Genomic DNA, 70,528 nt, shown 5'->3' on the forward strand with positions numbered 1-70,528 from the left:
ATAGAACAAAGAGATATCTCCATTAGCATACAGAATGGACACCAGCTTTTCCAAAGCAGGAACCGCACTGAACTATGGGATACCAAAAGCAGAAAAGCACTGCCTGACAGGAAATCTCTGCTCCAGATGCTAATGAACCCAGGCCTGCTCACACCCAAATTATCAGACCAATTCTAATAATGGATCTTATTAATATCCAAAATGCTGAAACTGCCTAGTTGCACTGTGAGCTCTTTCAAGGAACATCACCCATAGCCAGATGTGATCAGTCGCTATTGTCTCACCTTTGTTTACCCATAAACAAATCCAGTGTTTTCCTTGAACCATTGTCCTGTCCCTACAAAAACACCTCCCCTTGCTCAAGAAAAACTGTCCTGATGCCTGGATGCATCAGTTTCATCGAGACTTCATCATTTCCTACCTGATCATGCTGAGGGCTCTGCTCTGCTTGTCTCCTGCCCTCCGGACCCCTGGCTCCCATCACCATCTGGGAACCCTGATCAGTACAAGGTCCACAGGGTGGTGAGACCTCTCCCCTCCACATACACCTCTCTCTAGGCATAGCCTCTTAACCCTGCCTTATGTAGTCAGTTATAAGGTTCGCTAGCACTGACATTTGTAATCAGTTTCAATTTAGATTTAATATTGTAACTTTTTTGTGTTTGGCTCCATATATGTATTCACTACCTAGAAATGAATAACTTTCAATGTTAAGCTGGATGCTCCTCTTTTTCTTTCTCTCTCCCTCAGTCTTCCTCAGGGGTGTTGCTTTGGCTTCCCCATTCACTCTGCAACAACACTTCTTGCAGTGCCCAAAAATCCTGTGGGGTCTGCTCATCACGTGGTTTACCAGAAGAATGATTGTGGTGTGAGAGTGGGGTAGGGTGCAGAGACAGACCGAGCCATTCCGGCACCCTGGGCAGACTGTTTAATTGGGCGTGTGAGGGAGAGCACGCAGAGCTGGCGGTGGCAGGAGGCATGTGCCCAGCCCGGCCTGGCCTGGCTATCGCTGCTGGCATGCAACCCAGGGCCGAGCAGGGCCCAGCGGCCGCAGGGGGAAGGGCACTGCTGGCCAGCGCTGTGGGGGTTAATGCGGCCCCCGCCCTGGGTGGCCACTGGGAGCTGCTGCAGCCCGCGATCCGGGAGCCAGGCACACAGTGCTTGATGGCAGCTATTGGGGCTCTGTGCACCCCTTACAGCTGCCATCAGGCGCCCCCCATAGATTGGTGCCATGGACACCTGCCCGGCTAGCCCATGCCTTAATCTGGCCCTGGTAGGGAGGTGCTGAACCTGGGGGCATATGAGGATGGCAACTTAAAATGCTGTTAAATCCAGCCCACTGAGTCCAAAGGCACATGAGGGTGAAGCATAGTATTGCTGTTAAACCCAGCCTGCTGAGTCCAGGGACATATAAGGGGTCAGCTTGTGAGTGCTGATTAACCAGTCCTCTCAGACGTGCTGTATTAGTGGGTGTGAAGGTCCATGTGTTTCTAAGGTGGAAAGAACTCAGGAGAGCTCCACTGGGAGGTGGAATTGGCAGCAGGGAGTATTCAGCTCCATATGGGAGCACAAGTAGCACACTGATAGAATTATTAACCTTCCCCCAACCCCATAAGAGTAACCCTAAGGGTATGTCTACACTACAAAGTTAATTCGAACTAACAGACGTTAGTTCGAATTAACTTTGATAGGCGCTACACACATGAACCGCTAGTTTGAACTTAAATCGAACTAGCGGAGCGCTTAATTCGAACTAGGTAAACCTCATTCTACGAGGACTAACGCCTAGTTCGAATTAAGTAGTTCAAATTAAGGGCTGTGTAGCCACTTAATTCAAACTAGTGGGAGGCTAGCCCTCCCCAGCTTTCCCTGGTGGCCACTCTGGGCACCACCAGGGAAACTCTTCTGCCCCCCTCCCAGCCCCAGAGCCCCTAAAGGGGCACGGTCTGGCTATGGTGCCCGTGCCAGGTGCAAGCCTGCCAGCACCCAGCCAGCAGACTCTGTACCTGGCACGGCACAAACCAGCTACCCGCTGCCGCCCAGCCCTCCGCCTCTTCCCAGGACCAGGCTGGCGGCTCCCGGGAGCCTGCCCACGTCCGCAAGAGGTGGGTGCCCACCTGGTCTAGTGCGGAGATCGTGGACCTCGTCCACGACCTCCGCACTAGACACAGGAAAGTGGCTGTCTAGGGCAGGATAGCTGCCAGCCTGGCCACCCAGGAGCAGGTTTGCATGAAAATCAGGGTGGTCCAGTGAGATGCCCCAACCCTGAGCCCTGAGCTTAGAATGGCCATACGAGGTCAGACCAAAGGTCCATCTAGCCCAGTAGCCTGTCTGCCGACAGCGGCCAACACTAGGGACCCTGGAGGGGATGGACCGAAGACAATGACCAAGCCATTTGTCTCGTGCCATCCATCTCCAGCCTTCCACAAACAGAGGCCAGGGACACTATTTCTACCCCCTGGCTAATAGCACTCCATGGACCCAACCTCCATGAATTGATCTAACTTCTCTTTAAACTCTGTTCTAATTCTAGCCTTCACAGTTTCCTGCAGCAAGGAGTTCCACAAGTTGACTATTTGCTTTGTGAAGAAGAACTTTCTGTTATTAGTTTGAAGCCTGCTACGCATTCATTTCATTTGGTGTCCTCTAGTCCTTCTATTATGGAAACTAATGAAGACCTTGTCTTTATGCACCCTCTCCTCACCACTCGTGCTTTTATAGACCTCTATCATATCCCCCCTCCGTCTCCTCTTTTCTAAGCTGAAAAGTCCCAGTCTCTTTAGCCTCTCTTCATATGGGACCTGTTCCAAACCCCTGATCATTTTAGTTGCCCTCCTCTCTCCCGCCCTCTCTCTTCCCCTCTCCCACCTCTTTTTCCCAGTCTCCCCCAGTTTTGTTCAATAAAGAGAGTTTCTATTTTTGAACACACATGTCCTTTATTTTGTACATGAGGAAGGGGGATATTTAAATCCCAGGCTTCATTTGCAAGTTCGAATGACTACATTAGCCACCCTACTTCGAACTAGGGTGGCTAGTGTAGACATACCCATTGGCTATGTCTACATTGGCAAGATTTTGCGCAAATACTTTTAACACAAGAGTTTTTGCGTTAAAGTTTTTGCACAAGAGAGCGTCTACATTGGCATGTGCTTTTGCGCAAAAGCATCCGTGCCAGTGTAGACGCTCTCTTGCGCAAGAAAGCTGATGGCCATTTTAGCCATCGGGCTTTCTTGCGCAAGAAATTCATGTTGCCTGTCTACACTGGCCTCTTGTGCAAGAACACTTGCGCAAGAGGGCTTATTCCTGAGCGGGAGGATCATAGTTCTTGCGCAAGAAGCCCTGATTTCACACATTAGAATGTCAGTGTTCTTGCGCAAGAACTCCTTGCCAGTGTAGACAGGCAGCATGTTTTTGCGCAAAATCAGCCGTTTTTGCGCAAAATCATGCCAATGTAGTCACAGCCACCATGGAGCCTGGCTCAATCTGGTGTATGCCCTGGGGCTTGGCTCAGGGTAAGTATGTGCTCTGGGGCCTGACTCGAGCGGGGTGTGAACTCCATGGAGCCTCACTCAGGCTGGCTGTGTGCCATAAGGCCTGGCTCAGGCTGCGTGGGTGCAATGTGTCCTGACTCAGCCTGGGTGTGCGCCGTGGGGCCTGGCTCAGGCTGGGAGTGTGCTGAGGGTCCTGGGTCATGCTGGGTGTGTGCATGGAGCCTAGTGCAGTCTGGTGTGTGCCATCGGGCCTGCCTCAGGTTGGGTATGTGCCTGGGGCTTGGCTGAAGCTGGGTGTGCACCGTGGGGCCTGGGTCAGACTGGGTTTTGAGCCAAGGTGCCCGGCTCAGTCTGGATGAGTGCCATGAGGTCTTCCTCATGCTGGCTGTGCACCATGGAGCCTCACTCAGCCTGGGTGTGTGACATGACTGGCTCATGCTGGTTCTCTTTTATGGGGCTGTGTCAGGCTGGGTGTGTACCCACGGAGCAACCTCTGGCGGGGTGTGCACTATGGTGCCTGCCTCAAACTAGGTGTGTGATGTGTGGACTGTCTCAGGCTCAGTGTGTGCCATGAAGCCTGTCTCAGACTGGATATTTTCTGTGGGGTCGTGATCAGGCAGGGTGTGTGCCAGAGGGTATGTCTACACTACAGCGCTAATTCGAACTAACGCAGCTAGAACTAAAAACTAGTTCGAATTAGCGCGTCCACACTGATTGGACGCAGGGGCGCATTTAAGGGCAGCTGAAACCGGTTCTGGCAGGGCATCAGGTCAGTAGTTGCTTTGTGTGGCTGCTGTCTGAGGCTATCTGAGGCTCGTGCTTAAAGGGACCCCCCTGGACAGCAGGTTCTCAGCTTTTCCTGCTTGCTTGCCAACCTCACTGAGGGACAGCAAAGCGTTGGTCTCTGTGCCCGTCTGTGTCGGTGCTTCCCTTCGGGGGGCCGCCGCAGGTGGCAACATGGAGCCAGAGCTCGCCCTGCACCTTCTAGTGCACTTTCTGGACTTGCTGCTGCAAGCCTGCCAGCAATAGCTCGAGGCTGCCTGGCACCACCTGGTGCACGTCAGCCCCCTGCCTCTCCGCCTGGCCGCCCTGGGGGCCGTGGAGGAGCCGCGGCGGCACCCCGGCACTGGTGTGCCCCGCCACATCTGGCGTCTGGACACCAGCAGTGACTGGTGGGACCGCATCGTCCTGGAGCGCTGGGACGACCGACAGTGGACCCAGAATTTCAGGATGAGGAGGGACACCTTCCTGGAGCTCTGCAAGTGGCTCGCCCCTGCCCTGCGCAGAAGGGACACTCGCATGAGGCCCGCCATCCCCCTCCAGAAGCGGGTGGCCATCGCCCTCTGGAAGCTCTCCACGCCAGACAGCTACCGATCCGTCGGGAACCAGTTCGGCGTGGGGAGATCCACCGTCGGAGCGGTGCTCATGCAGGTATGGCGCTCGTCGGCCACCGAGCCGGGGGGGAGGGGGGCTGCGAGGAGGGGATGGGCCGCCCCAGGGACAAAGGGGGGGAGGGAGGAGGCGAAAGCGCCCCGCACCGGAGGGGTCGGTCTGTCCCGGCCGTACTACACGCCGCCAGGGGGGTTGCTTCCGGGAGTGGGGCGCGGGACACTGCCAGGGCACGAATGCTCCCAGCCACCTGGGTGCCCCACTGATTGGTGCTTTGCTGTGTCTCTCTCCACAGGTGGTCAAGGCCATCAACCGGGTGCTGCTCCGCAGGGTGGTCCGCCTTGCCGACCCGGACGCTGTCATCCGGGGATTCGGCGCCCTCGGCTTCCCCAACTGCGGGGGGGTCATCGACGGGACGCACATCCCCATCTGTGCCTCGGAACACCAGGCGTCCCATTACGTCAACCGCAAGGGATACTTCTCCATCCTCCTGCAGGCTGTGTGTGACCACCGGGGACAGTTCACGGACATTAATGTGGGCTGGTCTGGCAAAGCACACAATGCCCGGGTGTACCGCAACTCCTCCGTGTGCCAGTGGCTGCAGGACGGGACCTTCTTCCCCTACCGCCACTTCAGGGTCAGGGACGTGGACATGCCCATGTGCCTGGTGGGGGATGCCGCCTACCCACTGCAGCCCTGGCTCATGAAGCCCTACACGGGGCACCTCAATCCCTCCTGCCAGGCCTTCAATGCCAGGCTGACCAGGGCCCGCATCGTGGTGGAGAGGGCCTTCGGGCGACTGAAAGCCCGCTTTCGATGCCTCCTCACCCGTCTGGACCTGGCCGAGCACAACATCCCTCCCGTGGTGGCGGCATGTTGTGTGCTCCACAATTTATGAGAAAGGGGGAGGCTTTCCTGCCAGCCTGGATGTCTGAGGCTGACCGCATGGCTGGCCACTACAGTCAGCCCCGCACCGCCGCCGAACGAGAAGCCCAGCGGGGAGCCGTCCGGATCCGGGAAGCCCTGCGGGAGAGCTTCCTCATGGAGGAGGAGGACTGACCTCTCCCTGCATGCCCCACTGGGGCCTTCTTCCACCCTACCCGCTTCTGCTTTCCCCTCCCTACCTACTGTCAAATAAAGACACCTGTTTTTCAAACAAAAGCGCCTTTTTATTTAACATAACTGGGGTGGGGGGAGGGAGGAAAGAGGATGGGAGAGGGGAGGGGGAAACCTGGGACGAGGGAGCTGGAAGGGGAGGGAAGGGAGGAAGGGAAAGGAAAGCTCAGGGGTGGGGGTCCGGCTGCCTCTCCTGTCTCGCAACACTGCGTTGTGGAGGGTGGGGCAGGAGGGACGGGGGGTGTGGAGGAAGCAGGAGCGGGAGCAGGAGGGGGAGCAGGGGGAGCAGAAGGGGGAGCAGGGGGATCAGGAGGGGAAGCAGGGGGAGCAGGAGGAATTGGGAAGCGGTCGAGCAGGCTCTGGAGGTGGCCTCACAGGGCACTGCCCTGCTCCTCCAGTGCCTCCAAGCTCCTCCAGCGCAGCCTCATGTCCTCCTGGACCCAGTGATCCTGGAGACGGATCTGTTGCTCCAGGAACTGGAGGTGCCACCTCTGGTACTCCTCCTGGTTCCTGGCTCTCCTGCTGGCCCGGGCGCGGACGGCTGCTGCAGGCGGGGTGGTGTGCCCTGCAGTCCCAGGTGCTGCGTCTGTGAGGAAACAAGAACAGCGGTCAATTACCCCAGGGGCCCAGGTGTGTGAAACCCAGCTCCCCTCTGCAAGGCCAGGGCCCCTGCAGGATCCCCAGCTGCTGCTCTGTGGTGGGCAAGGCCCAGGCACATGGTCCCTGGGCTCCCTCTCGCCTGAGCCCCCCATACACATAAGGGGAGCACGATTGTACTCACATGTGGACGGCTCCCCGGCCTCAGATGACATAGGCTCTGTGGGGTGCTTCGGGGGTCCCGGGTCCTGGGCAGGCTGCCGGCAGGCTCCTGGCTCTCGGAGCCCTCCTCCTCCTCCTCCGTCTCTGGGAGCGGTCCCTCTGCCCCGGGGTCTATCACGACCCGGGGGGCAGGGACGGCATGAGCCCCCAGGAGGCGGTCCAGAGCCTGGAAGTGGGGGCACACCTCCGGGTCGGTCCCTGGCAGGCAGGCCCAGGAGTAGGACTGCCGCAGGTCCTTGATTTTCCAGCGTACCTGCTCCCGGCTGTGCTGGTGGCCCCTGGCGGCCAGACTGGCAGCCATGCGGCCGTAGACTGCCGCATTCCTGTGGCTAGTGTGGAGATCGTGGATGTTGGAGGCTTCCCCCCAAACCTCGATGAGGTCCATGATCTCCGCACTAGACCACGCGGGCACCCGCCTCTTGCGGCCCTGGGCAGGGTCCTGGGAGCCGCCAGGCTGGTCCCGGGAAGAGGGGGAGGGCTGGGTGTCATCGGGTGGCTGGCTCATGGGGTGTCAGCTGCTGGGTGTGCTGGCACGGGTGCTGGCAGCCTTGCAACTGGCACAAACCGTGTAGCCAGCATGTGGTACCCTTAAAGGGCTCCGGGGCCGGGAGGGGGGCAGTAGAGTTTCCCTGGTGTTGGCCACAGTGGCCACCAGGGCAAGCTGGGAAGGGCTAGCCTCCCACTAGTTCGAATTAAGGGTCTACACACCCCTTAATTCGAACTAGTAAATTCGAACTAGGCTTAATCCTCGTGGAATGAGGTTTACCTAGTTCGAACTAAGCGCTCCATTAGTTCGAATTAAATTTGAACTAACGGAGCGCTAGTGTAGCACCTATGAAAGTTAGTTTGAACTAACATCCGTTAGTTCAAACTAACTTTGTAGTGTAGACATACCCAGAGAGACCTGCTCTGTCTGGTGTATGCCATGTGGCCTAGCTTAGGCTGGGTGTTCTCCCTAGAGCCAGCCTGAACCTGGGTATGCACTGTGGGACCTAGCTAAGGCTGGGTACGCACCATCGGCTCTGGTTCAGTATATGCTGTGGGGCCTGCCTTAGGATGGGTGTGTGCCGTGGAGTCTGGGTCAGACTGGGCTTATGCTGAGGTGACTGGCTCAGACTGGATGTGCACCATGAGGTCTTGCTCATGCTGGAGGTGCACCGTGGAGCCTCACTCAGGCAGGGTGTGCGACATTGTGATTGGCTCAATCCAGTTGTCCTCCATGGGGCTGTGTCAGGCTGGGTGCGCACTCTTATACCTGGCTCTGGCTGGGTGTGTGCCCAGGGGCCTGCCTCTGGGTAGGTGTGTGCCATGGGTCCTGGCTTAGGCGTGGTGTGCACCATGGGGCCTTGCTCAGATTAGGTGTGTGACATGGGGACTAACTCAGGTTGGGTGTGTGCTGTGGGGTTTGGCTTGGGCTGGGCATGCACTGTGGGGCCTAACTTGGGCTAGGAGTGCACTGTGGGGGCTGCCTTGGTCTGGGTGTGAGCTATAGGGCCTAGCTCAGTCTAGGTGTGCACTGTGGGGCCTGGGTCAGACGAGGTTTATGCTGAGGTGCCCAGCTCACACTGGGTGTGCACCATGAGGTCTTCTTCATGCTGGTTGTGCACCATGGAGCCTCTCTCAGCCTGGGTATGTGACATTGTGACTGGCTCAGGCTAGTTGTCCTCTATGGGACACCCAGATGCCTGGCTCTGGCTAGGTGTGTGCCAGGGGCCTGCCTTTGGCTGGGTTTGAGCCATGGGGCCTGGCTGAGGCAGGGTCTGCACCATGGAACTTGGCTCAAGCTAAGTTTGTGATGTGGGGACTGACTCAGGCTGGGAGTGTGCCATGAGGCCTGGCTCACACTGGGTTTGTGCCATGGGGTTGTGATCAGGCAGGGTGTGTTCCATAAAGTCTTAGTCTGGTGTATGCCATGAGGCCTAGCTAAGACTGGGTGTTCTCCCTGGAGCCTACCTGAACCTGGTTATGCACCATGGGACCTAGCTAAGGCTGGGTGCGCACCATGGGGCCTGGCTCAGTCTAGGTGTGCACCATCGGCCTGGCTCATACTGGGTGTGTTCCATGGAGCCTGGCTCAGTCTTGTGTATGCCGTGGAGCCTGGGTCAGATTGGGTTTATGTCAAGGTGCCCAGCTCAGACTGGGTGTGCGCCATGAGGTCTTGTTTACACTGGTTGTGCGCCGTAGATCCTCCCTCAGGTTGGCTGTGCGATGTTGTGATTGGCTCAGGCTGGTTGTCCAGCTTTGTCAGTCTGGGGCTATGTCAATCTGGGTATGCACCCAGATGCCTGGCTCTGGCTGGGTGTGCATCATGGGGCCTGGCTGTGGCTAGTTGTACACCATGGCTACGTATAGACTACAGGCTTTTGTCGACAGAAGTTTTGTCAACAGATACTGTCGACAAAGCTTCTGTAGACAAAGAGCGTCTAGACTACATCCAGTTCTGTCAACAAGCAAGCTGCTTTGTCGGCATGACAGTGTAGCTGCAATAACGCAAAGGACAGTGTAGCTGCATTAACGCCTTCTGTTGACAGAACTCTGTCAACAAAAGGCATTATTCCTCATAGAATGAGGTTTACAGCCATCAACAAAACTTCTGAATTCTGTCGCCGTTATCTCAACAGAACTCAGCAGCAGTGTAGATGCAGGTATAGTTTTGTCAACAAAACCCTGTAGTCTAGACACACACTAGTTCAAGCTGCATGTGTGCCATGGAGCCTGCCTCAGTCTAAGTGTGCACCATGGGCCTGTGTGTCATGGAGCCTGGCTCAGACTCGTGTATGCTGTGGTGCCTGACTAAGGCCGGGTGTGTGCCATATGGCCAGGCTCAGACTGGATGTGTGCCAGGGAGACTGGTGCGGTCTGGTGTATACCATAGGGCCTGTCTCTGGCTGGGTGTGCACCTTGTGGCCTGCTCCAGGCTGGTTGTGTGCCATTGGGTTTATCTTAGGCTAAGTGTGCACCAGAGGGCCTTGTTCAGACTACCTCTGTGCCATGGAGCCTGGCTCAGTCTCTGTGGGGCCTGCCTCAATCTGGCTTGTCCCATGGAGCCTGGGTGTGAAGCAGCACCCATGGCATACACCCAGACCGAGACAGGCCCCCCCAGTGCACACCCAACCAGAACCAGGCTTCATGGTGCACAAACAACCTGTGCCAGGGCCATGGCACACTTCCAGCCTGAAGCAAGCCTCATGGCGTATAGCTAGCCCAAGCCAGACCCCATTATGCATACCCAGTCTAAGCCAGGACCCATAGCATACACCCAGACTAAGCCAGGGTCCATGGTGCACACTCAGCCAGAGACAAGCCCTACAGCATACACCAGATTGAACCATGCTACATGATGCACTCACAGCCTGGGCCAGGCCACAGGGAGCACACCCAGCCTGAGCAAGGCCCTATGATACACTTCAAGCCTGAGGCAGGCCCCATGGTGCACACCCAGCCTCAGCCAGGCCCCATGGCGCATACCCACCCTGAGCCATGCACTACGGCATACACCAGACAGTGCCAGGCTCCATGGGACACACCCAGCCTGAGTCAGGCAGCACAGTGCACACCCAGCCTGAGGCATGCTCCATGGCACACAGATAGCCTGGGTGAGGCCCCACGGTGCATATCTAACCTAAGACCCCAGGCGTACACCCAGCCTGAAGCAGGCCACACTGTGCACAACTAGTCAAAGTCAGGCCTCACGGTGCACACCCCGCCTGGTTTATACCCCATGGAGCACTCCAGGCTTGAGGCAGGCCTAAGTGTGTCCCCACATCTCCGGTTGCCTGATTTGCCTACCTTGCTTGAATTAACGAGCTAGTTTAGACGTACCCTGTCTGAGGACCAGGCACAGGGAATTGGGGAGGGGATGGCAGAGGTAGAAGCCCTCTCAGCCTCATCCTGTCGTGGTGCGGGAGCAGGGGGTGGAGGAGGAGTTGTCTGAGGGGGAGGGGGTCTCTTGAGGTCTGAGAGGAGATGGGGAGAGCATCTCTCATCAGCTGAGCCAGTCCCTCTAATGTCCTGTTCTGTGTGTTTCTATTTGTCCCTTTATGCAGGTGGTCACGGCCATCAACTCAGAGCTGCTTCACAGGACCGTCCACCTAAGAAACCTGGATGCCATCATGGCTGGATTTGCAGCACTGGGATTCCCCAACTGTGGTGGAGCACTCGACAGGATGCACATCCCCATCCGCGCACCGCCCCATCGAGCAGCCCAGTACATTAATAGAAAGGGCTACTTTTCCATGGTGCTGCAGGCCCTGGTTAACCACCGGGGACAATTCACAGACATTTGTGTCAGGTGCTCAAGCCAGGCACACAATGCCCGCATCTTCCAGAACTCATACCTGTACCGCAGGCTTCACACTGGGGCATTTTTCCTGGACAGAAAGTTGGCAGTGGGGGATGTGCAATTGCCTATATGCATTAAGGCCGAAGCGGCCTACCCTTATGCCTGGCTCATGAAGCCCTACACGGGCCACCTGTATGTGAGCAGGGAATGCTTTAACTTCCACCTGAATCGGGCTCGTTATCAGATGGAATGTGTCTTTGGGCATCTGAAGGGCAGGTTTAGATGCCTTCTCACTCGACTGGACATGGGGGAACACAACATCCCTGCTGTGGCTGCAGCATGCAGTGTACTGCACAACTTCGTGGAGAAGGAAGAGGAGGCCTTCCTGCATGGAGGACGCAGGCTGAAATGGAGGGGAAGCAGTTTGAGCAGACCCGGACAGCTGCCATCCAGCAAGCCCACCAGTCGGGACTGCAAATCCGAGAAGCCCTGAGGGAGCAATTCTCCCAAGGAGACCGCTGAGTTTCCCCAGAGCCTTCAAAATGTGGGCTTGCCCCATGCCCCCAGTGCCTTCCTCCCCAAAGCCCCTCCCGGCCCCACAGTCACACATTGTACTCATTCCTCACACACTGAGAACAGAGACAGGTGGTGATGAAAACTTTCATCCAGTTTATTTCACTGTTGCTTTCGGTACAAAATAAAGTAAATAACTCTTTTGTTCAGAATCAGAGAGGTAGCCGTGTTAGTCTGAATCTGCAAAAGCGTCAAGGAGTCCTGTGGCACCTTAGAGTATGTCTAAACTATATGGCTCCGTCAACAGAGCCATGTAGATTTGTTTGTTCGGCAAAGGGAAATGAAGCCACAATTTAAATAATCGCGGCTTCATTTAAATTTAAATGGCTGCCGCGTTGAGCCAACAAACAGCTGATTAGCTGTTTGTCGGCTCGGCGCGCTAGTCTGGACGCTCACCTGTCGACATGAACGCCCTTTATCGACCTCCACGGTAAACCTCATCCTACGAGGCATAATGGGGAGGTCAATAAAGGGCTTTCAGGTCAGCACGGGAGCGTCCAGACTAGCACGCTGAGCCGACAAACAGCTGATCAGCTGCTTGTCAGCCCAGCGCGGCAGCCATTTAAATTTAAATGAAGCTGCAATTATTTAAATCACGGCTTCATTTCCCTTTGCCGATCAGCCTAATCTACATGGCTCCATCGATGCAGCCATGTAGTTTAGACACATCCTAATAGAATAACCAAAGTGTTGGAGCATAAGCTTTTGTGAGCAAAGACCCACTTCGTCAGATGCATGTAGTGGAAATTTCCAGAGGCAGGTATAAATATGCAGGCCAGGATCAGGCTAGAGATGATGAGATGGATCCAATCAGGGAGGATGAGGCCCACTTCTAGTAGCTGATCTGGAGGTGTGAATAGCAAGAGAGGAGAAGCTGCTTTTGTAGTTAGCAAGCCATTCACAGTCTTTGTTTAATCCTGAGCTGATTGTGTCAAACTTGAAGATGAACTGTAGCTCAGCAGTTTCACTTTGAAGTCTGGTCTTGAAGTTTTTTTGCTGCAGGATGTCTACCTTTAGATCTGCAATTGTGTGTCCAGGGAGATTGAAGTATTCCCCTACAGGTTTTTGTATATTGCCATTCCTAATATCTGATTTGTGTCCATTTATTCTTTTACGTATGGGACTCTGTTCCGGGCACAAGGATTGTTAGGAAGAGATGGGATCCACCTAACGAAGAGAGGAAGGAGCATCTTCGCGGGCAGGCTTGCGAACCTAGTGAGGAGGGCTTTAAACTAGGTTTGTCGGGGGACGGTGACCAAAACCCTGAGGGGAGTGGGAAAGTCAGATACCGGGAAGAAATGCATAGAGCAAGGAGCGAGAAAGGAGGACCCCAGTTTCGAATGGAGAAGATAGTGCAATCAACTGGTTACCTGAAGTGTTTGTACACTAATGCGAGAAGCCTGGGCAACAAGCAGGAAGAACTGGAGGCCCTGGCCCAGGCCAAGAAATATGATTTAATTGGGATAACAGAGACTTGGTGGGATGACTCGCATGACTGGAGCGCTGTCATGGAAGGGTATAGACTGTTCAGGAAGAATAGGCAGGGGAGAAAAGGAGGAGGAGTTGCACTATATGTAAGAGAGCACTATGATTGCTCTGAACTCCAGTATAAAGAGGGAGAAAAACTTGTTGAAAGTCTATGGGTCAGGTTTAAAGGAGCAAACAGCAGTGATGTTGTGGTTGGTGTCTGCTACAGGCCACCGAACCAGGTGGATGAGGTAGATGAGGCTTTCTTCGAACAACTGAGCGAAGCTTCCAGATCGCAGGCCCTGGTTCTCATGGGGGACTTTAATCACCCTGACATCTGTTGGGAAACCAATACGGCAGTACACAGGCAATCCAGGAAGTTTTTGGAGAATGTTGGGGATAACTTCTTGGTACAAGTGCTGAAGGATCCGACCAGGGGCCATGCGCAGCTTGACCTTCTCCTCACAAACAGGGAGGAACTAATAGGGGACGTAGAGGTGGGTGACAACCTGGGAAGCAGTGATCATGAGATGGTAGATTTCAGGATCCTGACCAAAGGAAGAAAAGAGAGTAGTAAAATACACACCTTGGACTTCAAAAAAGCAGATTTTGACTCCCTCAGAGATCTGATGGAAAGAATCCCCTGGGATGTTAACATGAAGGGGAAAGGAGTCCAGGACAGCTGGCAGTATTTTAAAGAAGCCTTATTGAAGGCACAGGAAGAAACCATCCCGACACGTAGCAAGAGAGGCAAACCTGGTAGGAGACCGGATTGGCTTACAGGGGAAATCCTTGGTGTACTTAAGCACAAAAAGGAAGCTTACAGAAAGTGGAAACTTGGACAAATGACTAGGGAGGAGCTTAAATGTATAGTTCGAGAATGCCGGGGGGTTATCAGGAAGGCGAAAGCGCAAATGGAGTTGCGACTGGCTAAGGATGTGAAGGATAACAAAAAAGGTTTCTACAGGCATGTCAACAAAAAGAAGGTGATCAGAGAGGGTGTGCAGTCCCAAATGGATGAAGGAGGTAACCTAGTGACAGAGGATGTGGGGAAAGCTGAAGTACTCAATGCTTTCTTTGCCTCTGTATTCACGGACAAGGTCGGCTCCTGGACTCCTGTGCTAAGCGACGCAAGATGGGAAGAAGATGGACAGCCCTTGGTGGGTAAAGAACAGGTTAGGAACTATTTAGAAAAACTAAACGTACACAAATCTATGGGTCCAGACTTAATGCACCCAAGGGTACTGAAGGAGTTGGCAAATGTCATTGAGGAGCCTTTGGCCATTATCTTTGAAAAGTCGTGGAGATCGGGAGAAATCCCGGATGATTGGAAAAAGGCAAATGTAGTGCCCATCTTCAAAAAAGGGAAGAAGGACGATCCAGGGAACTATAGGCCGGTCAGTCTTACCTCGGTTCCTGGAAAAATCATGGAAGGTATCCTAAAGGAATCCATTTTGAGACACTTGAATGAGAGGAAAGTGATCAGGAATAGTCAGCATGGATTCACAAAGGGCAAGTCGTGCTTGACCAATCTGATTAGCTTCTATGATGAGGTAACTGGCTCAGTGGACATGGGAAAGTCAGTGGATGTGATATACCTTGACTTTAGCAAGGCTTTTGATACGGTCTCCCACAATATTCTTGCCAGCAAGTTAAGGGAATGCGGATTGGATAAATGGACGGTAAGATGGATAGAAAGATGGCTAGAAGGCCGGGCCCAGCGGGTAGTGATCAACGGTTCGATGTCAGGATGGTGGTCGGTTTCTAGTGGAGTGCCCCAAGGTTCGGTTCTAGGACCGGTTTTGTTCAATATCTTTATTAATGACCTGGATGAGGGGATAGATTGCACCCTCAGCAAGTTTGCAGATGACACTAAGCTAGGGGGAGAGGTAGATACGCTTAAGGGCAGAGACAGGGTCCAGAGTGACTTAGACAAATTGGAGGATTGGGCCACTAGAAATCTCATGAGATTCAACAAAGACAAGTGTAGAGTCCTGCACTTGGGACGGAAGAATCCCAAGCATAGTTACAGGCTGGGGACCAACCAGTTAAGTAGTAGTTCTGCAGAAAAGGACCTGGGGGTTACAGTGGATGAGAAGCTAGATATGAGTCAACAGTGTGCCCTTGTAGCCAAGAAGGCTAATGGCATATTAGGATGCATTAAGAGGAGCATTGCCAGCAGATCCAGAGATGTCATTATTCCCCTTTATTCGGCTTTGGTGAGGCCACATCTGGAGTACTGTGTCCAGTTCTGGGCCCCCCACTACAAAAAGGATGCGGACGCATTGGAGAGGGTCCAGCGGAGGGCAACCAAAATGATTAGGGGTCTGGAGCATATGACCTACGAGGAGAGGCTGAGGGACTTGGGTCTGTTTAGTCTGCAGAAGCGAAGAGTGAGGGGGGACTTGATAGCAGCCTTCAACTTCCTGAAGGGAGGTTCCAAAGAGGATGGAGAGAGGCTGTTCTCAGTAGTGACAGGTGGCAGAACAAGGAGCAATGGTCTCAAGTTGTGGTGGGAGAGGTCCAGATTGGATATTAGGAAAAACTATTTTACTAGGAGGGTAGTGAAGCATTGGAATGGGTTACCTAGGGAAGTAGTGGAGTCTCCATCCCTAGAGGTGTTTAAGTCTCGGCTTGACAAAGCCCTGGCCGGGTTGATTTAGATGGGATTGGTCCTGCCTAGAGCGGAGGGCTGGACTTGACGACCTTCTGAGGTCTCTTCCAGTTCTGATTCTATGATAAGGGGATGGTTGGATGAAATAACATGATCTTGGTAACTAATTGACCATTCATTTCCAGTTGGAAATAGGTCAATGGAGGGATGATAGGAGTTGCTATAGGGAACTTTCTGGGTGTCTGGCTGGTGAGTCTTGCCCACATGCTCAGGGTTTAGCTGATCGCCATATTTGGGGTCAGGAAGGAATTTTCCTCCAGGGTAGATTGGCAGAGGCCCTGAAGGTTTTTCGCCTTCCTCTGTAGCATTGGGCACAGATCACAGCTGAAGGACTCTCTGCATGTTGGGGCCTTCAAAGTATTGGAAGGCTTCAATATCTGAGACATAGGTGAGAGGATTATTCTAAGAGGGGTGGGTGAGATTCTGTGGCCTGCACTGTGCAGGGGGTCAGACTAGATGATCATAATGGTCCCTTCTGACCTTAAAGTCTATGAGTCTATGAGTCTATGTCCAGTCTGGCCGATTTATATAGCAGAGGTACATTGTTGGCACATGATGGCATATATTACATTAGTAGATGTGCAGGAGAATGAACCAGTGACAGTATGGCTGATCTGGTTAGGTCCTGTGATGATTTTCCTGGTGAATATATGTGGCAACTCCCCTGTGTTTGTGAGTGAGGCTTCCCCTCCCCCCCCCCCCCCCCACTTCCTCTTTTCCCTCTTCCTCTCCTTCATGGAGTATGTGCTGTGACTGGCAGGTGGAAACAGTTCACTTCCAATTAAAGTTTGAATTCTAGAAGCCTCTGCTGATTGGCTGAGCCTTGGTAGGGGGAGGGATTTTCAGGCAGTCCAGGGCTTTATAAAGCAGTGAGCAAGTGACCAAGAAGCTTGCGAACAGGTGAGTGCTAACAGGGAGTTTAGAGAGGGAGTTAGGAAGGGGAGAGTGTCAGCTGACGGTTAGGGCAGTGTGTGTGTGTATGCTTCTGAGAAAAGGTTTAACGTCTGTATCTTTACTGCTAGGACTGGGGTCTTATCGCAGAGGGTGGCCAGCAGGCCAACAGACGCTTTGTTATATAGGAAGAGCTTATTACACTTTAGATTTTAGCTGCTAGAACACAAAGTTCTTTCGCAGCGGGCAGCCTAGGAAAGGCTGAAAAGGTGCTTTAACAGATCTTGTCACCTGGGAGTGACACAGATTCAAATGCTTAAGCTCTCTTTATGTCTGTCTTTTTTATGACCGGCTGAAGTTCTTTTAAATTGTGCTTGGTTCTGTTACAGCAACTGAAGGAGTCAGGTTAAACCTTAAACAGTTACAGGTTTATTAAAAGACTTATAAAAGCATATGGTTACAATGGCTATTGCTCTATTTTTTTAAATGCTAGCAAATATAAATATAGATTTAAAAATGGTTACAGGAAAAAGGTAAAGATAGAAAATAGGAATAATGGTACTAAGTGACAGCTTAATCTTTAAAGAGCTTCAACACTATGTATATATATACTTAAGCAAAGGACTACATCTAGGTATAATTTTTACTTCTTTCTGTGCTACTCAGGCTAGGGCTGGTCTCTCAATTCTTAGGAAAGACGAATACGAGGTGGGCATCTTTTTGGAACCTCGGGAGATCAAACACTTAACTTGACTAGCAGATAGATGGTAGATTGACACTCAGAGAAAATGCGCTGCTGGACTTATCTTTATACTTCTGGGGGCTTGTATCTTCTTTCTTATTTAAGATGCTGAATTGTACTGGTCTGTTTTGTGGCGCTAGTTCTTACAAGCAAGTTTCAAGTTAATTTACACTTGCAAGAGAGATAACTAAATTGTGAATACTAGACATGTTTTTACTGGGCGAGAGAGTTCTCTTTCTGCGGATGGATGTGTGTTCGTATCAATATGGGTTAAGTCAAGGACATTCCTTGGCAGCTTCTTGGTCAGCAATTGGCGTATCTCTGTTTACAGCCATTCACGGTCACACAGCCTGGGCTTTCTGCTCTGTGTGCTCTGGATGCTCCAGGCAAGCAAAAATGGATGTTACAAGGGGGGTTCTTGTCTGACTACATTCTACTCTCTGATATGACACACCACGTCTTAGGATACAAGATGGCGGTGATACTAGCACTTCTTGCCCACTTTGGGGGAATCTAGAAGTGCTTAATGGCTGGAATAGAAGGTTTAGGATCTAGGAATTGGCTAGGGTTTTTTCTTAATGCTGTATATCGAATGTGCACAGAAAAGATAGCTGCATTAACTAGGCATTGCACAATACATAGAGTTATGCAGAAAATGATTACAAAAATTACAGTTGTTAGAGCAGTGGTTATAACAGAGGGTAGAAAAAGAGTTAGGGAAAATCTCAGCTGTTGGGCTAACTAATTTAGCCATGAGATGTTTACATTCTTAGTTACAGCATGTCTTACTTTATACAGTTTATTGCTACTTTCTTTGCTTTTCTTTAAAGTTATTTTGAGGATTGCGGTGGTCGCTGTCTTTGAACTATACTGGTCTCTATTGGAAGATGTCGCTCTTGTTCTACTAGTTGTTTGGGCTGAGAGGGACAAACTTGATTTTTAGTCTAGTAGAGGAGTAAAGTAAGGTGTTCTGGTACAGCAGTAGCAGTTGGGATGAGGAAGAAGACCATGGCGAGTTGGAGTACCATGTCTTGCTTCAGTTTAGGGTTTTTTTTTATAGTTCAGTTTATAACAACAGCGATTGCAAGCGCTGCAACAGCAAGCGGTATATATACAAAAAGTTTATGATGGTTTCTTGGATCTATACTAGCGCTAGGAGGGATACATCTTACTGGAGCACTGTTCAGGACTATTGCTTTAGTTTCTTGTAATAAAACAAAAAGTTCGCTGGTCTTGGATACAATCCAAGCCTCAGTAATGGTTATTGGTGTTAGCCCAGCATCTGCAGTGGTCTAGACTCTTTTTCTTTTGTAGGAGTGCAGTACGTGGGTTTGCATTCTCAAACTGGGGTGTTTGATTACTACAGTGTCTTCAGGTGCATATTTAGAATCTTTGAGTGGCACAGTGTGGCTAGGAGAGGTTCTCCCTGTAGGGAAGAAATCTCTTACTGATTGGACTGCTCGTAGGGGTTTGCTGATTATTTAATCTTTGCTCTATAGTATTTAATCTGTTTTCTCATTTGCTATTTGTGGGCTTTGGGGGTTTTATGGATTCTTTACTTCTCTACTCTTATGGGTAGGCACAGGGGAGATAGGGACTCACTACTGTAAGGGCTGGGTGGTTAAAGTTATTTTATTCTTTAATATTGGCTTTCTAATTCTTTAATTTAGTTCTATTAATTAACAATCTAATTAGTCTCTGGTCTAAATATTTGGTTAGATCTAGTGAAGTGGACACAGAGCTGGACAGATCTTTCAAACTATCTAGGATCACTTGGGGTATGTCTACACTACCCTCCTAGTTCGAACTAGGAGGGTAATGTATGCATACCGCACTTGCTAATGAAGCCCGGGATTTGAATTTCCCGGGCTTCATTAGCATAAGCGGGGAGCCGCCATTTTTAAATCCCCGCTGCTTCGAACCCCGTGCAGCGCGGCTACACGGGGCTCGAACTAGGTAGTTCGGACTAGGGTGCCTATTCTGAACTACCGGTACACCTCGTTTCACGAGGAGTAACGGTAGTTCGGACTAGGACCCTAGTCCGAACTACCTAGTTCAAGCCCCGTGTAGCCGCGCTGCACGGGGTTCGAAGCAGCGGGGATTTAAAAATGGCGGCTCCCCGCTTATGCTAATGAAGCCCGGGAAATTCAAATCCCGGGCTTCATTAGCAAGTGCGGTATGCCTACATTACCCCGCTAGTTCGAACTAGCGGGGTAGTGTAGACATACCCTTGGTTATCTTGGCTGGTGTTTAGGTTTTTACAGGTATTGGATATTACTGCATCTACCAGCTTGGATTCTATACAATTTCTAGGCTATGACATAAGTGTTGTTGACAGAGTTTCTAGGCTTAAACTAATCTGCGATGGTATTTGCTAAGCCTTGTCGTTGCTTAATTAGGCACTTGCTAATTTGATTAGCTAGTCTAGCACACAGCTGGTCTATACTAGTGTGGAACATCACTAAGGTAAGGACCAGTGACAATTGTCCTGGTTCTGGGACAGGGGTCTGTTCAGGGCATAATGCACAATTGGGAGGCTTTATTTTGTCTTTAAGGACTTGGTTAATAATATGGCAAGTTAGCAATGGCTATTGTTTAACAAATGACAGCCATGCTTCAGGGGTTACTTTTGTTTGGGCTTTAAGTGGTAAGCCCTAGTGGGAGTCAGTAGGTCTAACTTCAGTGGCCTGATGTCAGTGTTTAGCTTCTTTCTTACAAAATTTTATACAAACTTTAACTCAGAGGACTGTGTATTCTTTATTTTTGTAGTGTTCATGTTGTTACAATAAACAAAATGATTTTGTGTGAATGAGGGGCGGCCTAAGGCCGTGTATTTTTATTGCTATTAGCGTGTATTTTTTTTTATGTATGTGACTTGAAGGAAGTTACGTTGACTAGAGTCACTGTTTTTTTAAAGGACTAAGCATGGTTTACAGATATTTAATTGTTAACCTATGCAATTCTATAATTCTTGAGGCTTTTTAAGGCATCAGGCACTAATGAGTAGCAGGTCAAGTAGCTGTTATTGCAATGGTGAGGTTACTAGTTTCTTTATTGTTGTGGGCATCTTTACTTAAATATGCTGATGTTTTACTTGCTCGTGTTGTTTCTTATAGATTTCTTAGCTGACAGAGAGGGAAGGGCGTGAGGTTCTCTTGTCTTTCTTTTTAAATCCTTTCTCCAGGACAGCAGGGATGGATGGTGATAGGTCTGCTGTTGTTACCTGTGCAGCGTGTGCCATGTTTGTCTTCCTCCCAGAAGAAAGAATGGATTTAATCTGCACGAAGTGCAAGCTGGTCGCCATTTTGGAGGAAAAAATTAGAGGACTGGAGGCCCAAGTGTCGACCCTCTGCTCCATCAGAGAGGATGAAGACTTCCTCGATAGAAGGCAGCTTTTAATCTTGCAAGCATGGCAGGTGGAATAGCCAGAGAGGGCAGTACGGGACCAGGAAGAGAACTGGCAGCATGTAACTTCTAGAAGGGGGAAAAGGCCAGCACAGGAATCCCCCAGTGCTATAGAGGTAAGTAATTGCTTTCAGGCTCTCTCCTCAGGCTCTGCAGTGGTGAATGCTTTGGAAGGGACCTCACAAGGAAGAAACCATCTACTGGAAGGCATGGGATGCATAGTCCTAGGGATGGGTATTCCACGACCACCACCCCCAAAAGAAGACAACGGGTGATGGTGGCCGGGGACTTTCTCCTAAGAGGGACTGAGCCATCCATCTGCCATCTGGACTTGGAATCTCGAGAGGTATGCTGCTTACCGGGAGCTCGAATTCAGGATGTGACTGAGAGGCTTACCAAACTGATCAAAGCTCTGGATCACTACCCCTTCCTGCTTCTCCACGTAGGAACTAATGATACGGCCAAGAATGACCTTGAGCGGGTTACTGTGGATTATGTAGCGCTGAGAAGAACGATCCAAGAATTCGGCGCGTAAGTGGTGTTCTCGTCCATCCTCCCTGTTGAAGGGAAAGGACTGGGCAGGGATCGTCAAATTGAGGACGTAAATGCATGGATGCGCAGGTGGTGTCACAGAGAGGGCTTTGGTTTCTTCGACCATGGGACTCTGTTCCAGGCACAAGCATTGTTAGGAAGAGATGGAATCCACCTAACCAAGGATATGTCTACACTACAGCACTAATTTGAACTAACTTAATTCAAATTAGTTAATTCGAAATAAGCTAATTTGAATTAGTGCATCTTGACCTAAAAACTAATTTGAATTAGCATTTTGCTAATTCGAAATAGCATGTCCACATTGAGTGGACCTTGAACCGAAGTTAAGGCTGGCCAGAACCAGTGCAGGCAGGGCATCAGGTTAGTAATTAGAGTGTGGAGCTGCTGCCTCAGGCTAGCCAAGGTCTGTGCTTAAAGGGACCCAACCCTCACCCCAGAGAAACAGTTCTCAGGGTTTCCTGCTTGACTGTCTAACTCGAAGAGGGACAGCAAAGCAGTCCTGTCTTGGAGAGCCCTGAGTGCCCACACTCAGCACATCACAGCACTCAGCCATCAGCACAGCTGCATTCGCTACAGGCTGCCATCCGGGGGGGGTCAATGGGGGGACTGTCAGGATCCAGGAGGCCCTGTAGGGAAGCTTCCACCCTGAGGAGCCCGCAGAGCCACCACACTCCTCCCCATCTGGGGCTTGTGCCTCATTCCTCCCTCACCTCCTTCCACTTACCCCTCCCTAGCCCCCCTTCCTCATGTACAAAATAAAGGACACGTGTGTTCAAAAATAGAAACTCTCTTTATTTAACAAAACTGGGGGTGGGGAGTTTAACCTCTGAGGAGACTGGGAAAAGGAGGTGGGAGAGGGGAAGAGAGAGGGTGGAAGAGGGGAGGAGGATACCTGGGAGGAGGGACCTGCAAGGGGGAAGCCAGGGGAAGAAGGAGGAGGGGAAGTATCAAACTATGGGACGCCATATCTTCAATACTGTGTACAGATGTGGTCTCATCACCTCAAAGAAGATATTTTGGCCTTGGAAAGGGTTCAGAAAAGGACAACTACAATGATGAGGGGTTTGGAACAGGTCCCATATGAAGAGAGGCTAAAGAGACTGGGACTTTTCAGCTTAGAAAAGAGGAGACTGAGGGGGGATATGATAGGGGTCTATAAAATCATGAGTGGTGTGGAGAGGGTGAATAAAGAAAAGTTCTTCATTAGTTCCCATAATAGAAGAACTAGAGGACACCAAATGAAATGAATAGGCAGTAGGTTTAAAACTAATAAGCGAAAGTTCTTCTTCACACAGCACATAGTCAACCTGTGGAACTCCTTGCCACAGGAGGCTGTGAAGGTTAGAATTATAACAGAGTTTAAAGAGAAGTTAGATAAATTCATGGAGGTTAGGTCCATGGAGTGCTATTAGCCAGGGGGTAAGAACAATGTCCCTGGCCTCTGTTTGTGGAAGGCTGGAGATGGATGGCATGAGACAAATGCTTGGTCATTGTCTTCGGTCCATCCCCTCCTGGGTACCTGGTGGCCAGGCCACAGTCTTGTGCCTAGTGCGGAGGTCGTGGACGTTGGAAGCCTCCCCCCAAACCTTGATGAGGTCCACGATCTCTGCTCTGCCTCTTGCGGCCCCGGGCAGGCTCCTGGGAGCCGCCAGCTTGCTCCTGCAAAGAGGCAGAGGGCTGGGTGGCAGTGGGTGGCTGGCTCATGCTGGCTGGGTGTTGGCAGGCTTGCACCTGGCACAAGCATTGTAGCCAGATCGTGCCCCTTTAAGGGCTCTGGGGCCGGGAGAGGGACAGAAGAGTTTCCCTGGTTTGGCCCAGAGTGGCCACCAGGGCAACCTGGGAGGGGCTAGCCTCCCACTAGTTCGAATTAAATGGCTACACAGCCCTTAATTCGAACTACTTAATTCGAATTAGGCGTTACTCCTCGTAGAATGAGGTTTACCTAGTTCAAATTAAGCGCTCCGCTAGTTCGATTTAAATTCAAACTAGCAGTTTTCATGTGTAGCGCCTATGAAAGTTAATTCGAACTAACAGCTGTTAGTTCGAATTAACTCTGTAGTGTAGACATACCACAAGAGAGGAAGGTGCCTCTTCGCGGGCAGGCTTGCAAACCTAGTGAGAAGGGCTTTAAACTAGCTTCATTCAGGGACGGTGACCAAAACCCTGAAGGGAGTGGGAAAGTTGGATACTGGGAAAAAAAATGCAAAGAGGAACGAGCAAAAAAGGAGGATCCCTGATTGGAGTGGAGAAGATTGGGCGATCGACTGGTTACCTGAAGTGTTTGTACACTAATGGGAGAAGCCTGGGCAACAAGCAGGAAGAACTGGAGGCCCTGGCCCAGTCCAAGAAATATGATTTAATTGGGATAACAGAGACTTGGTGCGATGACTCACATGACTGGAGCGCAGTCATGGAAGGGTATAGACTGTTCAGGAAGAACAAGCAGGGGAGAAAAGGAGGAGGAGTTGCACTATATGTAAGAGAGCACTACGATTGCTCTGAACTCCAGTATATAGAGGGAGAAAAACCTGTTGAGAGTCTATGGGTTAAGTTTAGAGGTGCGAACAACAGCAGTGATGTTGTGGTTGGTGTCTGCTACAGGCCACCGAATCAGGTGGATGAGGTAGATGAGGCTTTCTTAGGACAACTGAGCAAAGCTTCCAGATCGCAGGCCCTGGTTCTTGTGGGGGACTTTAATCACCCTGACATCTGTTGGGAAACCTATACGGCAGTACACAGGAAATCCAGGAAGTTTTTGGAGAATGTTGGGGATAAATTCTTGGTACAAGTGCTGAAGGATCTGACCTGGGGCCATGCACAGCTTGATCTTCTGCTCACAAACAGGGAGGAACTAATAGGGGAAGCAGAAGTGGCTGACAACCTGGGAAGCAGTGATCATGAGATGGTAGATTTCAGGATCCTGACCAAAGGAAGAAAAGAGAGTAGAAAAATACACACCTTGGACTTCAGAAAAGCAGATTTTGACTCCCTCAGAGACCTGATGGGCAGAATCCCCTGGGATGCTAACATGAAGGGGAAAGGAGTCCAGGAGAGCTGGCAGTATTTTAAAGAAGCCTTATTGAATGCACAGAAAGAAATCATCCCGATGCGTAGTAAGAGAGGAAAACATGGTAAAAGATCAGATTGGCTTACGGGGGAAATCCTTGGTGAACTTAAGCACAAAAAGGAAGCTTACAAAAAGTTGAAATTTGGACAAATGACCAGGGAGGAGTTTAAATGTAGAGCTCAAGAATGCCGGGGGGTTATCAGGAAGGCGAAAGTGAAAGTGGAATTGTGACTGGCAAACAATGTGAAGGATAACAAGAAAGGTTTCTACAGGCATGTTAACAAGAAGAAGGTGATCAGAGAGGGTGTGCAGCCCCTAATGGATGAAGGATGTAACCTAGTGACAGATGATGTGGGGAAAGCTGAAGTATTCAATGCTTTCTTTGCATCTGTATTCACGGACAAGTTGGTCTCCCGCACTAATGCGATGCAAGATGGGATGAAGATGGACAGCCCTTGGTGGGTAAAGAACAGGTTAGGAATTATTTAGAAAAGCTAAACGTACACAAATCCATGGGTCCGGACTTAATGCATCTGAGGGTACTGAGGGAGTTGGCAAATGTCATTGAGGAACCTTCGGCCATTATCTTTGAAAAGTCATGGAGATTGGGAGAGATTCTGGATGATTGGAAAAAGATAACTGTAGTGCCCATCTTCAAAAAAGGGAAAGAGGACGATCCAGGGAACTATAGGCCAGTCAGTCTTACCTCGGTTCCTGGAAAAATCATGGGAGGGATCCTTAAGGAATCCATTTTGAGGCACTTGGAAGAGAGGAAAGTGATCAGGAATAGTCAGCATGGATTCACAAAGGGCAAGTCGTGCCTGACCAATCTGATTAGCTTCTATGATGAGGTAACTGGCTCTGTGGACATGGGAAAGTCAGTGGATGTGAAATACCTTGACTTTAGCAAGGCTTTTGATACGGTCTCCCACAATATTCTTGCCAGCAAGTTAAGGGAATGTGGATTAGATAAATGGACAGTAAGATGGATAGAAAGCTGGCTAGAAAGGCTGATCCCAGCGGGTAGTGATCAACGGCTCAATAGCAGGATGGCAGTCGGTTTCTAGCGGGGTACCCCAAGGTTCGGTTCTAGGACCGGTTTTGATCAATATCTTTATTAATGATCCGGATGATGGGATGGATTGCACCCTCAGCAAGTTTGCGGATGACACTAAGCTAGGGGGAGAGTTAGATACACTTGAGGGCAGAGATAAGGTCCAGAGTGACTGAGACAAATTGGACGACTGGGCCACAAGAAATCTGATGAGGTTCAACAAGGACAAGTGTAGAGTCCTGCACTTGGGACGGAAGAATCTCAAGCATTGTTACAGGCTGGGGACCAACCAGCTAAGTAGTAGTTCTTCAGAAAAGGACCTGGGGGTTACAGTGGATGAGAAGCTGGATATGAATCGTCTGCCCTTGTAGCCAAGAAGGCTAATGGCATATTAGGTTGCATTAAGGGGAGCATTGACAGCAGATCCAGAGATGTCTTTATTCCCCTTTATTAGGCTCTGGTGAGGCCACATCTGGAGTATTGTGTCCAGTTCTGAGCCCTTCACTACAAAAAGAATGTGGATGCATTGGAGAAGGTCCAGCAGACCTTAAGAACATAAGAACGGCCGTACTGGGTCAGACCAAAGGTCCATCTAGCCCAGTATCCTGTCTGCCGACAGTGGCCAATACCAGGTGACCCAGAGAGGATGGACCAAAGACAATGATCAAGCGATTTGTCTCCTGCCATCCCTCTCCAGCCTCTGACAAACAGAGGCCAAGGACACCATTTTATCCCCTGGCTAATAGCCTTTTATGGACCTAACCTCCATGAAATTATCTAGCTTCTCTTTAAAATCTATTATAGTCCTAGCCTTCACAGCCTCCTCTGGCAAGGAGTTCCACAGGTTGACTACACGCTGTGTAAAGAAGAACTTTCTTTTATTTGTTTTAAACCTGCTACCCATTAATTTCATTTGGTGTCCTCTAGTTTTTCTATTTAGGGAACTAATAAATAACTTTTCTTTATCTGCCCTCTCCACACCACTCATGATTTTATAGACCTCTATCATATCCCCCCTCAGTCTCCTCTTTTCTGAACTGAAAAGTCCCAGTCTCTTTAACCTTTCCTCATATGGGACCCGTTCCAAACCCCTAATCATTTTAGTTGCCCTTTTCTGAACCCTTTCCAAGGCCAAAATACCTTTTTTGAGGTGAGGAGACCACATCTGTACACAGTATTCAAGATGTGGGCGTACCATAGTTTTATACAGAAGAAGTAAGATATTCTGGGTCTTATTTTCTATCCCTTTCTTAATAATTCCTTGCATCCTATTTGCCTTTTTGACCGCCACTGCACACTGTATGGAAGTTTTCAGAGAACTGTCCACGATAACGTCAAGATCTCTTTCCTGATTTGTCATAGCCAAATTAGCCCCCATCATACTGTACGTATAGTTGGGGTTAATTTTCCCAATGTGCATTACTTTACACTTATCCACATTAAATTTCATTTGCCATTTTGTTGCCCAATCACTCAGATTCGTGAGATCTTCTTGGAGTCCCTCACAATCTGCTTCTGTCTTGACTATCCTAAACAGTTTGGTATCATCTGCAAACTTTACCACCTCACTGCTTACCCCTTTCTCCAGATCATTTATGAATAAGGTAAACAGGATTGGTCCCAGGACTGACCCTTGGGGGACACCACTAGTTACCCTTCTCCATTCTGAAAATTTACCATTTATTCCTACCCTTTGTTTCCTGTCTTTTAACCAGTTCTCAATCCAAGAAAGGACCTTCCCTCTTATCCCATGGCCATGTAATTTACACAAGAGCCTTTGGTGAGGGACCTTGTCAAAGGCTTTCTGAAAATCTAAGTATACTATATCTACTGGATCCCCCTTCTCTGCATGTTTGTTAACCCCTTCAAAGAACTCTAATAGATTAGTAAGACAGGATTTCCCTTTACAGAAACCATGTTGACTTTTGTCCAACAAATTATGTTCTACATGCTTCACAATTTTATTCTTTACTATTGTTTTGACTAATTTGCCCGGTACTGAAGTTAGACTTACCGGTCTGTAGTTGCCCGGATCGCCTTAGAGCCCTTTTTAAATATTGGTGTCACGTTTGCTACCTTCCAGTCATTAGGTACGGAAGCCGATTTAAGGGATAGGTTACAAACCACAGATAATAGTTGAGCAATTTCCCATTTGAGCTCTTTCAGAACCCTTGGATGAATGCCATCTGGTCCTGGAGATTTGTTAACATTAAGTTTTTCTATTTGTTCCAAAACCTCCTCTAATGACACTTCAATCTGGGACAGTTCCTCAGATTCATCACCCACAAAGGATGGTGCAGATTTGGGAATCTCCCCAACGTCCTCAGCCGTAGGGGACTCACAGGGTTTTTAGCAGGCTTCCTGCTTCTCATGTACTTAAAAAATATTGTGTTATTTCTTTCTGAGTTTTTGTTTAGCTGTTCCTCAATCTTTTTTTGCTTTTATTATTACATTTTTACACTTGATTTGATGGTGTTTATGTTTCTTTCTATTTATCTCAGTAGAATTGGACTTCCACTTTTCAAAGGATATCTTTTTGTCCCTCACTGCTTCTTTTACATGGTTGTTAAGCCACGGTGACTCTTTTTTAGGTCTCTTGCTATGTTTTTTTATTTGGGGTATACATTTAAGTTGGGCCTCTATTATAGTATCTTTAAAAAGTTTCCATGCAGCTTTCAGGGATTTGGCTCTAGTCACTGTGCCTTTTAATTTCTGTTTAACTAACCTCCTCATTTTTGTGTAATTCCCCTTTTTGAAATTAAATGCCAGGGTGCTGAACTGCTGAGGTGCTCTTCCCACCACAGGAATGTTGAATGTTATTATATTATGGTCACTATTCCCAAGCGGTCCTGTAAAGGTTATTTCTTGGACCTGACCCTGCGCTCCACTAAGGACTAAATCGAGAATTGCCTCTCCCCTTATGGGTTCCTGCACCAGCTGCTCCAAGAAGCAGTCATTTAAGCCATTAAGCTCCTGAAGGGAGCTTCCTAAGAGGATGGAGAAAGGCTGTTTTCAGTAGTGACAGATGGCAGAACAAGGAGCAAAGGACTCAAGTTGCAGTGGGAGAGGTCCAGGTTGGATATTAGGAAAAACTATTTCACTAGGAGAGTGGTGAAGCACTGGAATGGGTTACCTAGGGAAGTAGTTGAGTCTCCATCCCTAGAGGTGTTTAAGTCTCAGCTTGACAAAGTCCTGGCCGGGTTGATTTAGTTGGGATTGGTCCTGCCTAGAGCAGGGGGCTGGACTTGATGACCTTCTGAGACCCCTTCTGAGATCTTTTCCAGCTCTATGATTCTATGATTTTAGGGAAAAGTCATCAGTCATGCATGCTCACCCTTTCCCAGAGAGGGCATGCCCTCCTTCTTGTCAGCAGGCAGTGCCAATCCTACTCATGTGTGTCTCAGTAAGGCATGGTGTGGCCTGGCCTGCAACCACAGCCTCCCTGTAGCCCACAAGGTGTGCAGGCCACCATCCTGCCCCCCACTCCCCACTCACACTCCATGGCCGATCAGCACAGACAAGTGTCAGGCCACGGTTGGGGTTCCCACAGAGTACCAAGTTGTGAGGTGCCTGCAATTGTGAGGCAATCCCGGCATCCCCGACCCATGCCCCTGGCATCACTGCCTGCAGGAGCAGGTGGTGCCTAGCAGCTGTACAGGTGCAGGAGTAGGATGGCCCTCCCTGAGGGCAGCCATGGGTGTGCCCTCCTTCTCCCCAGCTGTGATCAACATGACAAGTTACAGCACTGCACCATCCCCTTTGCTCCTGCCTGCCCTGCCCTGAGTTGTGGTGGACCCTCACAGCACTCACGTCCTGATGTTACCTCCCTGGTGTCCAAAGTTGCCTGGGAGGCCTCCTGGGTTTGGACGTCTGGGTCCTGGGTCAGGGTCACTGTGCTTCTGCTGGTGGTAGCGTCTTCCTCCTCCTCTTCCTGTTGGAGCTGCTGGTGTTGTGCTGGGGTGTCACCCTGGAGTTGTGGCCACTGCTGACAAGGGGTCTCCAGACCAGACTCCATTAGCCACTTGGGAGGCAGGGGATCTGGTCAATCTCCTTACAATAGGCACAGTAGTGTGGTGCTTCCCCAGAGCGGGAACTGTGCTCACGGGCCCGAACATACCCCTGCCGCAGCTCTTTAACTTTTGCCCTGACCTGCTCCAGTGGGCAAGACTGGTGACCTTTCTGGGCAAGGCCTTCTGCCAGCCATACATGTCCACATTCCTCCACTTGCTGCACTGCATAGCCTGGAGGGACTCCTCCTCAGCCCAGAGCCCCAAGAGGGCTTTTATCTCTGGGCCTGACCAGGAGGGTGCCCGGCGCTTGGTGCTCCAGGGTTCCCGGGGGGATGAGTCCCTGGAAGGACCAGGGGAGTGTTGGGGGGCTTGTCCCTGGGACATGTCTCCCGAGTGTCCCTACTGGAAAGAGCTGCACCGTCAGGGTCCTCTCTGGATCTGGCTTGTTGCCAGAGTGCTGATCCTGAGTGTCAGTGCCTTTTAAAGATTGCTGCAGGCAGGAACAAGAGTTGAAAGCTGTGGCAGGAATGTTCACCAGGGGTTCTTCCTGGAGGCCTTTTCTGTCGAAATAACTTCATCCCTGTGTCCACACTTACCTTTTGTCAACAGAACTCTGTCCACAAAGGAGTTATTCCTCGTAGAATGAGGTTTACAGCCGTCAACAAAACTGCTGAGTTCTGTCGTTATGTCGACAGAACTTGATGGCAATGTGGACACGGGTATAGTTTTGTCGACAAAAGTCCACTTTTGTCGACAAAACTCTGTAGTCTAGACAAACCCTGGGTGTGCACCCTGGGGCACCGAGGGAACATAGGCCCTATCTCTCATGGAATCATAGCCTCTGTGCTGATGCCCATAAACCTGGCTTCCCAGACCAGGCAGTCCCGGATTTTCTGCAAGTCACAACTTCCTGCTTTCACCCCCAGGAGCGGCACAGCCTGTTCAGCCATTACTTGCCTTGTGAGCAGGCCATCCATCTCCTTCAGCAATGTGCCACAGAATGTAATTACAAGATTGGGAGCTCTCACCACTATGGCCTGCCATTGGTCTCACCTCCCTGCTGGCTCCCATTGTCCACAGCATGATTTGTCACTAGGAGCTGCCTGGGGGAGCTGGGTGTAATGAGCTATCAGCCAAGCTGAATGAGGCCTAGTACAGTTAACCCACCAAGGCCCAGGATTAGACCCAGCAACCAGGACCAACAAAGATGTACCAATGCCCAGAATCCCCTCCCCTCCCATCATTCCCATAAGCCCACCCAGCTTGATGCTTCCCCTTCCCTTTGTATTAACCAGAGTAATAGATCAGTGTATAGATGGTAATGAATCGTCTGTGAATATGATAGGGTATGTCTACACTACCCCGCTAGTTCGAACTAGCGGGGTAATGTATGCATACCGAACTTGCTAATGAAGCCCGGGATTTGAATTTCCCGGGCTTCATTAGCATAAAGCCGGTGCCGCCATTTTTAAAAGCCGGCTAGTGTGAACGAGGTGTACAGATAGTTCGGAATGGCTAGCTAGTTCGAACTATCTAGCCCGTGCCGCGTGTAGTTCGAACTAGCGGGGTAGTGTAGACATACCGATAGATAGATAGATAGATAGATAGATAGATAGATAGATAGATAGATAGATAGATAGATAGATAGATAGATAGTGGTTTGGGATGTGTTGTGTGAAACCTCTGCCCAATCAAGTAAAATGTGTAACTATCTATTATTATAAGATATGTAACTTTCTGTAATTGTGAGGTGTGTCAAATTCTGTATTGCAAATCATGAAACTTTTAGTTATTGTAAGTCATGTCATGTTTTAAGTTCTGCAAGTTCCTGAGAGCTTTGTAACTTCCAGCTATTGCTTGTACAATCTTTAAGCTCTGTAACATTCTATCCTGTGATACGGGAGTTTGTGGGTGCGTGTGTGAATGGAGAGAGAGTGTGAATAGGGTAATATCTGCACCTTTGTGCTGAGGAGCCATGAGGCTATAGACTTGGAGCCAGAGACTAGGTGGGGTCTAATCTTCATGTGCACGTGAGAAAAGCAAGAAGTGGAGGTGCAGCTAAGCTGAGAAGAAGAAATAAATGTGAATGAGAGCTGGGCAGGTCTCTCGGTGACAGACACAAAGAAGGCACTCTGTGTACGTAACAGGTTCCCCAGCTCAATAAGCAGACAATGCAGTCATACAATCAGCTTGCTGGCTTCTTCTGCCCTCTCTGGAAACTCATAGCATGCATGGGTGTGTCTAGACTACATGGCTCCGTCGGCAGAGCCATGTAGATGAGGCAGGACAACAAAGGGAATTGAAGCAGCGATTATTTAAATCAAAATGGCCACCATGCTGTTCTGATCAGCTGTTTGTCGGCACAGCACGGCAGTCTAGACAGGGATCTGCCAACCCTAGTGTGACAGACCGGGCCGTGTCTGGGCACAGCTGAGGGCGTCCGCTCAGGACGAATTGCTCAAATCCAGGGCTCCTTACAGCCCCCAGACTGGTGACCTCTCCAAACAGGCCACAAACCAGTCCAATAGAGCGCTTCAGCTGCCTGCCTGAAGCCTCCCGAGCAAAACCCCTCCAACACCCCAGCAATATCCGTGCCCCAGATGGCCCCGGGCCTCATACACCAGTGAGGGGTCTTAGCACCCAATCCCACCTACCCCGAACAAGTTCTGTCCGGTTCCAAGAAACCAGCCACAGATCCCTGGTCAATTTCCCCTTTGGACTTTACCCACAAATCACACTGAGCCAGTCCTTTAGCATCTAACAACTAAAGGTTTATTATTACAACAAAGAAAAGCATGAGAGTAAGGTTGTTAAAGAATAGTACATTACTTGCATCGAATCTCCCAGTTCTCGATGCAGGCTCTAGCAGAGATGTTACAGCTGCTGGTTTAAAAGTTCTTGTTGCGCATCCTAGGATCAGGATGGGTCCACAGGTCTTTCGGGCTCTTCAGTCCCTGCATTGCTGCCTCTGGGATGAAGTGCTGAGCTGAAGACCAAGATGGAGACCACCACATGGCCTATTTATCCCTCCTTCCTGGTCTCTTCTTGGCTACAGCAGGTCACCTGGTCCCCCTTATTCCTGTGTTGCCTGCTGGTAGCCCTTAGGTATGAGTCACCACTCATTATTTAGGTGTGTCCTTGGCCTATTGAGAACCATTGTCCCACAGGGCCTCGCTGATTAGCATGTCCATAGGCCAGGCCCTGCCCAATGCTCAACCGCATGCAGGGAAATATTCAGTATCCATAGAAGTACATGCTTATAATTTCACACACAGACATTATACAAACACATGAACAGCGTACATAGGATTAGCAGACAGTGAGCTTCTATTCAACACCCCACATGGCCCCCCTTTTATACCATTTTCTGGGGCCAACACCCCCACCTATGGGTGCAGCAGCTGCTCCCCTCAAAATCCAGTAACGTGACACCCAGAACCCTTTGTCGGCAGATTCTTTACGCCTTGTGAAACAAGGCTTACAGGATCTGCCAACAAAGGGTTCTGGAATCAGTAAATCCCCATCTAGACTGCCTCGCTGTGCCGACAAACAGCTGATCGGCACAGCGCGGTGGCCATTTTGATTTAAATGAAGCAGCGATTATTTAAATCACTGCTTCATTTCCCTTTGTCAAGTAAACTAATCTACATGGCTCCATCGACAGAGCCATGTAATCTAGACACACCCATAAGTGCATGAGTGTCTGAGTGTTTGAATGTGTGTGTGCATGTGTGAAGGAGTTCCATTCCCTTCTCACTTGATCCAGTAGCTGCACTGAATAAATCAATACAAGTGTAACCCTGGGTTGGTCTCCAGGGAAATGTGTGATGGATGGATGGCCGGATGGTGGGAAGTTGCATAGGCAGATGATAGTGTGTAGGTGGATTAATGGCTCATGGGGTATGTAAAGAGGGGTAATTAATGACAATGTGGGATAAATTAGACAGCTGACTGTGTATGGGGATAGATAGATGGATGATGGAATGTATGGGTATGCAGAGTGATGCTGCTGTAGCTTGTTTTGCTTCCCCTGCTCCCAGCCATACTGCTTCATTTCCCACCAGTTCCATTCCCTCCCCTGAGCACCATGGCTGGGAGCCAGGAGAACAGAGACACATAGCCAGTGAGTGCAGGGGGCCTGACCCTGCTGCAGGTGCCAGTCCCCTGGTAATCCCCTAGGCTGTTTAGAGGCTCTGGTCCCTTGCCCCTCCCATCCATGGTATTTGAGGGGGCTCTATGCCCCCTCTTCTCTCTGCATCACCCCTGGTGCAGATGGATACATAAATGATGGGCTGTGTGGGGAGGGATAGATGGATGACAGGTCACATGGAGAGGGATAAATATAGGAGTATGTGGGGATGGATAGTGAGATGATGAGGTGTGGGAGTTGGATAGATGATGGTGGTGATTGACATTGGGTTTGGGAATTAATAGAATCATAGAATCCTAGGTTTGGAAGAGACTTCAAGGTGTCATTGAGTCCACCCGCTGCCCAAAGCAGGACTCATCCCAACTAAATCATCCCAGCCAAGGCTTTGTCAAGCCAGGACATAAAAACCTCTAGAGATGAAGATTCCATCACCTCCCTGTGTATCCCATTCCAGTGCTCCTGCGTGGCGGCCCGACTGAACAGTGCAGAAGTCAGCCGAGCACCATGGCGGGAGGCAACAGCGCTACCCAGAGAGAACAGCCAGCGTTTCAGAATTACAGAGTCACAGACATTGGGCTACTATACATATGACTAGCCAATTAGCCTGCCATAAGACAGGATTTTCAGGTCTTTCCTCCATGTTAGTCTTCTTTCCTGAGCCTATGCTCTCTCTTTCTCTCTGGGTATGTCTACACTACAAAGTTAATTTGAACTAACAGACGTTAGTTTGAATTAACTTTGATAGGCGCTACACTAGCGCTCCGGTAGTTCAAACTTAATTCGAACTAGCGGAGCGCTTAGTTCGAACTAGGAAAACCTCATTTTACGAGGATTAAGCCTAGTTCGAACTAGCTAGTTTGAATTAAGGGGTGTGTAGCCCCTTAATTCAAACTCGTGGGAGGCTAGCCCTCCCCAGCTTTCCCTGGTGGCCACTCTGGCCAGCACCAGGGAAACTTGTCTGCCCCGCTCTCGGTCCCGGACCCCTTAAAGGGGCACAGGCTGGCTACAGTGCCCATGCCAGGTGCAAGCCTGCCAGCACCCAGCCAGCAGACCCTGTACCTGGCACGGATCGAGCCACCCACACGATGCCCCCCAGCCCTCCCCCTCTTCCCGGGACCAGGCTGGCGGCTCCCGGGAGCTTGCCCGGGACCACAAGAGGCGGGCACCTGCCAGGGCTAGTGCAGACAACGTGGACTTTGTCCACGATCTCCACACTAGGCACAGGAAAGTGGCCGGCTAGGGCAGGAGAGCTGCCAGCCTGGCCACCCAGGAGCAGGTGTGCAAGAAAATCAAGGGGGTCCACTGAGACCCCCGACCCTGAGCCCTCAGCTTACAATGGCCGTCCTGGGTCAGAGCAAAGGTTCATCTAGCCCAGTAGCCTGTCTGCCGACAGCAGCCAACCCTAAGGACCCTGGAGGGGATGGACCGACGACAGTGACCAAGCCATTTGTCTCGCGCCATCCCTCTCCAGCCTTCCACAAACCTTGGGCAGGGACACCACTCCTACCCCCTGGCTAATACCAATCCATGGACCCAACCTCCATCACTTTATCTCACTTCCCTTTAAACTCTGTTCTAGTTCTAGCCTTCACAGCCTCCTGCAGCAAGGAGTTCCACAGATTGACTTTTTGCTTTGTGAAGAACAACTTTCTGTTACTAGTTTGAAGCCTGCTTCCCATTCCTTTCCTTTGGTGTCCTCTAGTCCTTCTTTATGGGAACTAATGAAGAACTTTTCTGTATGCACCCTCTCCACCCAACTCCTGCTTTTAGAGACCTCTATCCTGTCCCCCCTCTGTCTCCTCTTTTCTAAGCTGAAAAGCCCCAGTCTCTTTAGCCTCTCTTCATATGGGACCTGTTCCCAACCCCTGATCATTTTAGTTGCCCTCCCCCTCCCAGCCTCTCTCTTCCCCTCTCCCTCCTCCTTTTCCCAGTCTCCCCCAGTTTTGTTCAATAAAGACTGATTCCATTTTGGAAGACACGTTATCTTTATTTTGTACATCAAGAAGAGGGGCTAGGGAAGGGTAAGTGGAAGGAGGTGAGGGAGGACTGGGGCACGAGCCCCCGATGGGGAGGACTGGGCTGGCTCTGTGGGCTTCTGGGGGTGGAAGCTCTCCTGAAGCCCCCCAATTGCCCCCTCTCCCGAGATGGTAGCCTGCGGCAAGTGCAGCCGGGCTGATGGCCGAGTGCTGTGATGTGCCCAGTGTGGGTAGTCAGGGCACTCCAAGCCAGGACTGCTTTGCAAGCAGGGCACCCCTGAGAACTGTCTGTCCGGGTGGGGGTCGGGACCCTTTAAGCACAGCCCTTGGCTAGCCTGAGACAGCATCTCCACGCTTTAAGTCCTCCTCTGATGCCCTGCCAGCACTGCTTCCGGCCATCCTTAACCCCGGTTCAGGGTCCACTTAATGTGGACATGCTAGTTTGAATTAGCAAAACGCTAATTCGAACTAGTTTTTTAGTCTGGATGCGTTAGTTCGAATTAACTAATTCGAACTAAGCTAGTTCGAATTAACGTTGTAGTGTAGACATACCCTCTCTCTCCTCCTACTGCCTCCCCCACCTCTTTCTCTCAGCTCTCCTCCGCCCTCTGCCTCTCTCAACATCTCTCTCTTTCTCTTCTCTTCCTCCTGCCTCTAACTCTCTCTCTGCTCTCCTCTGTCTCCGTCGGGGATGCACGTTTGTTCAGGCCCCGCCCCCTGGGCATGTATTTCACCGCCCCGCCCCCCTTTATCTCCCACTGTGGCGCTCTGCTGACTTCTGTGCCACTCAGCTGGACCACCACGTGGAAGCAAACAGCCTCTCTCTCTTCTCGTCTTACTGCCTCGCCCTCTCTCTCTCTCAGCTCTGGTCCACCTCCTGCCTCTCTCTGCGTCTCTCTCTCTCTTTCTCTTCTCCCTCTCCTGCCTCTCACTCTGTTTCTCTTCTCCTCCTCCTGCTGCGTCTCGCACTCTCTCTCGCTGTCCTTTGCCTTCTCCATTCTCCTCTCTGTCTCCTCTGTGTCCTCTGTGTCTGCTCCACTTTCCTCTTTTTGAATCTGGTGCCCTTTCCTGACGTCAGAGATGCAAGCTTTTCCAGGCCCAGCGCCCTGGCTGTTCCCTCTGGGTGGTGCTGTTGCCTCTTCTGTGCCACTCAGCCAGGCCGCCACACGAAAGCAAGCAGTGCAAGTGGCCATTTGGGCCCCGCGCTCCACATGCAGCACCCCCATGCTGCAGGGGGAGTGCGGGCCCCAGATGGCCTCTTTCTCCCATGCGGCAGCCTGGCTGAGCAGTGCAGAAGTCAGCCGAGCACCATGGTGGGAGGCAACAGTGCTACCTGGAGGGAACAGCCAGTGTTTCAGCATTACAGAGTCACAGACATTGGGCTACTACATATATATGATATGATGGGGGCTAATTTAGCCACAGCTAATCAGGAAAGAAATCTTTGAGTCATTTTGGATAGTTCTCTGAAGACGTACACGCAGTGTGCAGCGGCAGTCAAAAAAGCCAACAGGATGTTAGGAATCATTAAAAAAGGAATAGAGAATAAGACAGAGAATATCTTATTGCCCTTATATAAATCCACGGTATGCCCACATCTTGAATACTGCGTGCAGATGTGGTCTCCTCGTCTCAAAAAAGATATATTGGCATTAGAAAATGTTCAGAGAAGGGCAACTAAAATAATTAGGGGTTTGGAATGTGTGAAGAGAGATTAAAGAGACTGGGACTTTTCAGCTTGGAAAAGAGGAGACTAAGGGGGGATATGATAGAGGTGTATAAAATCATGGTTCGTGTGGAGAAAGTGAATAAGGAAAAGTGATTTACTTGTTCCCATAATATAAAGAACTAGGGATCACCAAATGAAATTAATGGGCAGCAGGTATAAAACAAATAAAAGGAAGTTCTTCTTCACACAGCACATACTCAATCTGTGGAACTCCTTGCCTGAGGAGGTTGTAAAGGCTAGGATTATAACTGGGTTTAAAAGAGAACTAGATAAATTCATGGAGGTTAAGTCCCTTAGTATGTCGACACTAGCCCCCTAGTTCGAACTACGGAGGCTAATGTAGGCATTTGAAGTTGCAAATGAAGCCAGAGATTTAAATATCCTGGGCTTTATTTGCATCTTCCCATCTGGGCGCCATTTTTAAAACCCCTAGTCTGAACTAACTGCCTGTGGCTACACGCAGCAGTCAAACGTTAATTTGAACTAAGTCCTTAGTTTGAATTAACTGTTACTCCTTGTGGAATGAGGTGTTACAGTTAATTCAAACTAAGGACTTCAAATTAACGTTTGACTGCCGCGTGTAGCCACAGGCAGTTAGTTCAGACTAGGGGGATTTAAAAATGGCGCCCAGATGGGAAGATGCAAATAAAGCCCGGGATATTTAAATCTCTGGCTTCATTTGCAACTTCAAATGCCTAACTGTGTAGCAGTTAGTTTAGACTAGGGGGATTTCAAAATGGTGCCCAGATAGGAAGATGCAAATAAAGCCCGGGATAGTTAATACCCAAGCTTCATTTGCAACTTTGAATGCCTACATTAGCCTCCCTAATTCGAACTAGGGGGCTAGTCTAAACATACCCTTAATGGCTATTAGCCAGGATGGGTAAGGAGTGGTGTCCCTAGCCTCTATTTGTAAGAGGATGGAGATGGATGGCAGGGGAGAGATCACTTGATCATTACCTCTTTAATTCACTCCCTCTGGGGCACCTCGCACTGGTCACTATTGGCAGACAAGATACTGGGCTAAATGGATGTTTGATCTGACCCAGTATGGCCGTTTTTATGTTCCTATGTTATAGTGTGCAGGGAATGGGTAGATGGATGGCGGTGTGCGAGGGGATGTGTAGATGGATGGTTGAGTGGGGTGGATAGGTAAATGGATGGTAATATGTGTGAGGGATGGGTAGATGGATGGCGGTGTACAGGGAGCAGGGGCTGATGGTGTGCTGGGGGGATTTGTGGATTGATGACGGTGTGCTGGGGATGGGTAGATGGATGATGATATCCTGGAGGGATGTGTAGGTGTCTTGTAGTGTGCAGTGGGATGGGTAGATGGCTGGTGATGTGGGGGGATAGTTAGATGGATGAAGATAGTATGTCTGGGGGATGGGTAGATGTCTGTTGGTGTGCTGGGGGAATGTGCAGATGGATGACGGTGTGCTCAGAGAATGTGTAGATGGATGATGGTGTCCTGGGGGATAGGTATATGGATAACAGTGTGCAGAAGGATGGGTAGAGAGATGATGGTATGGGAAGGATTGGTAGATGGCTGGTTGTATGTGTGGGGGATGGGTAGATGGCTGGTGGTGAGTGAGGGATGTGTAGATGGATGGCAGTGAGTCGGGGCTATTGGTGGATGGATGGTGGTGTGCAGGGGGATGTGTAAATGGATAAAGATGTGGGGGAGATGGGGAGATGGATGATGGTATGGGGGTGGGTAGATCAATGATGGTGTACAGGCAAATGGGTAGATAGATGGCGGTGTACGGGAATAAGTATATGGATGGTGGTGTGGGGTGGATAGGTAGATGGATGGTTGAGTAGGGTGGATACGTAGATGGATGGTGGCACGTGAGAGGGATAGGTAGATGAATGTTGGTGTGCAGGGGGATGGTGATGTGGGGTGGTGTGACGGCACGTTGGGGGTCCCCCCGTCTCCTGCACCCTGAAATGGCACAAACAGACTGCACCAGCCGGTGGAATAGAGGACGTTTATTGCCTCTCCAGGATACAGCACAGCACAGATGTAATCTGGTCCCAGAGCTGGGCTAGGATGCCTCAGACCCCCTTGAGATAGGGGGAGACTGGGCCCCTAAACTCCAGCCCCTTTCCCTAGGCTGTCTCCTCCATGCTCCCAGACAGCAACTAAACTCACTCTCTTCCAGCCCTGCCCCCCAGCCAGGGCAGCCTCCACCTTCCTTTGTTCCTCTCCATGGGGGGTATCTGGTTCAACCAGTTTGGCATCACCTTTGCATAGTGAGGTTTTCCCTGCTGGGTCTTGCTCCAGACAGCAGAGGTCACCACAGCCCAGCAAGTACCCCCACTACATCACAGGTGGATAGGTAGATGGATGGTGATACGTGTGGGGGATGGGTAGATGTCTGATGGTGTGCTGGGGACATGTCTATATGGGTTAGGGTTAGGGTTGCTGGTATGCTGAGGGAATGTGTAAATGGATAAAGCTGTGCGGGGGAATGAGTAGATAGATAGATAGATAGATAGATAGATAGATAGATAGATAGATAGATAGGGTATGTCTACACTACCCCGCTAGTTCGAACTAGCGGGGTAATGTATGCATACCGCACTTGCTAATGAAGCCCGGGATTTGAATTTCCCGGGCTTCATTAGCATAAGCGGGGAGCCGCCATTTTTAAATCCCCGCTGCTTCGAACCCCGTGTAGCGCGGCTACACGGGGCTCGAACTAGGTAGTTCGGACTAGGGTGCCTATTCCGAACTACCGGTACACCTCGTTTCACGAGGAGTACCGGTAGTTCGGAATAGGACCCTAGTCCGAACTACCTAGTTCGAGCCCCGTGTAGCCGCGCTACACGGGGTTCGAAGCAGCGGGGATTTAAAAATGGCGGCTCCCCGCTTATGCTAATGAAGCCCGGGAAATTCAAATCCCGGGCTTCATTAGCAAGTGCGGTATGCATACATTACCCCGCTAGTTCGAACTAGCGGGGTAGTGTAGACATACCCATAGATAGATAGATAGATAGATAGATAGATAGATAGATAGATAGATAGATAGATAGATAGATAGATAGATAGATAGATAGATAGATAGATAGATAGATAGATAGATAGATAGATGGTGGTATGAGGGGGGCTGTGTAGATGGATGGTTGAGTGAGGTGTATAGGCAGAGGTCGACAAATTATGGAAAACCCTACTCACCAGAAAAAAAAGGGACTCGCCACTCTCCCCCACAAAAAGTGTTTTTTTAATGGCATACATTCCTAATAAGAATAAGAACAGTAATTACTAATGTTATTAATAAATATCACCCAGGTTATTAATTAATATCTTATAAAGCTCTACCTTTTCTCTCTGCTACCATGTCTCCTCCCCTTGCTCCATCAGCTCCCCTGATGCCTGCTGCCCCCCAACCCTTCACCCCATGCTGTCCTGACTCCTGCTCTTCTCACTGCCCTCAGCCTTCCTGAGACCTGCCCCCCCACCAGTCCTTCTCTCCGCTCTGTGCCCACTCCTCCAGTAGCCCCACTCTGATTGTGTGAGCTACCCCTCCTCATCCCCTCTCCTAAAACCTCCCTCTACATACCTGCCCTGCCTCTCTCCTCTGGTGCTGGTCCCTCCCCTGCAGGTGTCTGCCCTTCTGCTTCACCCCCAGAATCCCTTGGCACCTCCACCGTCCTGGTGCCTCCTCCTTCCCTCACTGCCCCTGCCCCCTTTGCTCTCTTTTTCCCTGATACCCACCCCCTCATCACCCTCTACCCCCATTCTCCCCATGCCCCTGTGCCCTCACAGATGCCTTGCTCCATCCCCACCTTCCTCATGCCCACCCCTTCTTTCAAGCCTTCTCCCAGCACCTCCCCCTCTAGCCCCCAGTGCCCTTACCCTCTCCTCTCCCAGCATCACCCTGTCCCCCCCTCCCACTGACACCTCCCTCCTGCCCTTTTCCTCATTGTCTGCACTTGGCCAACTGGCATTTGTCTCTCCTCCACCCCTATCCCTTGGTGCCTTCCCTCTTCTTCTTCTTCTTCTTCTTCTCCTGACCTCCTCCCCTCAGCACAAGCCCCTTCCCCATATTTTCCCCTTCTCTCCCCACAGCCCAGCCCCTTCCCCTCCCCAGGGGCCAGCTCTAGGTTTTTTGCTGCCCCAAGCAAAACATTCTCCCCGCCCCCGTTGTTGTCTTTTACACATGTTTGCATTTTGCAATGGGTTTTTTTGTTTGTTTGTTTTCTTTTTTGTCCCAGCATTTTAGCCCTATAAATAACAAATAGCATTTTTAATTTTTTGTCCATAAAGACAAAGGCACTTCAAGTGAACTCCCCCTTTCACTCACTGCTGGGTCACAGCAGCCTTTTCCCTGCCATGTCCAGCCCCTCCCTATGGGCAAGCATACTTCACTCCCGACCCACGGGGGAGCAGAGTGCAGGAACAGCACAGAGCCAGAGGGGTGCAGGGAACAGTGGGAGAGTACGGGGGTGGTGCGGGGAACGGGAGGCACAGAGCCAGAGGGATGCAGGGATCGGGGATAGCAGGGTGCGGTGGAGGCATGAGGAATGGGACGCGGAGAACGGGAGGGGCAGAAGGTCTAGGGGCAATGCAGGGAATGGGCAGCACAGAGCTGGGGGGGCAGGGATCGGGGGCACCAGGATGTGGGGTATAAGGGCGGCGCAGAGCCAAAGGGTCGCAGGGAAGAGGGAGAGCAGTGGGTCCGGGGTGCAGGGTCGGCGTGGGGAACAGGCGGCATGGACACAAAGGGGAGCTGGGGCCATGCCAGGACTGGAGCTGGCAGGGTGGGCCCTGGCTGTGCCACACGCCGCAGCCAGCTTCCAGGGACACGCAGCCAGAGCCGAGCTGCCGCGGCCCTTTAAAATCAGTAGGACCAGGTCATGCCAGTGTCTTGGTGCCCACCCTGCCCCCTCGCACCGGAGCTGCATGCAGGCAGCCCAGTGGGAAGAATCGCCGCACTTCCCCCTTCCCTGTGGTGCTGTGCTCCTCCGCTGGCCGGCAGATCAAATGGGGCCGCGCCGCCCATAGTGCGGGCTTCGGCCAGCCTGTCACAACGGCCCAATGGGCCAGTCCACCCTTGCACTCGCCAGCTGGAAAAATCTATTCGCCACAGGCGAGTGCATTTGTCGAGTCCCGTGTATTAGTGATAACATGTTTAATTGGCGATGGGCGGGGATCCTGTGTAACCTTCATAGTTCATTGGCTTATGTGCTCATAGGCTGTGTCTAGACTGGCCAGTTTTTCCAGAAAATCAGCTGCTTTTCCGGAAAAACTTGCGAGCTGTCTACACTGGCCCCTTGAATTTCCGCAAAAGCACTGACTTCTTACTGTAAGAAATCAGTGCTTCTTGCGGAAATACTATGCTGCTCGGCTACGTCTAGACTGGCATGATTTTCTGGAAATGCTTTTAACGGAAAAGTTTTCCATTAAAAGCATTTTCAGAAAAGAGCATCTAGATCGGCATGGATGCTTTTCCGCAAAAGCACTTTTTGCAGAAAAGCTTCCGTGCCAATCTAGACGCACTTTTCCGCAAAAAAACCCCGATCGCCATTTTCATGATCGGGACATTTTTGTGGAAAATAAATCTGAGCTGTCTACACTGGCCCTTTTGAGCAAAACTTTTGCACAAAAGGACTTTTGCCTAAACGGGAGCAGCATAGTATTTCCGCAAGAAGCACTGATTTCAGACAGTAGGAAGTCAGTGCTTTTGTGGTAATTCAAGCAGCCAGTGTAGACAGCTGGCACGTTTTTCCGGAAAAGAGGCTGATTTTCCGGAAAAACTGGCCAGTCTATACACAGCCCTCCCGTTCAGGCAAAAGTCCTTTTGCGCAAAAGTTTTGCGCAAAAGGGCCAGTGTACACAGTTCAGATTTGTTTTCCGCAAAAAAGCCCCAATCGTGAAAATTGCAATTGGGGCTTTTTTGAGGAAAAGTGCGTCTATATTGGCACGGACGCTTTTCCGCAAAAAGTGCTTTTGTGGAAAAGTGTCCGTGCCAATCTAGACGCTCTTTTCTGAAAATGCTTTTAACGGAAAGCTTTTCCGTTAAAAGCATTTCTGGAAAATCATGCCAGTCTATACGTAACCATAATGTTTCCACCCCTAGACCTGTCAAATCACTTTCCCTTTGCCCATCTGCTGCCTATTTAATCTAATGTATGTTTTGGTTAAGTTAGTGCTCAGCAGGTTAACACCTGGTGGGCACTCCACCAGCTGTGTGAACCAATAAATCCTCTGGTTGTTTTCACCTCTACCCAGTGTGTCCAGAATTATTCCCTACAGGGGAGGATGAGTAGATGGATGGTGGTGTGCGGTGAAGGTATGTAGATGGATGATGGTATGTTCGAGGGGATGTGTAGATGGATGGTGGTGTGCAGGGTAGCTGTGTAGACAGAATGCAGGATGATGGATAGGTAGATGAATGATGGTATCTATGTGGGTGGGAGGGCCCTTGGGGGAAAGCTAAGTGGCTGCTGTTGAGGCACTGGAGACAAGGGAGGTGGCAGGGGCTGTAGAGAGGAGCAGAACCCCAGGGCCTAAGTATCTTGCATAGTCCTGATGGCTTCTCCCTGCCTGGGGAGGTTCACCTGGCGCTACATTTCCAGCTATCCGTGCACACTGAGCATTTCCCCTACCCAGCTCCCAGGCCTCCAGCCACCTCTGTCTGTCTCCAGCCTAGGCTGGAGTCCTCCTTTTTGCCCACATGTGACTGGAATTGGATGTACTCAACCTGCCAGGCCAATACCTGGCTCACTGCCCTGCTGTGTCAAAACTGGCTGTCAGCAGCTCCACACACTGCCACTCCCTCAGCAGGGTGGAGAGAGATAGGGGGAGAAAGAATGGCTGTGCACAGAGCACACCTGCCAAGCCTGAGCATACCCTGCAGCACCCCAGGTAGACTTCACATGGCCCCTCCCAGGACTCAGGCTGCAACTCGAAGGTGCTGAGGTCCAAGAACAGCTCCTCAGTTCATTTTGCCTCAGACCTGGCTGATCCCAACCACTGCAGCAGCGGTGGCCACTGTAAGAAAGAACAAGTGGCCACCTTCACATAGGGGTGGGGCACACAGCTGGACTGGGGGCCCTACTCAACAACAGATGCCATCCTGCAAGGGGACGGATGGAAGGGGGGGCTGCCATGTGGTGGTGGGGCTGGGCAGCACACTTGAACATGGGGAATGCTCCAGAATTTGTCCCAGCTGTTTGCCAGCAAAGCACCAAGGCAGGGAGACGTCCCATGTGCTGGGAGGGGAAAGAGGAGGAAGACTGTTACTGCTGTGCCATGCTAGGGGGTGAGTTGCTGCAAACTCTGCCAGCCAGGAGAAGGGGAATGGAGGTGTATCAGTCATTTCTAGCTGGCTGCTCCTCCAGCAGGGCTTTCTCGGACATTTTGCTACTTGATGGGACACCAGGACAGAGTATTTAAATTCAGGACTATCCTGGATTTTCCAGGATGTATGGTCAGCGTATTCATAATGATTTGATGTATAACAACTTGCTTGTAAGTTCTATAGGCTTGTATTTCACCCTCTTTCTCTTAATTAGAAGATGTTTACTTTAAGGCATTGCTTCTGTTAGCATTACAAATTAAGTTGTATTCCTTGTCTGTATCACAAAATAAATTGTGAAAGATTCCTTTCTTTTTGCTGTTCCTTTAGACCAGGGGTGGTGTCACGTTACTGGATTTTGAGGGGAGCAGCCAGATCGCTGCTGCACCCATAGATGGGGGTGTTGGCCCCAGATAATGGTATAAAAGGGGGGCCATGTGGGGTGTTGAATAGAAGCTCACTGTCTGCTAATCCTATGTACGCTGTTCATGTGTTTGTATAATGTCTGTGTGTGCAATTATTAGTATGTACGTGTATGGATACTGAAGATTCCCCTGCATGTGGTTGAGCATTGGACAGGGCCGGGCCTGTGGACATGATAATCAGCGAGGCCCTGTGGGACAATGGCTCTCAATGGGCCAAGGGCACACCTAAAGAATGGGGGCTGTCACCTAAGAGCTGCCAGCAGGGAACACAGAGATTGGCCTCTGGCCAGGTGACCTGCTACAGCCAAGAAGGGACTAGGAAGGATGTATAAAGAGGCCATGTGGTTGACGCCATCTTGTCTTCAGCTCAGCACTTCATCCCAGAGGCAGCAATGCAGGGATCGAAGAGCCCGAAAGACCTGTGGACACATCCTGATCCTAGGATGTGCAACAAGAACTTTTAAACCAGCAGCTGTAACATCTCTGCTAGAGCCTGCATCGAGATCTGGGAGATTCGGTGCATGGAATGTACTATTCTTTAACAACCTTACTCTCATGCTTTTCTTTATTGTAATAATAAACCTTTACTGGTTAGATACTAAAGGATTGGCCCAGCGTGATTTGTGGGTAAGGTCCAAAGGGGAAATTGACCAGGGATCTGTGACTGGTTTCTTGGAACCAGACAGAACTTGTTCGGGGTAGGTGGGATTGGGTGCTAGGACCCCCCACCGGTGTATGAGGCCCAGGGCCATCTGGGGCACGGATATTGCTGGGGTGTTGGAGGGGTTTTGCTCGGGAGGCTTTAGGCAGGCAGCTGAAGCACTCTGTGGGACTGGTTCGTGGCCTGTTTGGAGAGGTCACCAGTCTGGGGGCTGTAAGGAGCCCCGGATTTGAGCAATTCGCCCTGAGCGGACGCCCTCAGCTGTGCCCAGACACGGCCCGGCCCATCACAGGTGGCCAACCCATTAAACGAAGAGAGCCAAAACAGCGGCAGAAAAAATGTGAAGAGCCCCCACCACAATTGTTGAGCAAAAAAAAAAAGACTCTATCCCTTTGAAAACTACAAGTTAACATGGGGGTGCTGCATGGGGAGCGCAAGGCCCAAAAGGCCACTTGTGATGCTTGTTCCCAGGCGGTGGACCGGCTGAGTGGCACAGAAGTCAGCCAAGTGCCACGGCGGAAGGCAACAGTGCCACCCAGAGGGAACAGCCAGGGGGCGGGGCCTGGACAAGGAGGCGGAGGACAGTGAGAGAAAGAGTGACAGAGATGCAGCAGGAGGAGGAGAAGAGAAAGAGAGAGACGGAGAGAGAGGCAGGAGGTGGACAAGAGCTGAGAAAGAGAGAGGGTGAGGCTGTAGGAGGAGAAGAGAGAGAGAGGGGACGTCTGCGCCACTTGCTCCTGCACAGCGGCCCAGCTGAGCAGCACAGAAGTCAGCTGAGCACTACGGCGGGAGGCAAAGGAGGGCAGGGAGGTGACGTACACGCCCAGGGGGTGGGACCTGGACAAGCGTGCATCCCCGACAGAGACAGAGGAGAGCTGAGAGAGAGTGAGAGGCAGGAGGAGGAGAAGAGAAAGAGAGGGATGGAGAGAGAGGCAGAAGGCAGAGGAGAGCTGAGAGAGAAAGGGGGAGGAGAGAGAGGCTCAGGAGAGAAGACCGACTTGGAAGAGAGACCTGAAAATCCCATCTTATGGTGGGCTAATTGGATAGTTTATTAATAAAAGAAAGAAAATGTTGAGAGTAAGGTTGTTACATGCATCAAATCACGCAGGTTATTTTAATCCCTGGCTTCATTTGCAACTCCGGTTGCCCTCATTTACCTACCTAGCTCAAACTAACGAGCGAGTGTAGACATACCCCAAGTTCTTGATGCAGGCTCTCAGCAGAAATGTTACAAGCTATCTTAGGATATACACCAGAGACTTTAATGTCAGAATGGGTCCACGATTCTTCCCGGCTCTCTGTCCTTCGCAAGGCTGCATCTGGGATCAGTAGCAGAATTGAAGACAAGATGGAGTCTGCCTCATGACACTTATATATCTCCCTGGTACCTTCCAAGTGGAGCAGGCCATATGGTCAAGTGACCTATCTCTGTTTCATATGTCAGCAGCCATTTTGCCCTGGCTGGTTTGCATGTTCCCAGATGCATTCCTCAGGGCTACGTCTAGATTGCATCCCTTTTTCGTAAAAGGGATGCAAATTAGATGTATCGCAATTGCTAATGAAGCGGGGATTTAAATCTCCCCCGCGTCAGCATAAAAATGGCTACCGCTTTTTTTCGGCTCAGAGCTTTGCCGGAAAAAAGCACCAGTCTAAACGCTTATCTTTCAGAAAATAAAGCCTTTTCCGAAAGATCCCTTATCCCTCTTAAAATAAGGGATAAGAGATCTTTTGGAAAAGGCTTTATTTTCTGCAAGATCTGCGTCTAGACTGGCGCTTTTTTCTGGCAAAGCTCTGAGCTGAAAAAAAGCGGCAGCCATTTTTATGCTAATGAAGCAGGGGAGAGTTAAATCCCTGCTCCATTAGCAATTGCGATACGTCTAATTTGCATCCCTTTTATGAAAAAGGGATGCAATCTAGACATAGCCCAGGTGTGTATTAGGCACCTTGAGAGTCATTGTCTCCGGGACTGTGCTAATTAGCATAATCATTCATTGGACAATGCTCCTTTACAACAGGTGGTGTAGGCCAGTGTCAGCACAGAGTTCATATTCTTAACTCCACATAAAGACTTTATACAAGTACATGAGTAGCATATATAGAATCAGTAGAACATAAGCTTTCATTTGACACCTCACATGGCCCCCTTTGTTCAGACTTTGAGGTAACCAACTCCCCGTGGGCACAGCAATGATCTGGCTGCTCCACTTAAATCCAGTAACATGATACCAAGAGGTCAAGAAGTGGGAATCTTGAAGATAACCAGGAAACAGCCATTCTGTCAGAGGCTGAATTGAATTAGCAGCATTGACAGAATTCTGGAGACAGGCAGCGATCCCCAAGAGTGAGAGACAAGGCTGGGCAGCCTGACAATCATTGCAGGAGAACTCTGGCAAACCCATATTAACACCTCCTAAGGATGGATGATTGCAGCATGACACACAAACCCCACAGACTCCAATGGGAACTGACGTGTATACAGCGGGGAATGTCTTGCCATTCGAACTCTGGGTTCAGTCCTGCAAGCTGAGCCTCAAATCACACGCAAGAACCCATCTCCTCACTCAGTCAGCCTTGCCTGGCCAGTAAGACTGATGTGAGCCACGATGGACTGGTAACTATGCACCATCTGCAGGACCTGTGTGTGCGTGTGCGCTTTTCATTTTGTATTTTCAATAAACACGGCTGAAAAAACTGAAAAAGATTCTGTATGCTTCGTATAAGCATAATACCGAGGCCCAGGATACCCCCAGTGGATCACCCTCCAGGCCCTGTCTTATTATTGCCTTTCCTATGGACTGAGCTGAGCAGACACTGGCTGGCCGTAGCCTGAGCTGTGGAGCATTGTTGTACTTCACTTGGGAATTCAGGGAACAGGTAAGCAGGTCAGAGCACCAGCAATCAGGCCCCCTAGAACTGTGGTCCCCAACCCGGTGCCCGCGGGCGCCATGGCGCCCGCCGGGCTCTTTACATGCGCCCGCGGAGCAATGCACATGGCTGGTCCCGGCCCCGGGGGCGCCGCGCGTGCCCTTGCCGGCCCCGGCCTTAGCCCCGCGGCGCTTGCCGGGGGGCGCCGGCCACGGGCGCGTGGCTATGGGGGGGGCCCCACCCCTGGGCATGCGGCTGGGGGGGCAGCCCCCGGGTGGGCAAGTGTCCCCGCCCCCTGGCGCCCGGCGGGCGAACGGCCACGCCTCCTGGCTCCCGACAACCTGAAAAGGTTGGGGACCACTGCCCTAGAATGTGAAGACAATGAGGGGAAAGTGTGTGCATGGACATGCTCCTGCTGCTCCCTGCAGAAGGGCATCATGGTCTGTTCATGGCAAACTCAGAGTAGTTAGATTAAAAAATCAAATTCTCTTGCTGGAAGGCTGCCACATCATGTGGCTTTATTTCTTGCCCGTCAGACCCTCGATGCACAGGAGCCCAAACTGGAGAGAGATAGAACAGGCTGCCCCCTAAGCAACAGAGACACCCAACTCCCCCACATGCTGAAGGGTTGCTCTGCAGACTGTGTGCACCCATCCAGCTGTCACATTGCCCTGCAGAGCTGGCAATGGACAGATTTCAAATATACCTCAGCTAAGCCCTGCCCTCTGCTGGGCACACACATGCCCCAGCCCAGCTCTACCCATTACAGATGCTCTAGTGACATTGCCCCAGGGGGCATCTTCTGGGTACAATGAGCCCAGGAGCTCATGGGTGGTCCTGTGGGACAGTCCCAGGGAAAGGTCATGCTCAGCCCCTTCATCCGCTCCTGATAAATGGCATTGAATCGCCGGCTCTGCCCCTCTGAGAGATGGTTCCTCCAGTCGCCACAGATCCCTGCAAACCGCAGGGGACATGACTTGGGGTGCTCCTCATTCCCAACCCACAGCCCCCACTGCCCAACCCTGACCCTAGTGCCCCTCACTCCCGACCTGCAGCCCCTGCTTCCTAGCCCTGAGCCTGGTGCCTCTCACTCCCAACCCGCAGGCCCTGCTGTCCCAGTCCTGCCCACCCAAGCTTTGCTCATGCCCCACACTCCTGACCTGCAACGCCCCTGCATTCCTGGCCTTGCTCCTCCACAACTCTGTTGGGGCATCACATCCCCAACTCTCAGCTCTGGACTCACCTTTTCTCAACAGTGCCCCCTGCTGGTGGTCCAAGAGCTGGTCAGACATCTGTGAGTAGTTGGACATCTTGTTCACCTTCATGCTCTGGAAGGAGGCGTTCTCCACTACCGAAGCCACTTGCTCCTCACTCAGCTCCTTCCCCAGGAAGTGGCAGATTCTCCGCACGCTGCCCTGTGGGTCCTGGCAGAGACACCAGCTACCATGAAGAGGGTGAGGCTAAGGGGGACAGACTCCTTCCAGGGCAAGGTCCCTGGCCATGTGTGATGTAGTCGTGATTGTATTCACTCTGTTTGCTTTGTTGTGTTGTATGTGATTCTGTTGTAACTATGCTGTTCTGTAGTAACTCTGGGTATGCATGCATGCTTCTGTTTCCCTGGGCACTGCAACACTATCTGGATGAGGAGGAGAAGGCTGGGCATGACTCACTGAGGACCAGGTGACAACAGAACACCGTGGGCCCAGGAATCTGAACAAAGGAGGGGACTGGGGGTCTGGGGGACTGAGACCAGTTGCTGGGTTTGTGATTTAGTTTTTTGGCTGGCTTAGGGAAAGGGGAATCTAGCTGGATCCAGAAAATGGATTGTACTGAATGCTCCTGGTTCCTATAACAAGTAGTCTGTGCTACACTGTGTTCCTGTGAACCAATAAACCTTCTGTTCTATCTGCTGGCTGATAGTCACATCTGTCTGCGGATGGGGATGCAGGGCCCAGTGATGACCAATGTTCCCAACCTGCACAGCAGCCCAGCTTCAAAGATGATTAATCAGCCCCACCCAGTCAGAGGCTCAGGGCTCCATGCAGGGAGCTGACTGACTGGGTGGGGCTGATTAATCACCTGTGAGCTGTACTGTCCCCCAGCTTAGAGGAACCACTGCAGGTGATTACCCCTCACTCCATGGCTATATCTACATTGGCAAGATTTAGCACAAAAGCAGTTGCTTTTGCGCAAAATCTTGCCGCCTGTCTACACTGGCTGCGAGTATTTGCACAAGAACACTGACGTTCTACTGTATGAAATCAGTGCTTCTTGCGCAAATACTCTGACGCTTCCACTCAGGGATAAGTCCTCTTGCATAAGTGTTCTTGTGCAAGAGGCCAGTGTAGACAGGTAACATCAATTTCTTGCGCAAGAAAGCCCAATGGCTAAAATGGCCATCAGAGCTTTCTTGTGCAAGAGAGCGTCTACACTGGCACGGATGCTTTTGCGCAAAAGCAAATTTTTTGCACAAAGGCACATACCAGTATAGATGCTCTCTTACTCAAATACTCTTGCATTTAGAGCATTTGCACTAAATCTTGCCAGTCTAGACGTAGCCCATGACACCATGACTCATGTTGACTGTCTGAAATCAGACCATGTGACCGGTGCTGGCTGGCTGGAGCAGAGGGGTGCAAAGGCTAGGAGAACATGGATGCCGAGGCCTGGGGAGCCAGGGGACTGGACTCAATGACTGCTCGAGGTCCCTTCCAGTTCTAGTGTTCTATGAGTCTATGTCCCAGAATACCACCTGTCTGGAGGACTGGGGCGGGATTATGTGTGGGCATGGCTCAGGGATGGGGGCACATTTGGGGCTGGCCCCAGGAGTGGGGTTATGTGTGGGTGTGTCCTCAGGGGTGGAGTTACATGTGGGTGTGGCCCCAGGTGCTATGTGTGGGCATGTCAGCAGAGAGTGGGGCTATGTGTGGGTGTGGCCTAGAGGTAGCATTTCCCTACCTGCTGCAGCTCCTCATAAGTGATGGAGAAGAAGTTCTTGCTGCCCTTCAGCCCCAGCCAGCCAGTGACATGATCGAACCAGGAGCCGTAGTCGACTACGCAGGGAAGAGAGGCACGGTGACATCAGAACAGGCATGAACCAGCCCCTCCACCCAGTGTTTACTTTGGAATTAAAGAGGTGTCAGGCCCCAAGTAATGTTTTACATTCAGAACTGTGGCTGGAAGCCCAGAGGCATTAGGGGTCGGCCCTGGCAATCCCTGGCAAAAATTAAGCACTGCTGCCACCCCCATCCTTCTGGAGAGAGCAGGGGTCTGGAACCAGAGTGCCTCAGTTCTCTCCATCTCTGAAAGTGGAGTGGGGGTTAGTGGCTAGGGGCTGTTATTTGCAGACCCCTAGTTGCTGTGTTGGGCCCAGATCAAAGGGCAGTTCAGAGCTGGCTGGGGATGCACTAACTTGACCACATTTGTGACTTGCTGGGAGCCCAGGTGTCGGGCAGGGGAGGCCTGTCTGTGTCTCCCTCACTGCAGCAAGCCCAGGACCCTGGGATGCTGCTTACTGTTCCCACTCAGAAAATCCTCCAGGAAGGAGTCCAGGGATTCCGGGGTCTTAAAGATGCGCAGAACCTTGGAGAAGTGGTAGAGTGAGACCAGCACGTCCTTGGGGCAGCGCAGGGTGTAGATAATCTGCAGGGAGGAGATGGGGGGTCAGGCCAGACCAGGGGAGTACTGGGAAGGGGGTCATCACTGGAAGACGGTTAACAGTTGGAGGAGGGGGAATCTGGTAATTAGCCACTGCCCCACCACCAGCAGGCAGCTCTTTGCCCACAAGGCCAGTTGTATGCCCAGATATAACTCATACCATGAAGCTCTGGATTCACCCCCAGATGCTCAGCCCTGCCGGTGCCCCTCAATCCCGACCCACTGTCCCTGCTCTCCTGACTCTTACCTTGGCCTTGGAGCACTTCAGGGACTTGGGAAAGAGCTGGACAGGGAGGTGGGAACAGAGCAGCCGGGGTGAGGGGTATTTCAGGGCAGCTTCCAAACCTAGGTAATGCTCCACCCAGGGTGCCCGATCCCAGCTCAGCACACTGCGCACCCAGCCAGGGTCCCCATCACAACGGATCAGACTCAGGATCTCTAGCATCCAGTTAGTGCCTGGGGGTGAAAGGGTTAATGGGGCTGGAACACTCCCTCCACCCACTTGGTCCCCTCCACTCCCAGGGCTGGGGAAAGAACCCACGAATCCTGGTTTCAGCCCCCCTCCTTGCATGCCCTGAGGTGTATTGATAGCATTAAAATCAGCTTTCATTTTGTTTTTCCAGGGGTCTCCTGGCCCTGGGGGCAGCTCTGGGAGAAGCCTGCGATCAGAGTCTCTCTTGAGAAAGCCAGCCTAGCACCATGAGTGTGAGCTGGGCCCTAGAGAGCAGCCTGCTTTCTTTCGCACTGGGCTTGGGGGGGTGGGGTGCCTGGGGTATGATGTTTGACATTGCAGCCTTCCAGCTACCAGCTTTGGTATTTCCAACTAACATCTGTGGAGGGGGAACCCTGGCCCTTCCTCATTAACCCACACCCCCGCAACAGCTCTGCCCCCCTCCACTTTCCCTACCTGACTTGGGGTACGTGACATTGAAGACATCATCATCCCGCACCTGGAATTCGTTCTCCACATAGCTCAGTTCCTCCGGGGAGTAATCTGGACTTGAGAACAGCACCCCCTTGTGGGTGAAGTACTCACGCTCCATGGCTGGGCTGGAACAGGGACAGCTCCCGCGTCAGTAGAGGGCACCGTGCTGCTGGGAGTGCAGTGAGGCTGTTACTTGTCTGTCGGACCTCGAGTCACCTGCACTCGGTACTGGTTGAACTGATTCCTTGGTGTGTTCTGGGAACAACTCCAGGGCTGCTCTGCTGACTGCGGCTGGGCTGCAGCTGGGGTGGGAGCCCTCTGTGTAGCTGTAGGGCTCAGTCACTCTGGTCTGCCCCTCCCCTTCCCAACTCCCTCCAGGGACTCTTGGACCCGGATGGAGCCGGTGCCACTCAGCAATTGGAGGCCCTGACAGGTCTGCCCAAACAAGGACAACAGCCTTTGGACTTGGGAGCAGCTAATGCCTTTAACCCTCTCAGGCGTGGTGCTCGGTTGCAGTTCCTTGTGCCTCTTCCCAGCTGTATCAGGTGCCTGGGGTCTGGTGTGAGAGGGAGGGAGCAGGTGTGTAGCAGATCCCCCCTTCCCCGCCCCAAGGAAAGGGGTCTGATCCATGGGCTTTCATGGCAGTGAGGGAATGGTCATCACGTTTGGCAGAGGGCTTAGCCACTCACCTTGGTTGCTCCCATCCCTGTTCCACAGTGATATCGCACCGCCCCCTGCAAACAGAGAGCTGGAGTTAAAAGATTTTCCCTTCACCCCCCTCCTCTGGTTCCGCCTGTATGACAAGGAGACCAGCAATCCCATGTGCAGGCAAAGCCTTGTTTATTGGCCTTAGTTCCAAACAAGCATATACCAAAGCCCTTCATTCCATCGAGAGTTCCCTCCCCCTTTCCCCTCCCCCAACACAGAACCCTTCTTCTGACCCCCCCCCCCCCAGCTCCCACACACTGCCAGAGCACCTCTTCCCAGGGCTTGTTCCCAGCTCTCGCACCCCAGAGCCTTACCTGTGTCCCTATAGCTCCAGTCCCCTTCCCATGCCCCACCTGCTGCTCAGCAGGCTGAAGGAGAAAGAGAAAACCTGAAGTATGGGCTTGGTGTAAGGCTACATAAATAAGGGCTCCAGGAGGGAGTAAAGGCAGACACACTCTTGCTATAGCTGGGGAGCAGGAGGACCCTGGCTGCTAAGGAAGCTGAGGCCTTCCTGGGACAGGGCAGTGCTGGGGAACTCTGGTCTGCCCTCACTCCCAGGCAGCAGGGCCTGAAGCAAGGTCTCAGGGTTTTAGGGCTGTGGGGAGATGGCCAGGATATCAAAGACAGCAGTGATGAGTGGCCATTGCAGACTGCAGTTTGCCCCTGGCTGGGGGTCACTGAGGCAAGGTGGGCATAGGGGAATTGGGGGCTCCTTGGGAAGGGAGAACCCCAGAGTACAGAGACTGATAAACACCCCGGGAAGGGGCCAAGAGTCACTGGAATGGGCTGCTGGAGTGGAGTGTCCTAAAGAGGACGCCACGGTTTGGGAGTGATGTGGGTCTGGAGCTGACATGGGGAGCCAGAGGGAGACATCTGGTAGACAGATATAAGCTAATTCCTAGTGCTTCCAGCAGGAGGCATGTGGTGGTGAGTGTCCGCCCGGTGACACAGATATTTTCCTGCAACTCGGAGTCTGGGACATGAACTCCACATAAGCATTATTCGCACTGCTAAAGCACCGGGACATGCAAATACATCACAGCAGGGCAGCATAAGGACACCCCAGCCTGGCACACAATAAAATGGTTTAAGGAAAGGAATGAATTGTGATATTGTGACACTATAGTAACAGAAACTAAGACAGTTTAAAGAAGCAAGAGAAATAACAGAGTCCTGGGATGCTCCTGCTGCCTAACAGGACAGGAAGCAGTCCAAAGACAGCAAGCACAGGAACGAAACAAAACACCGTAAAGAATCTGCAAAAAAATAGAAGTGCCATCCCCTGATTTAAGTATTGGTAGTCAGCAATGGAGTTCAGGTGATGCCTGTGCTTGGTGGATGGGGACAAATAGAAAAAATTTTACCTTAGCAAAATTAAAAGATAAAACAGGGACAACTGCAGTGCAACCTTCACCATATAATAAATGCTAGGTTCTTGTAAAACTTAAATCTAGCCTTCTATGATGAGGTAACTGGCTCTGTGGACATGGAGAAGTCAGTGGATGTGACATACCTTGACTTTAGCAAAGCTTTTGATTCGGTCTCCCACAGGATTCTTACCAGCAAGTTAAGGAAGTATGGATTGAATAAATGGACTGTGTCGCGAGAACCTCAGGCCTGATGATGCATACCCAAGGGGGGAAGGACAGAACCAGGTGGACCGTTTTAGTAAATAAAAGATATTTATTTATGACAGTGATGAATTTATAGTATTTATTCTACGATTTTTAATTGACCGTGTCAGTAATGAATTTACAATATTTATTATATTTATTCTATGATTTCTAGTTGAACGTATCAGAAATATAAGGATGGGAACGGCAAGGGGAATAGTCTCTGCTCTAAAGATATCAAGCTATACTAATTAATAACAGTGATAACTACAAACTCTATGTACTACCAAAACAACTATAACACTAAGCTATACAACAAGAAAAATCAAATTATACATACCAACTTACACAGCACACGGAACAATTCAAAGATATCAGTTCGGTTGCGAAGGCCTTGGTTATGCCCGAGAGTCTGGGGAGGTGGCTGGTCGGTTGATCAGGCCAGCAGCACTTTGAAGTGTATGGAAAGGCATACGCACAGTGGTGCGTGCGTTGCAAAGACCTCCCCGAGTGAACTGTGCGATGGGTATTTATCCCAAGTCTACACATCACTTTCCGCGATTGCATATTACCATATATGGGCCAACAGTCAAAAAGTGGGGGTATGTGTCACAGGGGTTGGGCCGAAACTGTGCAGGTTTCATGCAACCAGGTAAGCCCCGCAGTTCTCACGCCAAGGTGATGGGTGGGAGAGTCCAAGGCTATTTTCCCCTTTTCACACTTTCCCTTTTCTAAAGGGAATGGTATGCAGGAAGAGTACGGCCGATTTCTCCCAAGGAGTACTGTGGCTCACTATAGCAAGAGCGGCCTGGCCAAACTTTCTAACAGGCTGTAAGGTGAATAGGAAGCTGGCTAGATTGTCAGGCCCAACGGGTAGTGATCAATGGCTCGATGTCTGTTTGGTGGTTGGTTTCAAGCGGAGTACCCTAAGGGTCAATTCTTGGATCCTTGTTCAACATCTTTATTAATGACATGGATGAGGGGATGGATTGCACCTTCAGCAAGTTTGTGGATGACACTAAGTTAGGGGGAGAGGAAGAGTGGTTGAAGGGCAGGGATAGGGTCCAGAGTGACCTAGATACATTGGAGGGTTGAGCCAAAAGAAATCTGATGAGGTTTTACAAAGACAAGTGTAAAGTCCTGCACTTGGGACAGAAGAATCCCAAGCACTGCTACACGTTGGGGACTAATGGGCTAAACAGCAGTTCTGCAGAAAAGGACCTGGGGATTACAGTGGATGAGAAGCCAGATATTAGTCAACAGTGTGCCCTTGTAGCCAAAAAGGCAAATGGCATTTTAGGGTTCATTAGGAGGATCATTTCCAGCAGATCTAGAGAAGTGATTATTCCCCTTTATTTGGCTCTGGTGAGGCCACAGCTGGAGTACTGAATCCAATTCTGGGCCTGCCTCTATAGAAAGAATGTGTACACATTGCAAGGGAGGTCCAGCAGAGGACAACGAAAATTATTAGAGGGCTGGAGCACATAAATTAGGAGAGACTGAGGGATCTGGGCTTGTTTTGTCTGCAGAAGAGAAGCGTGGGGGGGATTTGATATCCGCCTTTAACTATTGAAACAGAGGTTCCAAAGAGGATAGAAAGAGTTTGTTCTCAGTAGTGACCGATGGCAGAATCAGGAGCCATGGTCTCAAGTTACAGTGGGGGAGGACTAAGTTGGATATTACGAATAACTATTTCCCTAGGAGGGTGGTGACGCCCTGGGATGGGTTCCCTAGGGAGGTGGTGGAATCTCCATCCCTAGAGGTGTTTAAGTCCTGGCTTGACAAAGCCCTGGCTGGGATGATTTAGTTAGAGCTGGTCCTGCTTTGGACAGGGGGTATATCCACCTGAGGTCTTTTCCAGCCCTATGAATCTGTGATTCTAAGCCCTAAAATAGTGACTGTCAGTCAGGAGAAGTAAGTGCCCAGGAGGGAGAACTAGCAAACAATACTGTCCCAAGATTGGTAAATCAGAGAACAAAAAAACAATAATTTGCAGAGCACATTGGGAGGCAGGACCTGTGACTGGTTTAGAAAAGCTAGATGTCTGCAAGTCATCAGGGCCTGATGAAATTCATCCTAGAATACTCAAGGAACTGACAGAGGAGGTATCTGAGCCTCTAGCTATCAGCTTTGAAAAAGTCAAGAGGCTACGTCTAGGCTGGCATGATTTTCCGCAAGTGCTTTTAACGTGCCAATCTAGACGCGGTTTTGCACAAGAAAACCCCGATCACCATTTTCGCAATCGGGGCTTTTTTTGCGCAAAACAATACCGCGTTGTCTACACTGGCCCTCTTGCGCAAAAGCATTTGCGCAAGAGGGCTTTTGCCAGAACAGGAGCAGCATAGTATTTGCGCAAGAACACTGACAATCTTACATGCGATCGTCAGTGTTCTTGCGCAAATTCAAGAGGCCAGTGTAGACAGCTGGCAAGTTTTTCCGCAAAAGCACCTGCTTTTGCGGAAAAACTTGCCAGTCTAGATGCAGCCAAGAGAGATTCCAGAAGACTGCAAAAGGGCAAATATAATGCCCATCTATAAAAAGGGAAATAAGAACAACCCAGGAAACTACAGACCAGTCAATTTAACTTCTGTGTGAAGGAAGCTAATGGAGCAAGTAATTAAGGAATTGTGATGGGGTGGAGCAACCCCGCCACTCGTTAGTGCCGAACGGAGCAGTCGGGAGGGAGGCAACAGGCGTGGCAGGTCTGAGCGAGGGAGGTGGGACGCATCATCACATGGCGCCTGGGCATGCCGGTGATGACGTCATACGCGCGACGCTAGGGAACCCGGAAGGGAGGGGGAGAATAAAAGAAGCGGAAGCGGCCGGGGTAAGAGGGCTGGAGCCAGCGGGGTCCGGAGGCCAGGAGAGAGGGGAGGAGACTGCGAGACCCGGACAAGCGGGAAGCGGAGGAGGCAAGGGGCCCGCGGGGGCCAGCGGGTGACCAGTACGGCTAAGGGCCGGCGGAGTGGAGCAGGACCCAGGGCGGGCTGCGGAACCCGAGAGCAGGTGTATTTGGGGTACTAGCCCCCCTGCTACCACTGAGAGGCACACTCTCGGTGTCAGGGCCCTGGGTCGGGGTCTGGAGAGAGGGTGAGCCCGGACCCCCCACTCCGCCCGGGAGATTCGGAACCGGGCTGTGCATTGAGCACAATCTAGGTACAAGTGGGAGGGGTGGCAGCCCGTGCCGCCACCTCGCCACAGGAATACATCTGCAAACTTCTTAAAGAAAATAAGGTGATAGGTAACAACCAGCCTGGATTTGTAAAGAACAATCATATCAAACCAATCTGACAGTTTTCTCTAATAAGATAAAAGTCTTGTGGATAAGGGGAAAGCAGTGGACATGGTATACGTAAACTTTATTAAGGCATTTGACATGGTCTCACACTACCTGCTTATCAATAAACTAGAGAAATGCAACTTAGATGGGGCTTCTATAAGGTGTGTGCATAACTGGATAGATAACCATTCTCAGAGGCTACGTCTACACTGGCATGATTTTCCGGAAATGCTTAACGGAAAAGTTTTCCATTAAAAGCATTTTTGGAAAAGCATGTCTAGATTGGCAGGACGCTTTTCCGCAAAAGCACTTTTTCCGGAAAAGCGTCCATGGCCAATCTAGACGCACTTTTCCGCAAAGAAGCCCCGATCGTCATTTTCGCGATCGGGGCTTTTTTGCGGAAAATACTACTGTGCTGTCTACACTGGCCCTTTTCCGGAACAGTTTTCCGGAAAAAGACTTTTGCCCAAACGGGAGCAGCATATTTTTTCTGGAAAAGCACTGATGATTTTACATTAGATCGTCAGTGCTTTTCCGGAAATTCAAGCTGCCAGTGTAGACAGCTGGCAAGTTATTCCGGAAAAGCGGCTGATTTTCTGGAATAACTTGCCAGTGTAGACACAGCCAGAGAGTAGTTATTAATGGTTCACAATCATGCTGGAAGGGCATACCAACTGGGGTTTTGCAAGGACCAATTTGGGACCAATTCTGTTCAATATCTTCATCAACAGTTTAGATATTGGTGTAGAATAGTGTTTCCCAATTGATGCCCTGCAGAATCCTGGGGTTCCGCAAAGCAAAAGTAGGGGTTCTGTGAGGAGCCGGCACTCCCCCACCCCCTCTTAAAAAGAGAGTGTCGGTGTGACCAGACGGACCCATCTCAGAGGGAAGGACTGATCCATCCTGCACACAATCCTCACTGGCCCCTGCCTTTTATGGAGTACGCAAGGGGTGGACGCCTGTTCGTGCTGCCTTTTCTTGCGTGGCGGCACAGCGGGGCCGTTCTGCCCTTGGGGGAACGCTGAGCCAGGAGACATCAGCTGCCCCCCGGGTTGTGCATCCAGGACAGAAGGGAGCAGGATGAGTAACGTCAAGACAGAGTGTGCATCAGGAGGAGGGGTTAGCAGGGTGGAGCCAGAGCAGGGAATTCAAAAGAGCTGTGGCAGCAAGAGACAGGGCGGGGGAGGCAGTGAGGGAAATTAGAGGGAGACAGGGGAACGGGAGCAGAATCGGAGCGGGAGAGGAAGCACCAGCATTATCCCAAAACCTGGAGTTAAAGCGCGGGGGTGGTGAGCATCAGAGCTAGGAGACCATGGGGGAGGGGGGCGAAGTCTGAGGTTCCTGGGGGTAAGAAGAAGCCCAGGGCAGGGCTTGCCTACAGATGGCCTGTGGGCTGGTGCGTTGTGGAAGGAGCCCCACCAGCCAGACAGGTCCTTACCTGCACCTGTCTTTAGGGCCCTGGTCTGGGACCTGTGAGTGAGGGCGGGTCTGGGTCCCCCTACTCCCACCAGCTAGAAGCGGGGCAGAACTGTTGGAGACGTTTGTGATATCGGACTGCCATTGAGGCAGAAACAAATTGTGGACCCTGAACCAAAATTAAGGCTGGCCGGAAGCAGTGCCAGCAGGGCATCAGGTTAGGACTTAGAGTGTGGAGCTGCTGTCTCAGGCTAGCCGAGGGCTGTGCTTAAAGGGACCCGACCCCCACTCCGGACAGACAGTTCTCAGGGTTCCCCGCTTGCTTGTCTACCTCGATGAGGGACAGCAAAGCAGTCCTGACTTGGAGTGCCCTGAGTGCCCATACTCGGCCATCAGCCTGGCTGCACTTGCCACAGGCTGCAATCTGGGGGGATCAATCGGGGGGCTGCAGGAGAGCTTCCACCCCGAGGAGCCCACAGAGCCACCCCGGTCCTCCCCATCAGGGGCCCGTACCCCATTCCTCCCTCACCTCCTTCCACTTACCCCTCTCTAGCCCCCCTTCCTGATGTAAAAAATAAAGGACACGTGTGTTCAAAAATAGAAACTCTCTTTATTTAACAAAACGGGGTGGGGGGAATTAACCTCTGGGGAGACTGGGAAAAGGAGGTGTGAGAGGGGAAGAGAGAGGATGGGAGAGGGGAAGGGGAAACCTGGGAGGAGGGAGCTGGAAGGGGGAAGCCAGAGGAAGAAGGAGGAGGGGAAGTATCAAACTATGGGACGCCATATCTTCAGTACTATGTACAGATGTGATCTCCTCACCCCAGAAAAGATATTTTGGCCTTGGAAAGGGTTCCAAAAAGGGCAACTAAAATGATCAGGGGTTTGGAACAGGTCCCATATGAAGAGAGGCTAAAGAGACTGGGACTTTTCAGCTTAGAAAAGAGGAGACTGAAGGGGGATATGATAGAGGTCTATAAAATTATGAGTGGCGTGGAGAGGATGCATATAGAAAAGTTCTTCATTAGTTCCCATTGTATAAGGACTAGAAGACATCAAATGAAATGAATGGGTAGCAGGCTTCAAACTAATAACAGAAAGTTCTTATTCACAAAGCAAATAGTCAACCTGTGGAACTCCTTGCCACAGGAGCCTGTGAACACTAGAACTATAAAAGAGTTTAAAGAGAAGTTAGATAAAGTAATGGAGGTTGGGTCCATGGAGTGGTATTAGCCAGGGGGTAGAAATGGTGTCCCTGGCCTCTGTTTGTGGAAGGCTGGAGATGGATGGCACGAGACAAATCGCTTGGTCATTGTCTTCGGTCCATCCCCTCCAGGGTACCTAGTGTTGGCCGCTGTCAGCAGACAGGCTACTGGGCTAGATGGACCTTTGGTCTGACCTAGTACGGCCGTTCTTATGTTCTCATGTTCTAAGCTCAGGGCTCAGGGTCGGAAGTCTCACTGGACCACCTTGATTTTCATGCAAACCTGCTCCTGGGTTCGCATGTGGCCTTTGGTGGCCTGGCTGGCAGCTATCCTGCCCTAGACAGCCACTTTCCTGTGCCTAGTGCGGAGGTCATGGACATTGGAGGCCTCCGCCCAAACCTGGATCAGGTCCACAATCTCTGCACTAGACCAGGCGGGTGCCCACCTCTTGCGGCCCTGGGCAGGCTCCTGGGAGCCGCCAGCTTGGTCCTGGGAAGAGGCGGAGGGCTGGGCTGCAGTGAGTGGCTGGCTCGTGCCGTGCCAGGCACAGGGTCTTCTGGCTGGGTGCTGACAGGCTTGCACCTGGCACAAGCACTGTAGCCAGACTATGCCCCTTTAAGGGCTCCTGGGCTGGGAGGGGGGCAGAAGTGTTTCCCTGGTTTGGCTCAGAGTGGCTACCAGGGGAAGCTGGGAAGAACTAGCCTCCTACTAGTTTGAATTAAGTGGCTACACAGCCCTTAATTATAACTACTTAATTCGAACTAGGCGTTAGTCCTCGTAGAATGAGGTTTACCTAGTTCGAATTAAGCGCTCCGCTAGTTGGAATTAAGTTCGAACTAGCGGTTTGTATGTGTAGCGCCTATGAAAGTTAATTTGAAATAACGGCTGTTAGTGTGAATTAACTTTGTAGTGTAGACATACCCTCACAGAGCTTGTACTTCTCATCCTTTCCCACACCCAAATCCCTCATTCCCACCCCAGAGCTCGCATCTCCTGTCTCGAGCTAGTGAAAGTGTACACTGGCTGGGGATAGCAAGTGATGAACAGGAGGGGAACAGAGAGGATGAGGCCTCAAGGAAGGGGTGGAGAGTCTTGGGGAAAGAATGTGATTTTCATGCATTGGTGGGAACTTTCATGAATAGTTGGATCCCTCTCCCCCCCCCCCCCCCTTTCTTTTTTTAATTGCATGACAAACCTAGGGGTTCCTTGAAATTCTAAAAAGCTGAAATATGTTCCTCGGCCAAATAAAATTGGGAAACACTGGCGTAGAGAGTACGCTTATTAGGTTTGCAGATGATACCTAGCTGGGAGGGGTTGCAACTGCTTTGGAGGATAGGGTCAAAATTCCAAATGATCTGGACAAACTGGAGAAATGGACTGAGGTAAACAGGAAAACGTTCAATAAGGATACATGCAAAGTACTCCACTTAGGAAGGAACAATCAGTTTCACCCATGTAGAATGGGAAGTGACTGCCTAGGAAGGAGTACTGCAAAAAGGGATCTAGGGATCATAGTGGACCACAAGTTAAACATAAGTCAACAGTATGACACTGTTGCAAAAAAAGCAAACATGATTCTAGGCTGCATTAGCAAGGAGTGTTGTGAGCAAGAAACGAGAAATCATTCTTCCATTCTGCTCTGCACTGATTAGGCCTCAACTGGAGTATTGTGTGTAGCGTTATGTCAACAGAGCAAAGTTATATCGAAATAACAGCCGTCTAAACAGCCAAACTGCTATTTTGAAATTAATCAAATTATTATTATTTCAAATTTGGTAAACCTCATTCCACAAGGAATAATGCTAAATTCACAATAGCTAAATGGAAATAAGCACTGCGTAGATGCATATTTCGAAATAGGGGGCCTCCAGCCCCTTCCAGGGTGCCCTGGTGGCCACTCTGGGCACAACCAGGAAAAACTCTTCTGCTCCCCCTCCTGCCCCCAGTCCCAGAGCCCTTAAAGGGGTAGACTCTGGCCACAGTGCCTGTGCCAGCTGCAAGCTTGCCAGCACAGAGCTAGCAGTCCATGAACCTTGCCCAGCAGGAGCCAGCAACCCAGTAGCACCCAGCCTTCACTGCTCGCCAGGAGCAGGCTGGCAGCCACCAGGAGCCTGCCAGGGGCCACAAAAGGCAGGTGCCTTTCTGGTCTAGTGCAGAGATCGTGGACCTCATTGAGGTTTGGGGGCAGGCCTCCAATATCTACGATCTCTTCACTAGACACAGGAACATGGCTGTCTACAGGCTGACAGCCTGGCCACCAAAGGCCACATGAGCACCCAGGAGCAGGTGCACAGGAAAATAAAAGAGCTGTGGCAGGCCTATGCCAGGGCCTCAGGGGGCAGCTCCAACCAGGGGCTGACACTGACCCCCGCCTCTATTATGATGCAGATGGTCTGTGCCCCCCAGGTGGTCATTGACCCTAGGGTAGAGGGCCCTTCCCATGACACCGAGGAGAAGGAGCAGGAGGAGGATGGCCAGGAGCCGCAGGAGCCTGGAGGGAGCGTGCCTCACACCCAGGACCTGTAAGCCATCCCAGCAAGCCTGTCGCCAGTGACATCCGAGGCCGGGGAGGTCTCGACATGTGAGTGCCATCACTGTCCCCTTATGCAGGGCTGGGGGGGGTGGGAGAGGGAACCCAGGGACCACGCGTGTGGGGCTTACTGACCATGGAGCATGCAGCAACCTGTGCATGTGCCATGGCACCCTGGGCATGTGGCCCCGGCTGGCTGCCACACAGAGGCCCTGGCCTGTTAGCCACACACATGGATGTTTGAAGGCACATGACATGCTCCTGACCCTGGGGAGAGATACCTCCCTTCAGAAGCCCCCTCTATGCAGAGGCAGGGCACTTCTCCCTTTCCCCCGCTCCCCAAACCCAAACTATATATTGCCAGGGCTGGATTACCCAATAGGCAGACTAAGCACATGCTTAGGGCACCAGCAAAGCAGGGGCACCAAAAAAAAATGATATTTTACAGTATAGTATTGTTTTTATTCTGACTTACATATGGGGGGCACCATAATCTTTTCAGTGCTTAGGGCCTCTAAAGGTCTTAATACGGCCCTGCACAGGGGCCACCTCAAACTCCGGGGATAGCAGAACATGATGGTGCAGAGACTTGCCATCCTCGCCTTGCACAAGGGGGCTGGGCTTCACCCACTGTGTCCCCAGGCATAACACTTCTCGTGTTTCTCCACAGCTAAAGCAGCTGCGAGTGCAGGGCGCACCACCCCACCCAGAACAGCCTCCCGTACCTGGGCCAGCAGGCTCACCTGGAACCAGGAGGAGTACCAGTGACAGCACCTGGGGTTACTGCAAAGCCAGGAGCACTGGATGCATGAAGACTTGCAGCTGTGGCGCGAGAGCTTGCAGGAGCTGCTTGACCAGGGCCGTGCCATCCGCGAGCATCTGCAGACCTTGGTGCAGAGATTGCTGCCTGCTGAGGCTCCAGCCCCTGTGGCTGCCCCAGCTGTCACTCTGCCTCTCACTCCTGATCCTCCCCCCGTCCCACCCTCCATACCCGCTGCCCCCCGGGGACACCGAGGCCCCCGCACCCACAGTGCTGGGAGACAGGTGGACCAGCAAGACCCACAGCCCTGAGCTTCTCCTCCCCTTGCCTCTCCCTTCCAGCTCCCTCCTCCCAGGTTTCCCCTCCCCTCCCCTCGCCCACCCTCATTACCCACTCACCCCAGTTATGGTCAATAAAGAGTTTTTTTGGCAACACATGTTTTTATTTTACATCAGGAAGAGGGGTTGGGGGGAAAGTGGAAGGATGTGAGGGTGGAATAAGGCACAAGGCCCCAGTGGGGTATGCCAGGGAGACTTCATTCCTTCTCCGGATGGAAGCTCTCCCGCAGGGTGTTCCGGATACAGACAGCCCCCCAATGGGCCTCCCAGCTGGAAGACATATGGGGCTGCGCGTAGAGGCCAGCCAAGTGGTCGGCCTCTGGCATCCAGGCTGGCAGGAAAGCCCCCCCTTTCTTCTCACACAAATTATGCAGCATACAACTCGCTGCCACCACATGCAGCCACTCAGATACGTCCAGGCAGGTGAAGAGGCATCTAAAACGGGCCTTCAACAGGCCAAACGCCCCCTCCATGAGGATGCATTAAAGGCCTGTCGGGAGGGGTTGAGGTGTCCCGTGTAAGATTTCATCAGCCAGGATTATAGGGGATAGGTTGCATCCCTCACCAGGTAGACAGGCATGTTCACAACCCCGACCCTGATGTGGCGATCGGGGAAGAAAGTCCTGGCGTGCAGTCTTTGGCACACAGAGGAGTTGAGATAAACTCACGCATTGTATGTTTTGCAGGACCAGCCAGAGATTGCCATACCTGCATGAGCACTGCTCTGACGATGGATCTCCCCATGCCAAACTGGTTCCCGATGGATCGGTAGCTATCCGGCATGGAGAGCTTCCACAGGGCGATGGCCACATGCTTGTGGAGGGAAATGGCGGGCCTAATCTGCATGTCCCATCACCACAACGCATAGGCGAGCCACTCACACAGCTCAAGGAAGGTGTCCTTCTTCATCCTGAAGTTCTGGGTCCATTGTTGATCTCCCCAGCGCTCCAGGACGATGTGGTCCGACCAGTTGCTGCTGGTGTTCAAACACCAGATGCGGCGGGGCACACTGGCATCTGGGTGCTGCAGCTGCTCCTCCCCAGCCCCCAGGAGGGTCCAGAAGGGGGCCTGGGGGTTCGACTGCAGCAGATGCTCCCAGGCAGTTTCCACCAACTGCAGCCAGGTTTGCAGCAAGACATCAAAAATGAGCACCAGAATGCCCAGGGGAAACTCTGGCTCTATGGTGCCGAGTGCTGTGGTGTCCTGAGTTAGGTCCTGCTCTAGTTTTTGGACTTGCTGCTGCAAGCCTGCCAGCAATGGCTGGAGGCTGCCTGGCACCATCTGGTGCACGTCAGCCCCCTGTCCCTCCCCCTGGCCTCCCTGGAGGCCGTGGAGGAGCTGCAGCACCACCCAGATGCCAGCGTGTCCCAGTGCGTCCACATCCTTTTTGTAGTGGTGGGCCCAGAACTGGACACAATACTCCAGATGTGGCCTCACCAAAGCCGAATAAAGGGGAATGATGACATCTCTGGATCTGCTGGCAATGCTCCTCTTAATGCAACCTAATATGCCATTAGCCTTCTTGGCTACAAGGGCACACTGTTGACTCATATCTAGCTTCTCATCCACTGTAACCCCCAGGTCCTTTTTTGCAGAACTACTACTTAACCGGTTGGTCCCCAGCTTGTAACTATGCTTGGGATTCTTCCATCCCAAGTGCAGGACTCTACACTTGTCCTTGTTGAACCTCATCAGATTTCTTGTGGCCCAATCCTCCAATTTGTCTAAGTCATTCTATACCCTATCTCTGCCCTTAAGCGTATCTACCTCTACCCCCAGCTTAGTGTCATCCGCAAACTTGCTGAGGGTGCAATCCATCCCCTCATCCAGATCATTAATAAAGATATTGAACAAAACCGGTCCTAGAACCGAACCTTGGGGCACTCCACTAGAAACCGACCACCATCCTGACATCGAGCCATTGATCACTACCCGCTGGGCCCGGCCTTCTAGCCATCTTTCTATGCATTTTACCGTCCATTTATCCAATACATGATCTCTTAACTTGCTGGCAAGAATATTGTGGGAGACCATATCAAAAGCCTTGCTAAAGTCAAGGTATATCACATCCACTGACTTCCCCATGTCCACAGAGCCAGTTACCTCATCATAGAAGCTAATCAGATTGCTCAGGCACGACTTGCCCTTTGTGAATCCATGCTGACTATTCCTAATCACTTTCCTCTCATCCAAGTGCCTCAATATGGATTCCTTAAGGATCCCTTCCATGATTTTTCCAGGAACTGAGGTAAGACTGACCGGCCTATAGTTCCCTGGATCATCCTTCTTCCCTTTTTTGAAGATGGGCACTACATTTGCCTTTTTCCAATCATCCAGGATTTCTCCCGATCTCCACGACTTTTCAAAGATAATAGCCAAAGGCTCCACAATGACATTTGCCAACTCCCTCAGTACCCTCAGATGCATTAAGTCCGGACCCATGGATTTATGTACGTTTAGCTTTTCTAAATAGTTCCTAACCTGTTCTTTACCCACCACAGACTGTCCATCTTCATCCCATCTTGCATCACTTAGCGCAGAAGTCCAGGAGCCAACCTTGTCCGTGAATACAGAGGCAAAGAAAGCATTGAGTACTTCAGCTTTCCCCACATCCTCTGTCACTAGGTTACCTCCTTCATCCTTTAGGGGCCACACACCCTCTCTGATCACCTTCTTCTTGTTAACATGCCTGTAGAAACCTTTCTTGTTATCCTTCACATCCTTAGCCAGTCGCAATTCCATCTGTGCTTTTGCCTTCCTGATAACCCCCCAGCATTCTCGAGCTATACATTTAAACCCCTCCCTGGTCATTTGTCCAAGTTTCCACTTTTTGTAAGCTTCCTTTTTGTGCTTAAGTTCACCAAGGATTTCCCCTGTAAGCCAATCTGATCTTTTACCATGTTTGCCTCTCTTGCTACGCGACACGATGGTTTCTTTCTGTGCCTTCAATAAGGCTTCTTTAAAATACTGCCAGCTGTCCTGGACTCCTTTCCCCTTCATGTTAGCATCCCAGGGGATTCTGCCCATCAGATTTCGGAGGGAGTCAAAATCTGCTTTTTTGAAGTCCAAGGTGTGTATTTTACTACTCTCTTTTCTTCCTTTGGTCACGATCCTGAAATCTACCATCTCATGATCACTGCTTCCCAGGTTGTCACCCACCTCCACTTCCCCTATTAGTTCCTCCCTATTTGTGAGGAGAAGGTCTAGCTGCGCACTGCCCCTGTTCGGATCCTTCAGCACCTGTGTTATCCCCAACATTCTCCAAAAACTCCCTGGATTGCCTGTGTACTGCCGTATAGGTTTCCCAGCAGATGTCAGGGCGATTACAGTCCCCCACGAGAACCAGGGCCTGCAATCTGGAAGCTTCGCTCAGTTGTCCGAAGAAAGCCTCATCTACCTCATCCACCTGATTCGGTGGCCTGTAGCAAACACCAACCACAACATCACTGCTGTTGTTTGCTCCTTTAAACTTAACCCATAGACTCTCAACAGGTGAAACAAGAGCAGTGGGGACATTGTGGGTGAAACCCAGCCCCCCCTGCAAGGCGAGGTCGGTGTGTGGCGAACGGGCCAGGGCCCCTGCATGACACCCAGCTGCTGCTCCATGATTGGCAAGGCCCAGGCGCACGGTTCCTGGGCTCCCTTTCCCCTCCCATACACATAAGTGGAGCATAATGGCACTCACATGTGGAGCCCTCCCCGGCCTCAGACGACTCGACCGGCTGGAAACAGCACTCGCCCACGCTCTGTGGGATGCCTCAGGGGTCCTGGGCAGGTTCCCTGCAGGCTCCTGGTTCTCGGCATTCTCTTCCTCCTCCTCCGTGTCAGGGACAGGGCCCTCTGACCTGGAGTCGATCACCACCCAGGGGGCATGGACTGTGTGAGCCCCCAGGATGTGGTCCAGGGTCTCGTAATGAGGGCATGCCTCCGGGTCGACCCCTGGCTGGGAGGCCCTGGAGTAGGCCTGTTGCAGGTCCTTGATTTTGCAATGGACCTGCTCCTGGGTCCACATGTGGCCTCTGGTGGCCAGGCTGGCTTGGTCCAGAGTGGCCACCAGGGCAACCTGGGAAGGACTAGCCTCCAGCTAATTTGAATTAAGTGACTACACAGCCCTTAATTCGAACTACTTAAATCGAGTTCATTGTAGAATGAGGTTTACCTAGTTCGAATTAAATTTGAAATAGTTTGCATGTATAGCCGCTATGAAAGTTAATTTGAACTAACGGCTGTTAGTTCAAATTAACTTTGTAGTGTAGACATAGCCTAACTGTCAGAGTGGTTAGACACTAGGAGGGTATGTCTACACTACAAAGTTAATTCGAACTAACGGACGTTAGTTCGAATTAACTTTGATAGGCACTACACTAGCGCTCCGCTAGTTCGAACTTAATTCGAACTAGCGGAGCGCTTAGTTCGAACTAGGTAAACCTCGTTGTACGAGGACTAAGGGGTGTGTAGCCCCTTAATTCAAACTAGTGGGAGACTAGCCCTCCCCAGCGTGGCCACTCTGGCCAACACCAGGGAAACTCTACTGCCCCCCTCCCGGCCCCAGAGCCCTTAAAGGGGCACGGGCTGGCTATGGTGCCCGTGCCAGGTGCAAGCCTGCCAGCACCCAGTCTTACTGTAACCAAAGGGAAAGTGTCTCTAAATGTGGGCCTGTGGCAGATAGCTGTGTGTCTGTGCAGGGGGGCAGTGAGCCTGTGAGTGAGGGCCTGTCTGATGCCTCAAAGGTGAGGCTGGAATCAGAAACAGGATCGCTGCGTCTAGACAGGCAAGTTTTTCCGCAAAATCAGCTGCTTTTGCGGAAAAACTTGCCAGCTGTCTACACTGGCCACTTGAATTTCCACAAGAACACTGACGATCTCATGTAAGAAATCAGTGCTTCTTGCAGAAATACTATGCTGCTCAGCTCCGTCTAGACTGGCATGATTTTCCACAAATGCTTTTAACAGAAAAGCTTTGCTTTGGAAAACACCATCTAGATTGGCACAGATGCTTTTCCGCAAAAGCACTTTTTGTGGAAAAGCGTCCATGGCCAATGTAGACGTGCTTTTGCGCAAAAAAGCCCCGATCGCTATTTTCGCGATCGGGGCTTTTTTGCGCATAGCAAATCTCTGCTGTCTACACTGGCCCTTTTGCACAAAAGTTTTTCGGAAAAAGACTTTTGCCCAAACAGGAGCAGCATAGTATTTCCGCAAGAAGCACTGATTTCTTACAGTAGGAAGTCAGTGCTTTTGTGGAAATTCAAGCAGCCAGTGTAGACAGCTGGCAAGTTTTTCCACAAAAGCATTTGCAGAAAATCATGCCAGTCTAGACGGAGCCGAGGGGAAGAGCTCAGACGGAGCCGATGGGAAGAGCCCAGATATCAGGGCTCTAGGCCTCCAGCTGCGTGTGGCAGTGGCCGGGCTGTGGGGAAAGGGTTTCCGCCCAGTCCGTTGTCTGAGGATGGTG

The 70,528-nt window shown here is 51.1% G+C and overlaps 1 protein-coding gene and 1 long non-coding RNA gene across 8 annotated transcripts; one reads left to right on the plus strand and one right to left on the minus strand.

The window, feature by feature from the left end:
- Positions 1-32,284: 32,284 nt before the first annotated feature.
- LOC102444110 (sulfotransferase 2B1-like) lies at positions 32,285-53,611 on the minus strand. Of its 3 annotated transcripts, XM_075907018.1 has the most exons (7): positions 53,213-53,611; positions 52,553-52,761; positions 52,164-52,290; positions 51,607-51,701; positions 49,892-50,072; positions 40,572-40,633; positions 32,285-32,521 (listed from the first exon to the last, which is right to left on the minus strand). In XM_075907018.1, exons 1-7 carry the CDS (start codon positions 53,346-53,348, stop codon positions 32,483-32,485), a joined length of 849 nt encoding a protein of 282 aa, XP_075763133.1. In that variant the 5' UTR covers positions 53,349-53,611; the 3' UTR covers positions 32,285-32,482. The 3 variants fall into 3 exon arrangements, with proteins under 3 accessions (XP_075763133.1, XP_075763134.1, XP_006114832.2); XM_075907019.1 differs by lacking the exon at positions 40,572-40,633; XM_006114770.4 differs by lacking the exons at positions 32,285-32,521; positions 40,572-40,633 and adding an exon at positions 47,665-49,602 and having other exon boundaries at positions 53,213-53,608.
- A 4,691-nt stretch (positions 53,612-58,302) lies between these two features.
- Positions 58,303-65,163, plus strand: LOC112544410 (uncharacterized). Of its 5 annotated transcripts, none has more exons than XR_012897395.1 (3): positions 58,303-58,378; positions 63,856-64,030; positions 64,650-65,163. It is a non-coding gene; the product is annotated as an uncharacterized LOC112544410 (long non-coding RNA). The 5 variants fall into 5 exon arrangements; XR_003087750.2 differs by having other exon boundaries at positions 58,312-58,378; positions 63,838-64,030; XR_012897396.1 differs by having other exon boundaries at positions 58,366-58,463.
- The last annotated feature ends 5,365 nt before the right edge of the window (positions 65,164-70,528 follow it).

This window comes from Pelodiscus sinensis, chromosome 24 (genome assembly GCF_049634645.1).
Source record: "Pelodiscus sinensis isolate JC-2024 chromosome 24, ASM4963464v1, whole genome shotgun sequence".
Classification (NCBI taxonomy): domain Eukaryota; kingdom Metazoa; phylum Chordata; order Testudines; family Trionychidae; genus Pelodiscus; species Pelodiscus sinensis.

Bases quoted from the DNA above. Each gene is read 5' to 3' on its own strand.
- LOC102444110 (XM_006114770.4), bottom strand. From the start codon at position 53,348: ATGGAGCGTGAGTACTTCACCCACAAGGGGGTGCTGTTCTCAAGTCCA. The intron at 52,291-52,552 runs GTAAGAGTCAGG...TCCTCCCTGCAG, and splicing joins TGAAGTGCTCCAAGGCCAAG to ATTATCTACACCCTGCGCTG. The intron at 50,073-51,606 runs GTAGGGAAATGC...TGTCTCTGCCAG, and splicing joins CTTATGAGGAGCTGCAGCAG to GACCCACAGGGCAGCGTGCG.